The following is a 72,089-nucleotide window of genomic DNA, read 5'->3' on the forward strand; positions in this document are numbered from 1 at the left end:
ACCATGGAAGCATTATATAACAATAACGTCGATTTATTCACATTGATTTGTTCACCACTCACCTGCACGAAAGTCTGTAGACACTGTTCAATATGTTCAAACTGTTCATTCGTAGAGAAAAGGAGTGTCACATCATCAGCGAAAGCTTGAACATTGATATTTTGAAAATCATGATTCACTGATGAGGGGATCGACATGAGATGGTAGAACAGAGGTTCAAGCGCCAAACTAAATAAATATACAGATAAAGCACATCCTTGTCTTACTCCACGACATATGGAAAAGGGAGCTGTAAGGTGGCCATTTATTTGCACACGGGAAGTGGCTAAAGAGTACAGTGCACGAATCAAGTCAATAAATAAATCAGGAAACTTGTAGGCTCGTAGAACAGTGTAGAGATAGTAGTGGGATAAAAAGTCAAAAGCATTTTGGAAGTCCACTGATAATAAACATGCAGGTATGCGCTTAAATTTAAAATATTCAGAGATGTCACGGATCTTGCTAAGAGCAGAAAACACATTCTTGGTGGGATGAATTGCTGCTTGGAAATCACTAATAATTCCGTGACAACAAGTTTCAAGCGTCGTGCTAAAACTTTAGAGAAAAGTTTCATGTCAGTATTGAGTAACGTTATAGGACGGTAGTTTTGTATGGTCACCGGACAGTTCGTTTTAGGGATAACAGTGACACCTTGATTATCAATGAAATTGCTATGCCTTAAGAGCTCATTAAAAAGGTGGCATAACTCCGCTCCTACAATGTCCCAATAAAAGACATAGATTTCATAAATTAGTCCATCTGGGCCGGGACTCTTGCGGTCTTTACATGTACTCAATGCTTCTTGGACTTCCGTCGGAGTAATGTCCGCCATTAATTGTTGGTGTACGTCGGGAGACAGTTGGGGCATTGTCTCCGGAAAATATGTCTCCAGTGCAGTAGCGAAAAATGTTTTCTCCCCCGTCAAATCGTCGTACACTGTAATCGTATAATCAGTTAAATATGTTTGAATTAGTTTTAATTCAGGTATGCCACCACCATGCATCAAATTAATGCCAGAACTCTTACACAATAATTTAGCTTCTAAAGACATAAAGTTCTTTTTTGATTATAATAAGGCTTACATGCATTTTTATTCCCTTTGTTATCAATGAGCCCTTTAGCAACTACAAGGGCGTGAGCAAGGCAACTACTATCTTTATTTTATAACGACTATATCATTGCATTTTTTCATATATTCTTAATCAGAGGTAAAATTTCGACTTTTCCTCCCTTCCCCTATAGGTAAAACGAAAATCAATAACAAAACGATCTTGTTCCATAAATTTTGCATTAGACTGTATGACTCGATTCAGAGCCTCCCAGACGAAGTCTTCACCTACATTCGGTGTTTCTCGAAATGAAAACCAAAACGATCTATCTGGATTATTCTGATTCCATAATGTCAGCCCTACCTGATTGTGGGAATCTACATCTACCATCAACATATTCAATAGTTGAGCAATACCTCTTCGCACCAAGGTAATTGGGTTTTCCCCTTCAGGGGCTCTCGCAAGTTATGCAGTTATCATTGTACCATTCATTCGGAATTTGTTGTACTTTCTAGTTATTTTTTAATAATTGTAATTTTACTAGAACTTTTCATTTTTCTAAACACTATTATTGCTTCGAGTACTATAGTATATAAATCAGGTGTTTGTAACAAAGAAGTAACTTTATTATTCTATCAACTAACAATTATTATTAGTAGTACTATTAGCGTTTTTTTTACAAAAACTCTATCTCACGTATTTCAGCTGTTTGATACTTTTACTGTAATTGGGGCTGTTTTCACTATAGAACACCAAGAAGGTTCCAATAACGTATTCTTCCTAAAGTTTTTAGTGATATTTTCTAAACCTGAAAATAGAGAAAAAGCAAATTATTACATTTCTTATATTGCAAAATCATCCAAAAATCGCATATTAGGCGTATCTGGGTGAAAAGGGGCAGAATATTCGTAATCTACATAATCGAAAACATAGAATATTTAATCAAACAAACAATACTTAAAAATCACCACCCAAAATTTTGACGAAGTCCAAATATACTTAAATTTTTAAAAATCGATATTTCAGTTATTTTTGACCGCAACGAGTTCTGGTTTTCATCAACGTATTCAACACAACGTATATTTCAAAAAATAATCAATCATGGGTGAGGTTACAAGGAACACTTAAAAATCACCCCCTCGAATTTTGACAGTTTAAAAATACTAACCCTTAATTCACACTTAAAATTCACTTCAATTTTCTCTCACACTGCACACGATGTCTTTTTGCAATCCAACGAATATCTGACTGAGAATTGTTTCGAACCTCAGCCCCTATATAGTTGGTCTGGTTTCCTCTGATTGGCCAAAATAAAACTCTTTTCATTCAGCAAAATCTGCAAGTCAAGTATCTCATTGGCTAAAATAAAACTATTTACTATTGGCTCCATACAAAAACGGCTAAGATATGTGCTAAATATTTTCTAAGTTCATTTTGAGTGTCCAAAATTTATAAAATGGCCCATATCTCGAAAACGGTGAAAAATTTCAAAAAAGTAATCGAAAAAATCTCCTCTTTATTATACCCCTTGCCGGTTTTACACGTGAAGAACACATGGAACCATGTTTCAATCTTGTACGATAAGGGTGGGCCAAGTTGCCAAAAAATTTCGGATCGTCATATCTCAGAAACGGTGATACATAGAAATAAAATTTTAACGGCATTCGATTTAGGATCATCAAATGTATAATGGACCCACGTTTGGTAAACATCCCCCAAGTTTCAACTTTTTCGAAAATCGAAATTTTTGACTTTAGACCGTCATATCTCGAAAGCGGTAAGAGATAGAGAAAATATAACCACATTTTTTACGGTCTTTCCAAGGGAGTACACATATACAGAGATTCAAAACTCAGAAACCAGATGGGTAGAAGTTAGTAAAATTTTGAAGAAAAATCGAATCGTTATATCTGGAAAACGGTAAGAGATAGTAAAAAATTTTAAAAGCATTCGATTTAAGATAATCTACCCGAGTTTGATAAACATCGTGCAACTTTGAACTTTTTCGAAATCAAAATTTTTGTCTCTGCTTTGTTCATACAAAAGAACTATTTTCCAATGTAAAAGATTGTACACCACTTTCTGTTCTTCTTTGAGCCCTGCTATGTTATATTAAAATAGTGTTTGAATGAATACACTCCCTTATTATCTATTATGTTAAAATAGGGGTTGCAAAATGTGCCATACTCTTTTGTTTTGTTCTGTCTTCTTAGTCTCTGTGTAATTTCTGCTGTGTTAAAATAGGGGTTGGAACATAAGCCAGTGCTATGTTTAAATAGGGGATGGAACATATGTCATACTCTTTTATTACCTCTGCTATGTATAAATAGGGGTTGAACGAGTACACCCCTCTATTATGTTGGTACTCTTTGTTATGTTACATACGTATTTGCAAGGGGTTAAGAAATAAGCCACAGTATTTTATTAGCTCTGCTATGTAATATGTGCTATGTTACAATAGGGGTTATTAGCTCTGTTATGTTCGTAGTCTCTATGTATTCTCTGCTGTACTATGTGTTCGTAATCTTATGTATTCTCTGCTATGTTAAAATAAGGGTTGGAAAATAAGCCACTGCTATGTTCAAATAGGGGTTGAAAAAGTGATCATAAAAGGGAACGAATCTAAATCTGTGCTTTGTTGCGTAGTCTCTGCTATGTGTTATCTGCTCTTCTTTATGTTCGTATTCTCTGTTATGTTCGAATGGGGGTGGAAAAAGTGGCCATAAAAGAGAACGAGTTCACCCCCTAAAATTTGCTCATAAAAGAGAATGAGTACACCCCTAAAATGGAGGTCGTAAATGACAATGGGTGGACGGTGCGTGGGTCATAGCGTATAGTGAGACACTGGAAATTTGAGTCCTTGATCTCAGGAGACCCTGGAAAAAAAGTCAATTTTTCCGCTACCGGGGGTCAGGTGTCCCCCTTCTACCTTCCTGACATCCTCATTCTTAAAAGTGTCCCTTTACTATAGGGTCAGTAGTGTCAACATCTATGGAATATTCATATTGATTACAGCTACCTGGATAATCTGTGAATATATCATGATGTTTTACCAACAAATCAAATAATTGCTATTTTTCTTCATTACTTAAATGATCACAGTCATGTACCTTTTCCCTGATTTCGTTTATTGTTGCTACAGCATACACATTTTCAAAAATAGGATTATCACTTGATACCTTATGCCCACAACTTTTCTGTTTACTTTGAATATTACCATGAGCATTTTGAATCTCATTATCAATTTCTGATATTTGTAAACCATAGTATTCGAGTAAAAAATTTTCTTCTACTGCTTGATTTATATTAAGATCTTTTATTCGAAAATCTTTCGACTCTTTTCTCAACTGTGAATACGCCTGATCTCGTTCATGTAAAACACGGATCCACTCTTGTTCTAATTTACCTATTTGTGAAACCAAACTATTAATTACAGGACATGCTGAAGATGTATAGTCATGATTGGGTTCGAACTCTGAACTTTCATCTGACAAGTTATTGTTTTCTACAGAAATACCAAACTCAGTATCAACAGGTTTATTTATTCGATCAGCATAAGTCAAAATATTCTTAGGTTGACAACAACTGTTTTCTTTATTATGTGTTTTTTCAATGAGCATAGGAACAACAACAATTTCTTTTCCGTCAGAAAAACTAATTACGTTTTTCGAAAAATCTATCATCGCATGGGCGATTGTGAGGAAATTACGACCTAACAAACATTCTGTGTTTAATTCATCTACTACCAGAACTCTTATGTCGAACATCAAGTGTTCTATTTCCACACAAATATTTACTTCACCCTTAACCTGCTTTTTTTCTTTTACCAGAATAATCTACCAAGAGAATATGTGGTGCAGGTTTTAATTGCGGATGTGAAATTACGGAAAAAATACGTTTCCATGCCTCAAAACTGATAAGGGATGCTGAAGCACCTGTATCCAACAATGCTTTCAACTGAGTATCTAATACTTTACAATAAATTTCTGCAGTGCGAGTGTTATTACCCTTACTTACATTTTCATCAATTTCTATTTCGTCTTCAGAAATATCTAAGTCCCAATTAACAACATTATTAATATTTTTACTCAACGTTACGTATTCCACAGGAAAAATTGGGGTGAGTGCATCTTCATTACTAAAATCATGACTATTACTAAAGTTTTCCTGAGCTCTACCAGAAGCACTCTCTCGGCAGAGCGTTTCTAGTTTAACGGTGTTTGTCTACTCTGATTACCAGATGATGTAGGAGGAGGGAAGGTACGAGGTTGATTAAAATTTGAAATAAAAGGTGGTTGGTTACCAGGATGAAAATTTGGAAATGGTTGAGGCGTGTGCCCACCATTATCAGCGCGCCTAGTATCAGTGTAACGTATAGCTTCTTGGCTATCGTACTGATTATCGTTTTCAGGGTTACGCTGAGGATGAATATTCCTTGGTTTATTTTTATTCTTAAAATGTTGATTTTTACCTTTGCTGTGGGGTTCCTTTTTACCTTTGGTTTTGCTTTGATGTTGTGTTTCTCTAAGATTATGTTCATTACTTTCATTTTCCTGGACATTAACCTGACTTACACGAATCTGTTTCTTATGAAATCCACTATTTGTTCTAAAGTTGTCATTGTTTTTTGACAATGTTTCAAGATTTTGAATAACATTTAACATAGTTTGCAAATCCAAGGATGGTAACAAAAACAATTGTTTCTGAAAATAGTTAGGCAATAACAATTTAATTGTATTCAAAATAAAAGCTTCACTAACGTTTTCATTCAATTCTCGAATTCTATGGTAGCGATCTGCTACGAATTGGTAAACTGTACCGTCGACTTTAGGATCGTACCTTTTCGATTGCAATACTGACATTTTACCAGCTACAACTTGCAGAGATTCGAACTGTTGCTTGAAAGCAAGAACAAAATCACTATATGATTTAAAGTCAGGTTTACGAGTAAGGAACCAAGATTTAGAAGATCCTTGCATCAAAAAATCTAAAATATCTAAATACTGCTCTTCAGGAATTTGCATTAATTTAACATTTTTCTCAAACAATTCCAAGAAGTCTGAAGCTGTGATTTCGCTTTCGTGTCCTAAAAACTTTTCAAATGATTCAATATCACTACGCTTAATTGGCCTAGTATTTGTAATCTGAACTGGTTTTCTATTATGAGTACGATTAGGGTTTTTACTTTTACATTTTGGTTTGCTATTAGATTCATAACTTGTGCTAGTGCCGCTACTGCTACTACGACTAGTAGAACTTCGAGTTGAAGAAGTGTTAGCTACACTACTGTATAGTGAATTAGTTACACTACGAGTATTAGCAATGCTACTAGGTCTAGATTCCACGTGCAAGTTCAAAATTTGTTTTTGCGTCAAGGTTAGTTGAGCTAGTAACATTTGCAGTTCTTGTTTGAGGTTACCAATTTCATTTTTAACCTCCAAAACAGTACTCTGGATCTGCACATACTGTTTTGATTCTTTTTCCCTATCATTTGTTAATTCTACTACGATGTTGCTAAAGCGATCTACTGTATGTTTGAGAAAAAGTAACGATTGATTAATCCGATCAACTTCCATGCCGTAATTATTTATACTACTTTCATTTAGAGTTACCTTTTGCATGCACTGTGCTTACCTGTGCTTGGTGAGCTTGAATTTTATTTTCAATGTCTACCAATGAATTTCGGTTGCTACGTATTTTCTCCTCAAGATCTACGATTTTACACTCATACGTGTTAGAAATTTGTTGAAAATCATGCTTCATTTGAGTTAGTGAACTACAACTTTGAGCTTCAACCTGCTGGATAGCTAATGACAACTCGTTCCGTGTTTCGATCAGCTGATTGTTCGTTTGAATTTTCATTTCATTAAAACGATCATTAACTTCCGCCTTGAAATCCCTAACTTCACGTTTCAAATTTTCAATTTCAACTTTAATTTCTACTTTAAAGACATTGCACTCAGCTTCTACTCTCTGTATGCCATCCGTAAGTTCCTGAGTTGAAAATTCATGTTTTTCACGTAACTCTGTAATTTCTGCTTTTACACTATTACCTTCTTTGACTAACTCATTATGATTATTTTTTATCACTTGGTTAGTATTAGCTAAATCCGCGGACAATGTTTTTACCGCTTCAAGCAGTGTTTGCATTTCACTAGAAGTTGACATTGTAAAATATTATACCACAAGGCACAACACACAAATCATTACATTGGCATTGAATACGAAACAGTGGAGTTCAAAAATTCGCTTTCTCCCCACTAACACATCTGTCTTTGTTCGGTGCGCTAGATATAAGGGAAATGGAGTTCGATACCCGTTTGTTCCAGTTCAAGAAAACCAACTAATAATAATATTGGGCAAATATATACAGTAGGACAAATATATACAGTACAAATGAATTTGGCAACTAATGACTAGTACTAATGAAATGATTTTTAATATGGACTGGAAAATGTGATGAACATGTTGCACGAAATTATGATCGATGGACAAAAACAATTCTAGACAGGATACCACGAGATAAAAATAGCCTGAGAAACGTCCTTATACAAGAAGGTTTCAAGAAATCAAGAACAACTGGGGAGAACCTGAAAAAGAATTGCTCAAGATACACAGTTGTGGAGAAGACTTGGAAAGACCTTCATGCAGCAGTGGATTGATAATGGTTGATTATGATTATGGTTATGATTTTATTATATCTGGACCTCAGTGATAAACTAAACCAAGTTATAATTTCGAGTTACGTGAGAAGCGAAAAACCGGTTCCTTAAGAAAGACCTATAGTACTGTTTTTCAAACTATACTAAGTAGTTATAAAGTAATACGATGCTTTTAGACTTATATTATCACACCACTAGAAACAACATAGTCTATTTAAAAAGTACTGGTATTGTTAAATCAATTTCGACAAAAAAGTGACTTAGCTTAGTCTATCTCTAAAGCTCATTGATATATAACTTTTACTAGGTAAGGTAGGGTAAAAACGGATCCAAAATTTAACGAAATTCGTACAGGGAAAAAATATTTTTGACTCTTCATATTGCAGCAAAACTACGAAAATTAATAGAAAAGAAAACTAGAAAGTTAAGAATTACTCGTATACCGGGACAGAGAAAATAGATACATATACAGTGGGTCAAATAAGTTTCCGTACACCAGAGATTAGTAATTTCAAAATGTTATAATATCTTAAAATAAATAAATAATAAAACGAAATTACATGGGCTGAATTTGTTCGTGTCTGATTGTAATGTGTACACATTATAATGATGGTATTGAATATACTGATAGTATAACTAACGATTTAAGTTAAGTTGCTGAAAATTGAGATCAAAAAAGTTTCCGTACACGGCACAAATATACAAAAGAAAGAAGCAAAACACACACCAACAGCATCGGCAGTGATTACAGATGACAGTAGCGTACTCTACTAGTGATAAGGTACTACTGCAGTTAAATTTGGGCAAGGAAGACCAACAGAGGCAGTATAACGACTCGTCAAAATGGAAGTGCCCATTCCAATACGTGAACTAATAGTAAAATTTAGACAAGAAGGTAAATTTCTAAGAAACATAGCAGAGACAGTAAAAAAATCACATTCTATAGTACAATACATTCTAAATAGGTATATTGCAACAGTTTGACTATGCAGTGGCCGTCCAACGAAGCTAAAGGTTAATCATAACAGTGTTATTTTAAGAACTATCCTAAAGGAACCCAAAACAAGTGCTCCAAAACTAGCTAGTATGCTTGAAACTGACTATAGTGAACAAATGGTTCCTGAAAGAGTTCGCACTATCATCAGAAAAGCGGGCTACAACTGTCGCGTAGCCAGAAAGAAACCATGTTAGCAAAGCAAACGCCAAAAATAGTGTAGGTTCCCAAAAGCTTATGTATACAAACAAATTAGGTTCTGGAACTCTGTTTTATTTAGTGATGAGAGCAAATTCAACATTCATGGATCCGATGTAAGAGATATTGTGTGGAGGAACCCAAATACGTACATGGAACCGAAGCATCTGTGTCCTACTCTCAAGCATGCAGTTGGGGGTATGCTCTTCTGGGGGTGTATGAGTGCAGTTGGAGTAAGAAATTTGGATTTTATGGAAGGTACAATGGACCTACATGTTTACCTGAACATTCTGAAAGAGAATCTCCATGACAGTGCAAAGAAACTGAATATGGGAGACTCTTTTATATTCCAGCAAGATAACGACCTTAACATACTGTACGAAAAGTAAAAGAGTGGTTGTCGTATAATGAGCCGAAACAACTTCATACTCCTCCACAATCTCCTGACTTGTAATCCTATTGAGCATCTGTAAGATGAATTAGGAATGTGCATTAGGAAACACAATATTAGAAACAAGGACTAGTTGAAGAATGCATTACTTGAAGAACGGAGGAACATCTTTCCTGTAACTACATCAAAATTGGTCACTGCAATGCAGAAACGAATGCGAGAAATACTTAAGGCCAAAGGAGGCCAAACTGATCACTAACTGAGGCCGAAATGCAAACTGGTGCCTTTATTTGTGTGCATTTTTTTATGTGTACGGTAACTTTTTTGACTTGTAATATGGTCAGTATTTCGTGTATATTTCATTTTCTTCTAAATTATAGATACCAAATGTTTTATTTTCTTGTGTATATTCTTATTATGGAGTTCCTTACAGAAAACTCATAGAAATTGTCCTTTTCTTTCTGTACTTTGTAAGATATATTACAATACATAACCGGGAAACATCTGTACGGAAACTTTTTTGACCCACTGTAGCTCGAATTAACTGTATACTTATATAATATGTATGTCCATGTTTCGCAAGTAATTTTCAATCAATATAAAATTTCAACATAATGAACGCACGATTAGTTTTTTCGAATAAAGATCACATGCACCGCTGAGAGCTCAGGAATAAGCTTAATCTGTGTTACGGCACTGGATATATGTTTATGTAATACATTACGACCTTATGAACTTGTATAAGAAACAAAATGTACTTAAAGTGAGACGCGAACTATACGAAACATCGGACTTTGAATCTAACTTGTTTGGTGATCAACCCGAGACCACAGATAGCAAAGATGAGTCCCTTAGCTCCGACCACAAGGTTAAGGAAGTTCCTGTTTTAAAGTGTCAATTAAACACTAAGATGTGAAACGGAAATAAAGCATTTGATCAATTTGAAACAAAATATATTGTAGTAATAATTTACTCTATTTGTTAAGATAATGAATATTATATTCTGTTTTTAAAATGACAGTGAAAGCAGAATGTATTGGATAATAACTGAGAAAAGTTTCAATTTTGGTACGATTAAATACATTCGTGTTGCTATGTCTTGCATTACCCGTTAGGAGGTATTGAACAATTCTGATTCAAAGGCAGGAAATAAACTACTGTATAGTACTGGGATTAATTTAATAGAGTTTAATGGTATAGACAGTACTGAAGCTATTTGACACAAAGTCTATTGCTGAAAGTGAAATATGAGTTACTATTAGGGTTTTATCCCGGGTATGTTATACCCACTGATGATTGAACCTGGAAAACACACATGGAAAGCATTAGCACCAGCAAATTAGCTACGAAGAGGTACATCATACCATAATTCTAAGTCAAGAATGAAGGAAAAAATAAGAAGCGGAAACAACAGACTCTACGATTATAATACTTTCAATTTTAATTTCTCACTATATATTTCGAGACTTTCGAGACGAAACCCGAGACGAGACCGAGACTTGGTCTTCGAGACCGAGACCGAGATCGAGATAGGCATCTGTTGACCGAGACGAGACCGAGACCGTGACGGAGATTTTTGACTCGAGACGAGATCGAGACCGAGACCGCTACTTATCAACCAAGACGAAACCGAGACTGTATAAAGTCTCGTCTCGTCTCGTCTCGATACCATCCCTATTCCGCACATTATAGAAACGTCATACCTTGTCAGACAGTGAAGATAGGAACATAGTTTATGCTATAAAAAAGAGCATTAAAATTCGTTTTGATTTGGGGGCACAAATCGAAAAAATGTGAAATTTGTAATGACTGTGTCTAGGACGTTGAAATTCCGAGGTGATGTTTATTCTATTGTGTAGTTTACGAATCCGCCCTTAAACTTGAAAAAATAGTCATTTTCGGTGTACGAAAGTGCTAGGAATGTAATAAGTGGGCGCCGAATTCTAGACAACTTGTACATATGGTGGAATCACAAAATTGCGTTCAAGTGTGTAGATTACAGCCTAAATAAGCGGAAAAATCGGACATGTTAGAAAAGTCATCATCTTCGATTCAAAATGGCGGTTCGAATGTTTGTAACCATGAAGATTGTAAGTTGTTCTGATGATAGGACAGTCATATTTTGCTATAGGCTTAAGGATGAAGTGCAGTTTCAATGGAGAAACAAATCATTGGAGAAGTCGCCATCTTGAATGCAAAGTTGTCATGTTGTCGAATTGGTTTGATCTGCTTTGTTAACAGCTATGTTAAGCATAATAAAACAAACATAAATCAACGTATGAGCATGGCTCAGAGGTAACGTGTGTGCTTTCTAATTAGCTGGTCTGGGTTCTTTTCCTGAGTAAACGGTTTTGGTATTTTTCCTTATCTCGCTTTCCTCATATTAGCAAAGAACTTTCTGTTCGTTTTTCGGGAACAAAATATTTTCATTATTACATACGTAGAGGAAAAAAGATATATTTACACGGCAACTTTTGAGATGGTTGTGAAACGAGGCAGTATGTTCGTGTAAAGTTTCGAGACGATACTGAAGTATTTAAAATCAAACATATGTAGCTTTGGAAATGGAGCATCACCAGTGTCTCTTTCGGAAGCAATGTTCGGGAGAGGAGTATTACCCCGGGTGCACTGCTGATAACATTCTATTTCTTATTGTATTATAAACGTATTATTTTGATCTCGCCAGGGACGTTTTGAGGAGGCAGTGTCCCCGAGAAAGAGTCTAAAAGAAACATTGGGCACCATTTTGACTATATAGTGTCCATACAGGACAACAATACATTTTGTCTCGCGGCAACAGTGTCTGCCTCAAACCGGAAATGATTGTAAAATATCTCTCTCCCCTTTTATGTCCCTCGTTAAGATAAATGCATATTCCAAATTTAAAGTGAATATAAGAAGTGGAAAGAATAAAATATTAATTTTAAGGAAATACACAATCACACAGGGACGTACGCAGGGGGGGTTCTGGGGGTCCGGACCTCCCCCAACATTCCATATTTTATGTAAATTTAGCCTAATTTTAGGGACAAGTTTAGGAATTTCAATATAAAATACCCTGATATTGAGTTTGGACCCCTCCCGAAATAAATTCCTCCGTACGCTACTGCACACACACGCTCATACACACACACACACAAACACACACAAATGAGCACCTCTTGAAAAATGTCTCGTCGGCAGCGTACATAGTTATAATGTATAAGATACGTGGAAAAGTGCCCCTTTCCATTTAATAGTTTTAGTTGCGGGTCCGGTTGCAATGAAATGCCGTGTATAATGGAGTCAAGGTTATTTTCAATCACCTATTCTATAAGAATAAACTTTCAAAGAAAGAAAAAGTGACAGAAAAACTTGTTGGGAATCGTACCTAGGTCTCCTGCCCAGTAGGTTCACGTCGTTCCCCTACACTACTAAATTACTTATATTTTGGACTTCCTACTTACTGCTAACATAGTATTGGTAGGTAGTGGGCCCGCGTCTTTGGTATTATATACCTCTAAAGTCGGAATCACAGCTAATTGTTTGTATACTTCCGCAAAACATACAAACACCAAATTTTGCATACTTGTTCGTCATGCGATGTGAGTAATGGGAAAATTCCGATATCATGAAAAAGGCGACATTTTCCATGCAAATGAAGTGTCAGAATTTTTCGTCGTTTCGAAATGCTGGTTTCTAGGATAGTTCCCCACATCATGGAAATGTGATACTTTGTCAGACAGTGAAGATAGGAACGTAGTTTATTCTAGAAAAAAGAGCATTCAAATTCGTTTTGGTTTGGGGGCACAAATCGAAAAAATGTGAAATTTGTAATGGCTGTGTCTCGGACGTTGAAATTCCGAGGTGATGTTTATTCTAATGCGTAGTTTACGAATCCGCCCTAGAACTTGAAACAAATAGTCATTTTCGGTGTAATAAAGTGCCAGGAATGTAATAAGGGTGCTTCTAATTGGTGAACAGTTTCAAATCAGTAGGCAGTAGAGTGATGAGTCTGTTCTCCTGTAGTCTAGGAATTGGCGGATTTCGGGATGAATATTGTGATTCCGACGTTACCGCGGATAGGGCCTCCCGTTAAATATGTATTAAACAACTTGACTAGGGTATCTGAAAGAAAGGTCCAATATTGTTAATAGAACGCGTACGGCAGACCTTCATATCCTGGCGCGCCTTTTCCTTTTGTTGCCTGGAGGGCCATCCATATTTCCTGGGAATTATGGACATCCATATTCATGGGGCGCATGAGATCACGACGCTCTTCCTGCGTAATCAGTTTGGGAAGAAGCGACAAAAACTTAGTTGTAACATTGGTGTCAGAAGGTCGGGGTTGAACAAATTTATAGTAATACTCTCGGAAAACGTTTAGGATCTGAATCGAATCACTAGTCATATCACCATTCGGGAGACAGAAAGATACTATTGTAGACTGTTTCCGTCGGTGCAACAGACGTGCAACTTCGTAAATAGTGACGGTTTCCTGTGCAAGCCTATAATATCTGGTCTCAATAATAAAAGAAGGCATGAATGTGGGAGCCTGTTGATTTTGTAGTCGTAGTTTGAGCTGTTGCACGGTACGTTTATTCTGTAGTGACGGGCCACAAACCATGCTTGATGGAATGCCTGATGGAGGAATTCAAACATCAACTGCGATCGCGTTGTATTTCGCGTCCTTTGCCTTGGAAGGACCGAGCAATCTAAGGTTTTAAAAATGTCGTCCACCAAGAGGCGATATCTGGAGAATATTGTTGCATCCGTTCCCAATAGGAATATTGTTGTGCCAGTTCCTCCCGATAACCGTCATGTTGAAGTAAGGATGTATTTAACTTCCAGTATCCTCGCCTGCGAAGGGCAGACAGGGACTGATCTGTTTTATGTGGAGCGTGATCGCTGAATGATCAGTGAAAGATGGTATAATAGTCTGTACGTCAATAACAGTGTGAAACAAGTCAGGAGTGACATATATTTAGTCAATCCTACTTTTCGAACGTGAAGTACAATGGTTATAAATCCTCAGTGAATTGGAAACAATGACTACATCCCTTAAGTGATAAGTCCGCAAAAATTCGAAAAAATGCGGGACAAGGGGGGCTGAATTGAATCTGCGCTGGTTTCAGTGTTATTCCAATCAGCCATGATTACCATACGATAAATATGAGGAGGCAGGAACTATGGCAAACCTTGACCATAAAATTCAGCCCGTTCCTTCTTCGCTGTATAGTCAGAAGGAGAATATAGTCCAAAGACCAGATGCCCCTATATGACACAATGAATAATACCTCCATCAGTGGAGAGAGTAAGATTGGTATGACTCAATCCTTTTCTGATAAACATCACTACTCCAGTGGTAGGTCCTAAATTAGCAAACACATCATAGTCCAGCATATTGTTAAATGAATCATGTATAAGTTCTTGCACACAAACTATGTCAGGTTTATGGCATGTGAGAAATGTTTTAAATATGCTATTTTATCGTCATTACTTGCGCTAGTTAAATTTATCGTGAGAAAGGATAAAGAGTTTTTCACAGTCATATAGAAGAAAATTTTGTAGTATAACACTTCTGTGCAATGTCGAGATCCACGTAAGGTTGTTCTATTAAAATTTAATATGAGTCTTGAAACTAAGAATGGAAGCAAAAAATAACTTACAAAATCCAAGATAGAAGTAAATGAATAGGCTAAGGGCTGCAGTTAAAATAAAACGCATACGTCGATAGTAGATTTAAACACAACTAACACTCAGGATGTCCTGTCTATAGGGGAAGTGATAGCTAGCGCCACTCTGCATACTTGCACTATTAGAATTGGAAGGCACTTGTATTGTACACACGCGTCGTAGAGAAAGAACAGAAACAAAAAAAGAGGCAATCACCACACTACTTGTGGAGGATTCGTATCCATTGACCTTGAAGACCAATACCTTATGTATCTTTGTTGTACACCTGTTTTGGGCTCAGTGGTAGAGCGTTCACCCCTGGTGCTTGGGGTCCCAGGTTCGATCCCAGCCCCCACCAAGTGAACTTTGTGGTGGACAAACACCGTGTCCGTGTGTTTTCTCGGGGTTCTCCCGTTTCCTCCCACTTTCTTCATTCCACCATTTTACTCATTTCTCATTTTCACCGTCTCCTTTAGCCTAACGGGCATAATCGTGGGACGTTAAACTTAAAGATTTCATTTCATTTTTTTCACCTGTTTTGGGCGAATACGTGGATCTCGTTCGCAAGACAGAGAGACTTGCCTGCCTTCCAAGTGAGAATTCAGTTCTTCCTTCCGGGATAATTTTCGTCTTTTTTTGTTTAGAAATAACATTGCTAAATTATTCCCTTGTGTCTCATGCTGGAGAAAATCGCTTTCAAGGGGTTCAAGATTCTCTTCCTGTGTCTCTTGAGGGACCTTACTATCTTCAACTGGTGATGGGTTGGCTTCAACCTCCATGGTGTGTGAGGTGATATGCTTCTCAACTCGTATGTTGGAGGCCTCCATTGTAGTCGATAAAGGCACTCGTTTACTGGGAAGTTGGGCATCTTCCTTCGCTTTCTCAATCGACTTCATTATAGGTGCAGGGAGCTCCTTTGGATCTTGTACCGAGGGTCGATGCTCAAGATCATCTTGGTCACCAGATGTCGTAGAAATGACCGGTGGGGCTAATTTGTAGGATGTCATAGGAGTCACTTTTCCGAGTTCCGTCATGTGAGGGATTGACGGGGAAGTGGTCGGGATTACACTCGCTCCCCCCGGGGTTAGCCTCCCCTGTTTCAGTACACAGTTCGCTACTGTGTGCGTAGAGCTCTGGAAGCGAAAACATGTAATCGATTGTCCACTGTACGATACTCCGAATTTATAACTATGGACTAGAAGTCGGGATGGCACATGAGATGTCAGTTTAATATGTACATGGCGAGTTCCAGTTTTAATACCAGATGGATAAGGAGAGGCCCATTCCTGATCTTCTAGTTTAATTACTGAACCATATGTACTAAGAGCCAAACTCAATAAGATATTCGGTGCCTCGATAGGGAACTCAAACACACGAAGGAGGGTAGTCGGATCTGCGGCGGAAATGATTCGAACAGAACACACTTCCTTATTTGAATGAGTGAATGGGAACTCACTAGGGGCCTCAGCTGCAAAGTCATCGTATTCTCGTTGCATTTTGAATTTAGAAAAATACAAAAAAATTTCACTATTCAACTGCATGGTACTGATGTGATCAAAAATACCTGGGAAAGTGGAATTCATCCAATGGTAGATTTCCAGGGGGATTGGTCGAACTGCACGAAACTTCTTGTCAAATTCCAGTTTAAATTGAAGATCTTTTATATATTCCATATTCACTTTTGCACTGATACACTGACACTACGCCGAAAGGGCAATAATTTAAAGTACGGAGTATTACTCCTAATTCAATAGAATTGCTTCGATATTGAAATGAAAGCAATGAAATATACCTAACGTAAATATGGTCCACTATATTATAGGCTATAGTACACTGTGTGATCCCCAGAGCACCCGTGTTGTCTCGACGGCGGTTTGATGCGAACTCCAGCCACTCATCTAAGAAACCTAACGTAAAACATTCCTTTGTTTCAATTTATAACTGAGATACACTATTATGTGCAGATCTAATTCTCTCTCTCTCTCTCTCTCTCTTATGTTTCAAAAAGAGAGAGAGACGGACATTTTTGAATATTAGTTATGCTTTATAGCTTCTTATTTGGCAGTTGCTTTTAGAAGATGGTTCTTCCAAATAAAACTTAACTAACACATTAGCAACCCACGATTTGTTTACTGTTTTCTTAGAAGGGAAAGAACTTAAGACTCTTGGATAGCTATTGGTAACTTAAGAATTGCATCCCTCTCCTGGGCCAGGGGTGACCATTCATCCAACCGCTTGGGCGAAATTTCTCCCACATTTATCATTCTTCTCCTCTCCGCCAGAAAAAGAGTGCCTAAATTGTTATCGAGATTTCTCCCCTCCTCTTATGAATTTTACACTGATTTGCATGTTACATACATAGGAGAGGTTGCTTTACTTGGTAGCAAGTTCGTAACCAGGATTTGATTTTGGGAAGTAATTGGCTAAACATTCATATTGGGGAGTACGTTGTGCACGCCCGGAAAAATTTTCGAGTAAAACCGCAATCTTAGGGTAAAGACATACCTAAGAGGCCTCGCGATCGAGCTCGAGGTTTATGTAGTGTTCGCTACCTCGATGTCTAGGTCTAAATGGATGAAGGGCGCACATAGCCAGGAGGTCGCACTCTCGCTTTAAGTCCTAAATTTGAGGAGAAACATGACTGTAACGCGCCTGAAATTATTGCACAAAAATCACTCCAAAACAACATTTTGAAATTGAAAGGATAAAGCTGTTTATGGAGAGGTATGGAAGCGAGAGGAAACATGAGAAATTCTAGTCTAGTCTCTTGTTTCGCAAAAATATTAGTCTCATCTCTATCAATAAATCAAAAACTTTTAAATTTAAAGAAATCGTTCAGCACTCAGGCAAGAAATCATTTCTCAGTATTTTTTAAATGTATGTCTTCAGGTTTCATTTGGAGGCCTTATTAACTTGAGCATATGAAGTTCCGTCACTGCAATTCCATTATCCGACATTTCCTCCCTACGGATATGTGCCTGTCTTTACCTTATGTCAGTAACGAATTTAGAAGAAATCCCTTCTTTAATCTCGGAAATAGGGGGAGGAGTGAAGTTTTTAAGCATAGATATAATTAACAGTACATTTTTCTTTTGGAATTCCACACTTTACGGACTTCAGCCCGAAAGTCCTCTCCCTGTAACAACAGCTTTTTTGTATAAAAATAAGCTACAGTAAAATTCTCAAATGAATATGAATAACTTATCTGACATTCACATTTCAGTGCTATTTTCTTCCCTTTTCTATCTAAACGTGTCTATTACGATGTTGTTTGTGTTTCTTTCCCATATTGCTGGAACATACCTCACTAGCTCAATTAATATGTCTTTCATAATCAAATTTAATAGTGTAGCCTCTCGAGCATAGACATACAGAATCCTGTGCAGACGAAATTGTAAACAAATGAAAACTTCATTCCGTGCAGTGCTTTAGGGAGAAGCAAAGAAAACACGAGCCACAGTGATGCTTCCGCTGAAAAACGATGTAGAAACAAACACGGTTGTTTATCATCGCGACTACTAATTCACCCTCACGGTCGACCTCTAGGTCGCCATGTAGCGTACATCTTCTTCATGCGCACACTAATTTTAATCCATGTGTTTGTGCCAGTATCGAGGGTGCTACCGCGACTTAAACCTAGACCTCGATTGCGATGTCTTTTCGGTATGTTTCTACCCATAGACAATATTTTAATAACTATAAATATCGGAGGTTCCTGACCTCTCGGCATCACTACTGCTTGGTATTATCAATTGTTCCGAAACACCATCCGTTTCAGTTCACTTCCACATTCACCCATAATTTTATTCCTTCAAGCTAAAGAAAAAACATTCGTTCTCCTTCGCATTTGGCGTTCTTAAAGGTAAAATTATGATATAACTAAACGTGGGATTTGGCCATTTTAAATTTGAATTTCTGTCCTCTCAACCGCAAAACAAATCCCATGGGTGCAACCTGGTCCCTAATCCCCGACTGTATGCTCCCCCTGTTCCAAATAGATAAAATGAATTTGGATATTTTCAGAAAGACTATTCATGAGATATAGAATTTCAAATCCAGTATTCCAGTTTACTTGGTACTTGAATCGATAGAATTGGAAGTAATTATTTTGTGTAGGTATAGGTATACAGAACAGCCATGGATAAATGTTTTGTGTTGCTAAAATTGTATAAAAATTGTTACGAAAGTCTATAAAAGGGTGGAAATACTCTTCCTAGGCTGGCACAGCAGTAGTTAAGTTAGTGTCAGAAAAAGAAAAACTAGAGACGGGAATTTCATTAGCTTTTGGATTACAAATAAAAGTTTTTTAAGTAACAAACGTTCTATGTCTGACAAATGACTTCTGTGTGGCTCCGTGGAAGAGAGAGTAGAGTCATTGCTTGATAATCGTGAGTTCCATAGTTCGAACCCTGAACAGGCCAGTTAATTTTTTTTCATTATTTGTTTCACATACTTTAAGATGTTTCTCCCCCTCCGTACTCATTTGATACTCTCAACTGAGTTCTCCACTTGAATTTAACAAATGGTAGTGGGATACTCTCAGGTTCGAGTGAGCTTTTACATGTCTACTTACAAAATCAAAATGTTCGACAAAATATGGATGCTATCCGATCATTTTATCCCAAATTCGAAATTTGCACTGTATTTCTCTTTCATTACATTTGCATCTCTCGTTCTCTAATATCGTAAGCTATGACATAAGATGGCTTGGGAGTAAAAGTTCAAATCATAAAAGCGCTATACCAATGGGCTCACTCTCACTAAGCATTTGATTAGAAGTAAATGTTTTCATAATGAAGAAGGGGGCATTTGCACTTCCCACCCCCCTGAAGTGACAGAATATTTATTCAGGTTCTCCAAGGTCATTTCAGATCAAAATACTGAAAATGTGTTGATTCCAACAGCAACAGGATTGGACTTTCATTTGTTGTTGCACTTTATCTTCACGAATATGACGAATATCAAGTAGTATGTTTGGCATAAGAAATACACGTCTACGATTCATCTTATTTTGCAGAAATGATGCTGTAGATGGCAGTGGGAATTTCACCTAAGTGTACGGAAATCTTTACTGCCTGGCGATTATGCTACCCACTTTCCTTTAAAGCTAATTCGGTTGCAATAGTCCCCGGAATATACTTCGGAGTCAACTGATGGAGCACTCTTGCCGTAAATCTCCATATGGGAGTACCACTGGCGCAAATCCCGGGGGGACGAGGGGGCATGTCCCCTCCAATCTTGGATCTAGGGGGGACTGTCCCCCCCCCCAATAATTTGACGTGAAAAGTGCTTTTGGGATAAGTGTGATGATTTGTGTCCGACTTCCACAAAGGAATGTAAGATGAAATTGATTTCTCTTCGCTTTTCAATTTTTTAAAAAGAATCGTATTCTGTAATATTTCAAACTGAACTTCGTGCTGTAGTGCGTTTAGTAGTCTCATCAATATGTATTAATTAAACTTCCGCTACTTGGGCACAAATTGCAATAAATGCCAGAGGAGGATATGGCCCTCTTCTCATGCTGGAAAGTTGTCTCAGCTGTAGGTACGGGCACAAATTCTGGAGAAATGGGCAGACATGTCCCCCCCCCCAACATTGAAACTGGAGGCTCTTCAAATAATTCGATTTGAAAACTGCTTTTTGCATATAAGTGTGATGATTTGTGTGCGACTGCCACAAAGGAAAGTGAGATGAAGTTGGTTTCCCTTGGCTTTTCCACTTTTAATAAAATGAAGGCCTGCGACTGTGCGTAACGTAACCTGATGTGAAATCTTATCTCGCCTAGGCCCTAGCATACGAAGAGTATATACAGTATCCAATGCCAGTAGAACCCATCTTTTCAGTAAATGCGCATTTCATCTATTTGTAGTATCAGCCTAGGCATCTACTCATGCTTCGTAAGCTAACTAACTGTATGTCCTATGGAACCCGGATGTTCAATGACGTTTTCACAAAAGCTGTCCACTGACTTTTATCCTTAGCCAACTGGATCCAGTTTCTACTTTGTATTCCTATCTCTGCGAGATCCATCTTAATATTGTTCTCCCATTTACGCCTTGGTCTTCCTAATGATCGTTTTCCGATTGGTCTTCCAGCCAAGGCTTTGAAAGCGTTTCTACTTTCTTCCATCCTAGCTACATGACCTACCCACCTAAGCCTTCTAGACTTGATGATCCTAACAATGTTTGGTAATTCGTATAAATTATGTAATTCCCCGTCGTGAAGTTTCCACCATTCCTCATTCCCCTTCCTCTTGCGTCCGAATATTTGTCTCATTAGCTTGTTCTCAAATACTTTCAGTCTATGTTTCTCCGTCAGAGTAAACGACCATGTTTCGAACCATACAGAACAACAAGTACGATTATCGTTTTGTATATTTTAAGCTTCAAATTCATCGACAGAATTCTCGACGACAAGATATTTTGAACTGAATAATAACACGAATCCCCTGTTTTTAGTCAACATTTAATTTCTTCGTGAATATGATTTTCGTTTGTTAATATTGATCCTAGATATTTGAAATTATCCACTTTATCAAAAGTATAATTTGAAATTTTAACGCATTCATAATTTGCCGTATTACGGTCCCGACGCACTTCCATGTGTTTTGTTTTCTCTCCATTTACTTCTAAACCCATGTCCCTGCAAGCGTTTAATAAGACTTCTGTATTTCTTTCTATTGTTCTCCTATCATCTCCTATTAAATTTACCTTATTAGCGTACGCCATAACCTGGTGAACACCGTTCAACTCTAGGCCCTGGTTACTATCTTTGATTTTCCTTATAGCGTATTCCAGTATACAAAGTTGAATAATATTGGCGACAACACATCTCCTTGTTTCAGGCCATTCGGCTCGTGGACAGAATATTTCCTACCCGGACTTTACTTTGGGTTTCATTTAAACATGCCTTCATTAATCTAATTAGCTTTTTCGGTATTCCAAATTCTGTAAGAACTTTGAACAATGTTTCTCTCCTAACCGAGTCGTAAGCCTTTCTAAAATCAATAAATGATTGATGTACCGGGGTATTGTATACCCACTTCTATTCGAATATTTGGCAATGGTAAATAGTTGATCGATTTGGTCTAAATCAGTACTGATAATCTCCAATAATTTCATCTGCCTATGGAGTCAATCTTGCTAATAGAATGTTTGAAAGGATTTTATAGCATGTTGACAGAAGAGAGATGCCTCGATAATTATTACAGTCAGTTTTGTCGCCTTTCTTGTGCATTGGAACAATGATTGATTCTTTCCACTCTTGTGGCAATTCTTCCTTGTTCCAGGTAAGGAGGGTGAGTTTGCGTATCTTGTTCCACAATTTTTCGCCTTCAGCTAACTCAGCCGGAATTTCGTCTACACCCGTAGATTCGTATTTCTTTAATTTCTTTATAGCGATTTCTACTTCTATTCTGTTGGGTTCTTGAATATACGGTTCTGCGGTGTGTATCTCCTTTTCTCCTTTTCTCCACGCACATTAGTTTTTGGCTGCGTGTTAAGCAAATCGTCAAAGAAATCTTTCCATCTACTTAAAATGCTATATGTATCAGTGAGGACTGTTGCGTCAGCTTTCTTGAATATATAAGAACGAGGTCGATAGCCTTTCTTAAATTCGTTGATCCCTTTATACATGTTCCGAATGTTTTCATTTTACTATTATGTTCAAGTTCCTTAATTCTAGCTTTCAAAAACTCGCGTTTCTTTGTTCTAAAAGTTTTGGAAGTTTCCCGCCTGATGTCTACGAAATTTTTTGTAGTTATTTCATTCGGATTTTGTAGCCAACGTAATTCTGCCTGTTTTCTCTTCTCAGCTAGTTTAACGCATTCCTGGTCGAACCATGGTTTGTTCATACGTATTTGCGCGTGTCCTAATTTTTCTTTTGAGAGAGGATGTTTCGTAAGCAAAGAAAAGAATTCAATTGCTGGAATATTTTTCTCCATAATTTTTTAAGGTTTCATCTGTTAACTAAAGAGTATATGACCTGCGTCAGATTTCTATAACGATTTCTGTAATGCTATTGAGATTATCATCATTTTGCTCAAATAAGAGTATTGTTGCGTCATACATCATTGATATTCTATCTTGATAGTTTTGGGGAAGTCATTATTTATATTATTATAAAACAATTTAAACGTATATCTATGTGGATGCCTAATTAGAAACATACCAATTATAAATATGCATGTTTTCAGATTTCAGAATGTGTTCACGGGAGTGATTTCTAATACTGATATGTACTACTACTTCATCTACATCGCCTTATATATAATATACTCTACAACAGGTTCACCTCAGAAATCAGATTCATCTACCGTAATATGAGATTCATCTCCCTTCCCTAGAATAAGCCACAAATCTGCCCACCTCCCAATGTTGAAGACAACCAATGGCGTATTTAGGATTTTGTTTCGAGGGGCTATGCAGAATACAAGGAAGGAAGTGAGCAATTGCCCACCTGAGTTTGAGAATAAAATATAATTTAATTTATGCATAAATTCAAAACACAAGAATTGCAGACCGATAAATCCTATATATAATATGATACAAAAATTTAGGAGTGAATGTTACACTTTATTCTATTCATACAAGAAAAAGGAAGCATCCTCTTTGCCTACCTAATTTCCCGGCCTAATTATTCCCCCGTTTTGATTTTCTTTAATTCAAACATTTCTTATTTTAAAAATAACTAAACGATATAATTTTTCCTTTGTTATAACTAAAGTCCCGTCGTGTTGATATCCGCGCAAGTTGGTGTGGAACACCAGTTTCGCTTATCAACTCTTCCTAGTTTTGATGTTACTGATGACAGCCGACTTGAATCACAACTGACAACGGTCGATAAAATATGACAGGCGAAGCGAAATAAAGTAACATCAAGAAAAAAAACGGAAAAGTAGAAAGGACGAAAGAAAGAACAAACGAACGTAGTTCTTATATGGAATGAAATTTGACAAATACAGTATTATTTCCGAACAAAGAACATAAGAAAATGGAAAGTCAATGACATTCTTAGAAATGGTAAGAAGGACTATTGTTGTACGTGGAATGCGAAAGACAAACAAATTTTTTTCGGGGGGATCTTGAACCCGACAGCCCCTAAATACGCCACTGAAGACAATTCTGTTACCATGATCCTCCACAGCATTGTTTTTCAACTTCATAAATATTTTGAGTATCGCTTATATATATATATATATATATATATATATATATATATATATATATATATAGAATATGGGAAAGGTCTTACCCGTCCCCCCCAATGTTGAAGACAGATTTGCGCCTATGGGGTGTACCATCCACAAGTTTCTCTTACTGTACATTACAACGATAAAATATGGTAAAATAATGTTCACCTATTGTGTAAAAAGTCTGTCCCTTCCGAAATATTGTAATACCAGTGCAAGAAACGCTGGAACACGACACACACGTCATTTGCACTTGTATATACGTACCTACTAACGATAAAATATAAACGCTTTTTCCTTTCCTGCTGAAACCCGGGAAAGGACAACACATCTTTAATCATTTTGCAGCTAACTCCGTAAGTTGCAAAATCCCCTTGGAGTTATTTAGCAAAGATTGTAGAATTTCTCATATCAATATGTACTATTAATTTGTAACTTCATACAACAGCTGGAGAGGAACGAATCCAAAGGTTAGTCTAGTGGAAAATACCCCAGAAGTTCAGAATTGCCACCGGAATATCATGTAAGAATTTTTTATTATCTAGGTTTTAGTTTTATGTATTTCACACCGTATGAAACAAAAATATAAAAAGGAATATTTCTGTGTTACTCTATTTAAATACAGAAGAATCTTAACAGATAGAGAGGCAATTTGTAGCCACTATTATTATACTAGGGTATCTTCTCTATGCCCGTTGTTTTTAGAAAAATGAAATTCTATATTATTTTCTAAAGTTCCTAAACATATTGATTTATACAGGACACTCACTCCCTGCGATAGTATTCTTGGCCTAGACGAGTGAACATGTTAAATGTGGGGTAAAAAGATTTGGGACACTCGGTCCAATATTCAATTCGAGACGAAACAGAGACTGGGTTGGTAACGTCTCGAATTATAAATTAGTCGCCTTCTCGTCTCGACACATCTAGTCTGTCTCATCTCTGTAAAAGACGATACCAACCCAGTCTCTGTTTCGGTATCGTCTGCTTCATACGGCATCGAGTCTGGCTCACCTCTGTTGGTAGCCATACTTGTGTATTTTTCTTCCGCAGGCTGTATATAATTGCTGAGTGTATGGCTACCAACAGTATATAGCTATGAAGATGACAACACTGTAACTCGGAAGATTTCCTGGAAGGGCAAGAACTAATATTTGGGTTCGCAGAATTTAAAATCTCAATAAAGCTTTGTATTACTTCTAGAAGCACCAGTTGATGTTTAGTGGAAGTAGAGTACGAATTACATTTATTTTATACTTCATTTTAGTATTTTAGATAATGTTTTGCTAGCAGCAGTATTTAAATTATTTTCAATTCTTTTAGAAATGACATAGTGGGTCCAGATAATATCATTGAAAATATTCTCTATAAAGTGCTGGAGGGCCTTTAAGCAGAACGAGAATGAATTGAAAAGGTCTTGAGAGGGGTAGGGAAATCCCTGCCCGTGAGCAGCACATCTGTTCGCAAAGATCAAATTGGAACCGACACACTTCAATGTAACAAACAATGTTCGTTACTCTTGATCTAAAATTAAGCGTGAAATTGAAAGCAATCATCCAACTTCTATTGCTTTTCTGTGTACATATGGACTTTTTAGTTTTTGAGTACCATATTTCATTAGATGTTCATGAAGAAAAATTTATATGTTATCTTATGACTATGAGAATTGAAAAACCAGTTGTAAAATGCATAAGATCCCCGATATTTATTAGAATATGCCAACTCACGTAGCCATAAATCCAACTTTTTCTGCTTGTTGATTGCTGAAGCCATAAACGATAGTGTGATGATCTGTATAAAATTCCTCTAAATTTTAGGAACATTTTCCCGAAGGTCTGCTTTCACAGTTATCCTAAGGAACTTATTAGAACATGCTGTTGTTCGGTGGACGAAGGGTTTATTTTCCAAAGTTTTCACACGCAGGAAAGTTTACAAACCAGTGACGTATGGCACGTTCATTCAGCTGTCTTGGACCAAATGCACTATCTGAATTTCGCTGGTAGATATAAGGTATGTTCTTGAAGAAAATACCAATCGCATTTAGGTTTACCATGACGCGCCTTCACGATTCTGTTCAATGACAAGGGGCTGCATTGGCTCAGTGATGAAGCATCACCCCTGGTTCGTGCGGTCTTTACTTGAATCCAAGCTCGCGCCAATTGGGCTTTTGTGGTGAACAAGCCTCGTGAATTCTGCCGTTTCTTTCCACTTTCTTGCCGTTGAACGATCCGCAGTGATAATTTCTCCTCGACACCCAAAGATATGATGTACCACCTCCACCATAAAACATTATCATATCAGCACCTTTTGCGGGTGGATGGTGGTATTGGAAACCATGTTCCTGGAGTGATCACGATCCAACTACTGTCCTGACCGTTTTCGATTGTTGTCTAAGGTCCTGATTGTTTACAATTGCAGATCTACTTTTCACAATCTAATGCAGGAAAACTTCTCGGTTATTCCATACACTCAAAGAATGGCTTACCTTTTAAGGGCTATATTAGCCGATGTCAACTCATGTAGCTATGAATCCAACTTTTTCTACTTGCTGATTGTGTGGAACCTCGAACAATAGTGTCATGATCTGTAACAAATTCGTTTACAATTTTAGGAATAATCTTCCGAAGATCTGCTTTCACAGTCATCCTAAGGAGCTCATCAGAACATGCTGTTGGTCGGTGGACGCTGGGTTTAGTTTTCAATGTTTTCAGTGGCACGAAAGTTTACAAACCACTACCATATAGTGTGTTCATTCACCACTTTTTGAGCAAATGCAGTTTTGTATTTCGCGGCTAGATGTGAAGAATATTTTAACTTGAACTCTTGAACAAAATACCATTCACATTTATGCGTTCTCCATGATGTATTTTCGCACGATCCTGTTCAACGGCAAAGGACCGCGTGGCTCAGTGATAGAGCATGCACTTTTGGGCGTGAGCAAAGGTAGCATGTAGTTATACGAGAATGAGAACGCATTTTGAGAGTATCTGGGAAGTGTGTCGGACATCTTGAGCTTCGTTCCGTAGCTCTTTGCGTGAGCCTAATGCAAATTTTGTATTTTAAGTATTTTGTGATAGTCGACGTAGTTATAATTACTTGTTTCATTATTTACGTTACGTTGATAAGGCTCTTGTAGACTGGGCTGAATTGTTGCTAATCGCCTATTTCAGCGTTCTTTATAACTCGCACACAGTGACACACCAACGGGGTCCAACTTGTCTGGACCCCCCTCAAAACATCCTAAGTCTATATATATTTGCACACTTTGTCAATAAAACTATATTTTTTCAACATGGAAATGGTTGATGTAGCATGAAAATTTGATTTTACACTTCATCTGTACTCTTTCTCTTATAAGAGACCGCTGTGGTTCAGTGGCAGAGCGTTCACTTCTGGTGCATGGGGTCCCTGGTTCGATCTCCGCCCACGCCAAGTGAACATTTGGTGGACAAACACTGTGTACGTGGACTTTCTCGGGGTTATCCTGTTTCCTCCCACTTTCTTCATTCCATAATTTCTTTCATTCCTCACCATCATTGTGTTTCCTTTAGCCTACCCGGCATACACGTGGGATGTAAAGCTGAAAGATTTCATGTTTTCTTTTTATTATTATTACTACTATTATTATTATTATTATTATTATTATTATTATTATTATTATTATTATTATTATTATTATTATTATTATTTGTTTGTTCGATAGAAGTGTTGACGGAACTACACTGAAACCCTTCCGGTGTAGCTACAGGAGATATAAACCGACAGACTAAGAATCTAAACTATCTTAATGCGTTCAGCCTCTTCCACCGAAAATTGTCCCGGGACCATATCCATCAGAAGTGCGGGCTCTAGGTTTTTACGCCAGCAGGAAGACCATGGGCGTTACTAAAGAGGAACTACTTCCAACTAGCAACTGCTCATTAAAGGAGGAGAGGTAGTATTATTACTATCATTACAAATTGATTAATATTATTACTTTATTATTATTAATATAATAATAACAATAATAATAATAATAATAATAATAATAATAATAATAATAATAATAATAATGTACAGGTGTTATAAAGGTTAGTTGTAGCCCAAGCCAACAAACCAGTATACGGCACTGTTATATACTAGTTTTCCTAATTCATAATCCTTTGTTCCGACGCGCTACTCCGTTTGCCTTAGTCAAGCTTAAGGCTGTGTCCAACACTCGGAATGCGATGGGATTTCCCTATATAATAACATGGCATATTTCTTTCCAAAATATTATGAAAACTATTTATTTTATACATTTAAAAAAATCGTCCAAATGTTTGTTAGTATTAATATTGCATGTTCACTTTTACTTTTTCTTGCAAGGGTAATATTGAAGGGTGCTAATAAAAAAATAATTTTCTTCCATTTTATGGTCTTTATGTTGCAACAACGCTGATAGGAGGCTAAGCCGGTAGTTTCTTTCATTCTCTGTCCCACGCTAGGTCACGTGCGTGAACTTTGGGTTGTTCCCGCAGAAGAAGATACCAATGGAATGCAGATTGACAGCAGATAAGAGAAAAGTCAGTTTTCTCTCTCTTCATAGATCATAAAGATTTCATTGATTCTGCGTACACATGTCGGCGAATCGTTACCTGTAGAGGCATATTGGAACTAACGACGTAGTGGACGGCATATTAGAACGTTTTAGAAAAATTATCTGTGTTCCTTTCAAATGAGGGTAGTGTTGATCTTATACAAATAGTTCTGAACTGTATATTGAACTGAATAGCAAACACGCCGGGAATTCAACTCGGGTCTCCCGCAACAAAGCGCATACACTATCCACATAGCCCCGAGAAGCTCCATGGAGCTTGAAACCGGAAGAGTGAAATTGTTTTACCTTTTCCTGTTTCCGTAGAGAGATGTAGGTGAAGATGGCATTTTTCTTGAGATGCTCAATCGATTTTGGAAAACTGTCATTATCTACTACTAATTTAGTTTTATTACCAAATTGAACAAAAAATCCCAGGATCCATCTGGTGAAGACAACAACAGCAAACATCAGCTCTTACCTCTCAGATGGATCCTGGATTTCTGCGATGGCAGTTTTTCTGAAATAAACTCTGAATTTCTTAACATATTTATTTAACCTTCTTCTTATGATCTCGTGTTGAGACGTTCCAATGCTGGTACTGGAATCTTTCAAATGAATCAGTGACAGATCATCTGTTCCAGACACGTTTCTTCTCAATGAATTTTTAAAGTTAATTTTTATCCGAATTTAATAATTAAAGTGCCAAATGAAAGCTTATCAACTGGGGATTAAAATGCAGTAAATATATTTTGTGTAGGATCCCATTGTAAGTAATTAGATGTAAGTTTTTATGATTTTAAAAATCATAAAAGCCTATGCGCAAAACACCCTGCCCAATCTCACTTTAGAACTGTATTTGCGCTAACCTTCTGTGTTAAATAATATTTGTCAAAGTACTGGGAGGGGGAAAAGTGCGCTAAGAAATTTTGTTTGTATACTATTGGTGATGATCCATTTATCAGTCAGTTTCTATTTCCTTCAATGCATTGTTCCCTTTTCATCTTCGACTACTATATAGCAAAACTCATTTTTGGCCATTTATTGTTATGATCGTAATTTTTTAATTTTGTTTCATTTTTTTCCCAATGGTGCATTTATCAGTCAGTTTCAATTTTCTTCGATGGGTCGTTCTTTGTATCTTCGGCTACTATTAGTAAAACCCTTTTTTGTGCCGTATATCTTTCGGATCTTCATTTTAATTTTTTTCATTATATTTGACCCGACGATACATTTGTCAGTCCGTTTCAATTTTCTTCGATGGATCGTTCCTATTTTCACGTTCGACTACTATATATTAAAGCTATTTTCTTGCAGTTTATCGTTCCGATTGTAATTTTTTAAGTTTTCGTTCCATTTTAACGTGCAATTAACTAACAAACTCTATGGCCTATGGAACCCGGAGGTTCATGCCACGTTCACAAAAGCTCTCCACTGACTTCTATCCTTGCATCTTGTAAATTTTATAAATTTGACTGAAGCCTACGAAGGTCGCATAAGTATATACGGTGTAAAATATAATTTTTGAAAATCAACAAATGTTTATTAACAAGTAAAAGAATGACTTTTTTCCTACACGTTGAATGACAAATAACGTGTTAGTTCCTTTCAACAACAGGTGATAGATAATAACGACGCTTCGAAACAGTAATGTATATATCGCAATCTTTATATGGTTTTAAAATAAATGTTCTTTTTGTACTCAATATTATAAATAACACTTGAAATAGAATATGAAAAGTGAGCACAAGATTAATAACATGGCCCTCGTCACAAGTTCGAGTTTGCAACATAGGTTTGAAGATTAACAAAACTAAATATTTATTTAAATTTTGCCTCTTATGCCGGAATGGTACCGTATAACCTCCTTTCCGATTTACATATATTTTTAAAATAATTTAGTTACAACATTATATAAATTGATACCTAAATAGAAGATGTGAATTACATAAGCTTACTTCTTACCTGCGAAAATAAAAACTGAGTGGAAATCGGTACAGCACGGTTGATTTCCGGCTCTAGTAGAACAACAATTGCCCACCCGATGGCAGCACACTTTAGACACAGGCTAGTATATAATAGATTATCTCTCTCTGTGTGCAGAGTTTTAATCATTGTGCTCTTACAATTATTTGTACATAATAATAAATATAAATACATTTATTGGGACTATTACGTTATATAATATATCTTTCTCCTCTCTCTTTAAAAATTCTAACCTTTACCTACAAAAGGAATAGTCCACAATAAATGAAAAGAATAATAGTTGATCAAGAAATAAATGTCTCTAATTACAGTTTCCCAGTTTCTTACAAATATACTTTGAACCTCTTACTGAATATTGCCAATCCCTACATCCCTTTACAATATGTTGGAATAATATAGTATACTTTATGCAAAAAATATATAAGCGACAGACAATTTCTAAAATTATAACAAGGAAAGAAATACATATTAAGTTTCATTATTATTTCCAATAGAAGGTTTTACATGGTTAATATGATGTTTAATCGCAACACTAGGTTGGTCACATTTCTTTAACAAAGGGTGTTTAAGATTGGTATTAATAACCTCAGATGGCCCATAAAATAAGAGGGTTACTTTGGTGTGTAATGTTTCGTTAATGAAACCTTTTGAAACTTTCTGACTAATACCTTTTGAAATTCAGAACAATTACAAGGTTCTCTGTTTTTACTTTATCATTTCTCCTTTCTACGCCATGCCTTATTAATATTGATGATGACTCATCTCAACTTCTCATCTTTATCCTGTGTTTTGGCTATCACATCAAAATCTATTCCCCACAACACATCAAGAGGTGTATAAAGTTTTCTTCCAAGAAACAGCTCGGAGGGCTAGTATCACGTACTCTCGCTTTTACTGATGTTTAAGGTAAACTGGATTCTGTCCAACAGTTCCGCCCAGTTATTTTGATGTTCATTAACATAAACACGCAACATATTCTTGAGGACTCTCTTCACTCTCTCACAAAGGTTACTGCTAGGATTGTACGGCGCTATACTCACATCCTGGATACCTAAACTGAAGAAAATTGCTCATTGAAACCTTGTAACGTTATTCAAGTGATGCATCGCAATCACATTTGACATCATTTGTATTGTACAAAAATACGGCTGAACAATTTAGTAAATTATAATATACAGTCTCTGGTTTCGATAAACGTGCTGCTTTTGTTAAAATATAATCCACCGTTTTAAATTTATAGACTATCCCTATTGATATCTATCATACAACTGCAAATTTTGAATAATTATTTGGATATTATACTGTACATATGGTTATCTTTTGATAAAGAAGGTATTTCGTGACCAGTAAGTAAAACTTTGGGAAAGTGACACAATATATTCCAAAACCTATTATGTTTATTGAAATCTACGGTTGTATAATAACTCACTGAACTGAGGGACAGGTACTCCAGGTCGTGCTCTGTGATACAATTTTTGAATTAGCTACCGATGTCTTTCGATATGTTATCTGCCATACCACAGGAGTAGATTTTTCCAACTGCACCATATAGTTAATCCGAAAACCTTAAATAGAAGTATCATCATGGACATAAGAGAAGATCAATTTAGACTGGAACACACTTTTATCACAATATTGATGTATGATAACATAATTGAATGCCGAAACATTGAACAGCGTCATCAGCAAAATTTTCTCGAAGACAGAATAAATATTATAGGGCAGAGTGAAAAACATCCAATGTCTTTTATCGTTTATGTATCGTTTATGTAATATATTAAATAAATATCAAATACATAAGTTGAAACATTTGAATTCTCTGGACATGTAATTGCTTTTAGAATTGAGTAGTATTGAGCAGTCGTACGTCGTGTTTTCTGGATACCGGCTCCTTATAATTAAGAATATTAATCATGTAGTAATTGGTGTTTTGGCGTTATGATCATTACTAATACCTCTTTTTCAATATGTGAACATTTCTTCAATTATTTTTTTACGGGTCGTAGTGCATGTATTTTCTGCATTTTTCTAAATTTTGAATGAGGTTGTTTCGATGCTTAAACCAGAAGTCGCATATCCTAATTAATAATCCTAAACTTCCTTCATATTTCCGACGCTGTGGAGGTGTATACAAATAATTATTTTTTTCCATGGGAGTTTAATGAACATTTGGTCGAATACAATGCTTGTTAATGTTTTATATTACCATTGTTTCCTACAACTTTGTCAAGTGTGATTCTTTGAGCTTATTCGATTCTGAAAGCTGCTTAGAATAATCTAGTTGCGTGAGGAAGATACACTATTATCCTCCCAACTCATAGTAACAGGTGGGACAGGTACTGATTTCTCAATGTTCAATCTCGGTCCTCTGTAGGTATTAAAGCAAACTTCGACGACTAACGGCTAATATGCTGTGGACATTCTCCACATTCATATACAATCGCTGTTACAGTACCTAGCGATCCATTACCGAGACCACCTTTGATGCATAAATTTGTTCGTAACCGACAAAATCACAAGTTGCGGATATCACAAGTTTCTGGTACAAGTTGCGGATTTTTCTTCCATTGCATCCTTACCGCTGCAAGGCACTTTGGTAGGTTCGATGAGAGTAATGCGTTTACCGAGTTCACTTATCCTGCGCTGATTATATGATTTCAGGCTTTTGCAATGGTGAGAAAAGGCAAACACTATACGTATTTTTTTTTATTTCCTTCGAACTGAGGGATGATATCCCATGTGTCGCCAAAATATTAAAGTCTTCAACACTGGATATGATGTGTAACGGACGATCTAAGACGTCTCTGAAATTCTTTTAGACTTAATTACTTGCACTTTGTCGAAAGCACATTTTGAGTTCGAATGTTTTTCAAAATTTCGGCATAACACCTTGCTCATTTGTAAATTCAGTTCTTTGAATCAGCAGAAGGGGGCGTATTTATCACTAGTTGAAACCGGCGGATATTACCAAAGTGACAAACACATCGTCCTTGGAAGCTGATGTTTTATCAGTTACATTTGCCTTGCTGACATCTTGAATGAGTAGCTTCTAGTAGCTTATATCCTGCCACTGAAAATTCGAACAGTTCAAGAACTTTCTTCAACATACATTCCTGGAAACTCTTCAAACTCGGTCCATGAAAACTAGAGATGCATAAAAGCCGGCTTTTTTGAATCGATGTTTTTTCACATAAAAATCCGTCTTTTTGGAAAAAACGAGAGTTTTGGAAATTTTGGCTTTTTTCGTTTTCATGATTTTTCTATGTAAATAGCTTTCTTATGGTATATTCTATAGTTAGATAAGAATTCCATGATCTAAATGCCATATTTCGCTCTAAAATCCAGCATCGAGATGGATGGAGCACATGTTTTACGAATTATATCTAACATGAAGAATGTAGTATTAGAGGGCAATTTTAGAGGCTATTTAACTTTTTTTTGACTTTTGAGTTATCGACATTTTTTCTTCTCGGGATCATTTCAGTTTATCGTCTGTGTTTCATTTCTGAGAGCTTAGTATTCTGGCTTCTAGCGCAAAAGTTAAACTTACGTTTTTCTATATATTCGTCAAAGCGTACATTTTTCAATATATCCGTCTAACAGTACTTCCACATGTCTGTTATACTGTAGCTGTGCAACGATTTAGCAATAATTTTCCGGATACAACCTAAAATACTAATTTATACAAATAATCAGTAGCGGATTTAGAAACGTACTTTGGGACGGGTTTCTCTGATTGTTTCGTTTTCTAAAATGTCCTAATTTTATTTGGGAGGTGCTTGAAGTTTATTAGTACAGGCATAACTAATATACTATTTCGTTTCGTTTATATATTTAGCGATAATCTTCCGGATACAACCTTGAAGATCATTTTATACTGAGAACCAGTGGTGGATTTAGAAAAGTATTTTGGGAGGTTTTTTTCTTACTAATGTTTAGTTTTTCTAAACATTCGTAATTTTTATTTGACGTGAGCTTAAAGTTTATGAGTAAAGGCATAACTAATAGATATTTCGTTTGTTTTAGACATTCCGTAATTTTGGGGAACAAGCTTCAGTCCGAAAGACCGCCCCCTAACCTTCGCAAAACCGTCACTGCTGGTAATTAGTAATAATAACGATTTAAATGCAATAAGAAAGGAGTCGGCCAACTCACAGTACACGCACTATTTCTACTTCACAGATGGAATGAAGAAAAGCCTTGTCATAATGGTCGAATGCTGAGTTGAATCCCGGACTTCCCGATAGAAGCGCAAAAGCTTCACTCAGTCATGTTTGTTGTGCAGTTGTATTTATCTTAACTTAAATATATTCCGTAGTCTTTTTTTTGTGGTGGTGGGGTGGGGAGAGTTCCATAATGATATGAAGGGTGTAAGCCGAGAACTTGGTAACTAACACATTTTTAATTGCTGAATTATGCAGCACCAGATAGACCGCAACGCATACCGCTTCGTTTAATCCTTCATGTATAGTCTTATGTGAAAAATCAGTTTTCCGACTTTCAAAATGGATTGTGCAGCAGAAAATCTAATTTCTTAAAATAGTAAAATTATGGATTGAAATGCTCTTTCCTCACACCCTTCTTATGTTGAATCCCTCTTGTTAAAAATACAGAAAACTTGAGGACTGAGTAAACCGTGATGGTGCTTGTATATAACTGTAGAATTTCAAGAATATACAAAAGCAAAATCTCTAGATGTGCAGCCTTTAAGTGTATCATATAAATCTAACGAGGGAACCTATCCAAGTGCAACTCTGAATTCGAGTCGAGCCTATGGTCGTTGGATACCTTGTCTCAAAAGAACATAAAACGAAAAGTGATACATCCTTGATCGCAACCGTTGCAGAGATATAAACGTGAAAAGTTAGAAATTAAGCTCCATACTATACATTACAAAGTCAGCTTCCGGGTCAGATTTTTCGGAAACGGTCAGGTAAGGAACCTCGGCGAATACATATCAAATTAGTCTTGGGAGCCCACCACCTTTTGAATGAAAAAAATGTTGCCCCCGGGGCACTCGCAGGGTCCCAGGCGGGGTCCAACTCAAAATTGGCAAATGGAACCGGGGATTCAAGTAGCATATTGTATGAAAGCTATTGTTAAATAAAAGAAGATAGAACAAATCTCAACTCTCTATGATGACCCTGTGCAAACGGGCAACTGGTCAAAATGTCAATACAACCTACATCAGACAATACATGGCCACTCTTCTAAATCCGTTAAGTTGAGATTTGTTCTATCTTCTTTTATTTAACATGCTCCGAACACATGAGAGAAGATGTTTCAGGGATATAATGGACACAAGAATGGCTGTTTGAAACACTTGCATGCTCTTTTTGCCTCGACACAACATACTACTAATTGTATTGTACATTATATCTAATGCAGCATTTTGTTCTTCTAGCCGGATTCCGTATCCCTTTTTAGTTGGCAGATCTGAAGCTGATGGAACATATGTGTTTATAATATCAAACCAATCATTAACGGTTCCAATAAAATTTGCCAACTGAGGCCCATAACGGTTCTCAGCCAACTGAGGACCATCTCCAGGTTTAAAGTGATGAAGGGCTGCTGCAAGAGTGTGCGACATCAATTCTGCGGCTCTTCTTACATTCATCCTTTCCGTACCTTCACAATTTATGTCATTTTCGGTTAATTTATAACAAGTTTTAATGTCATGACTATCACACTGGATAAGCGCATTTACTGGGTCTTTGGTCACATAACTGGCATCAGGAAAGATGAAACCTGTATCCAGAAACCAATTCCGAATTAATTTTAATAGGTGCGGTGCATCTGCGAAAAAGTATATATTTTCCTGTGTTCTTGTATTATAAGCCCAAGTTCACTCAATGCTTATCCCGTATTCCTTCCATAAACCTTAATTACCTCCACCCATATCGCACACACATGCTATGACTCTGTAGCCTATATCTGATAGCCGAAGAATTAAATTGTCGAGAATACTTTTAGACATGTTTTGATCAAATTTCACATTGGCTAATTGTTTCCAATTTTTGAACAAACCTCTGGCCATTACAGTTTGCATTCTTGAATAAGGGTCTATAATTTCATCTTTCAACTGGTCGTACTCATAAGCGCTTTTAACTTTCATCTCGTCAAACTGTAGAACTGTAAGTTTTTCAGTTTCTTGATAATTAAATCCAGCTACTTTCATCATACATAAAATATGTTCCAATATACCTTTCTCGCTTCTGATATTGATTTTTGAAGCCCATTTCTGTAAAGTTACAGTCCAGGTAGTGGATAGTGTAGTTTTTGTCTAAGGTATACGTACGTTTTTTTGCCTAGGTACCTTAGCGTAAAGGCTACAGAAATGTCTTCATCAGTCCACCTAATACGCTTTTGTTTCTTTGTTAGCATCTTAATTCGGTTATCAGTAAAAATCCCTCTCAGTCCCGATACAAGTTTTTCGTGAACCACGCGAAGAGAATTATTTTTACTTCTACACTGAAGGAGTTCTTTTCGCAAATCTGAAAGTGCTGTTCTTTTACGAGTTAATTTCCTTTCTGTTGTTTCAAGTTTACTTTTTAATATTTTGTTATTCATTTTCTCCTGTAAAAGTTGATGTTTTAATTCATCTATTTGTTTTTGAAGGAAAATAGAAGTATCATCTACTGTAGTTTCTTCTGTATTGACCATAGAAGCATCTAGAGAGTCTATTTCTTCCTTGGACTGCAGTAAAGTTGCTACAACTTTTCTATGGTCTCTTATTGCTTTTCTTTTCGCGCGGTCTTCAGATTGTTTTTCTTTATATACATCTTAAACTACCCCCAAATTAACTGAAGGTACGGCATCTTTTTTTTTTAGTTTCATGACGAGAGACAGCCCTGATAATTCGTTTTTTAGATCTTTTTCGAAGTCATTGGAAACAAAATGCTCCGAACACACTTTACACGAATCTGGATTCCACTTGCCATCACGCCTACAACGTTGAGCCTACTGTCTTCGTAGTTCTGCATCTATGGGGAATTTAAAATGTTTGACATGTTTTTTCAGATCATCTTTTTTCGTTTTCACTATTGTTGCTTACTGCGACAGTACACCTTCTACCAGGCATATTAAAAACTTTTGCAAGTACTATAGAATGCAGCTAATTAAAAACTAAATTTTCACATCACCACAGAAGTATATATTAAAAAATCACTTTACATTCGATGCACGAAATTCCAAATATGAATATAACAAATTGATTCCAGGAAAAACTATAATAATAATAAATAAATATATCACAACTAAAAAACACTACACTGTAAAAATGAAATAACCAAGAAAATGGCCCAAGTGTTCACTGACAGGAACAGCTGAAAAAAATATGTTGGCTTACGATATAGAATCAAATTAAATTTCCTTTCGAACACACACACACACACACACACAAACAAAAAACACTTGTCACACAAGCTTGTCAAACAATTAACATTCTTTTGCACCCCTCATGTGTCTTCAAAGCGTTGGGTCTACATGTGACGTATTTACGATTTTCACCGACCCCTCCGAACGAAAACCGAAGTGTTTCGAGGCAACCTGTTTTCTAGTAATCTTGATATGTACGTACTAAATTTGTAATTTAATACCTCAGTTTTAGCGTACTGATCATGATACGTTGGCCTTTAAATTTTACATGGAAAGGAAGAACAGGATTTTTCCGTTTATTGTTTTGCATTTACAGTAATGACGGGATTTTCCCGATGGCTAGGGCGGTAGTTTCTCAATTTAAGGAATTTACTGACCAGACTTCATTAAGCTTATGGGACCTCTTCCAGCATAACCCCGTTGTTGCATAATAACACGAAGGCGAAACACACTTATTTCTGTCAATATGTAATATAAATACATAAAGCAAAATATCTAAATCCAGAAAACCTGGTTTAAACCAAAAACCTATAGTTTAACGAGTTTTTGGCATTTTCAAAAACAACTATCTTTCTTGCCAACCTTGCTTACTTTTGTATGTAGGAGGTTTAAAAAATCTTATTATATACATTGGTTAATCCTTTGGAATTCATAATGTAAAAATGTTGAGAAGTAAAACTGTTTGAAATATGTTTTCGAAATTCATGGTTTATTTTCAAGGTTTTATATTATTATCGTCATCAACCACGAATTAAATGACTTTTTGTGTTATAGAGAAGCGAAACAAAATCTGGTTTATGAATTTAAAGCAGAATTTTAAAAAAATCGCAAAATTTCCCAAGCAAAAAAGCGAAGCAGAAAAAAACCGAGTTTTTTCTTAAAAAAAAGCCGGTTTTTTCCTTGCCCTTGCATCTCTAATGAAGACATTTGAACTTGTTTAGAGGTGAAAGTGGAATATTGCCGACAATATTTACAGCAAAACATTGAGTAGGACCAACGGTGATATGTGAATTATCCCCAAAGACTGCACTATTTTTTTAAAACAGAATCACAATTTATAGTATTTTTGCTTGATCCTACTATACAAAAACAGTTCGAATTTGTGGTCTTCTAGTACTGCTGTGCATGTCTATCGCCTGGTTCAAAATATCCATGACGACATTTTGTTCTTTGCTTTATTGACAATTGTAATATAAATGATCTGCACACTTTGTAGAAATGCTTCGAATTGCTCCACAAAATACCAGCTTACATCTGCTGGGTTATCTCACGAAAGTTTTATTAGTGGTCTATTAGTGGTTTCCAATTTTCTTTTAACATCCAAATTAAAATCTAACAAGTCCTTCCATTTGTGATCTAATAAGAATGTTATGAACATGGTAGGACATACAAACTGATTCATCATATCTTAACATCTGACAACCTGAGCAAAAAGCTTTAGTTCATCCATGTAGTGCATTAGGTTATTGATAAGGTGTAGGTCAGTGTTCAGGCAATCACTAAAAATTTCGATAGATATTTCCTTGATGTCGCCGTTCATTAAAAAAAATTATCCTTGCGTGGTTGAAATGTGTTTTAAATGTTGTTGAGAACGTCTTCCAGGAATCATCGATGTCGATCTTCGTCGAATTTGTTTCTTCAATTTTTTGTCCCCCAGACGACCCCATCTCCTAGTTCTTTACTCAAATAATATTCATGACCGTCCTTATCACTCACTTGTACTCACTTGAGTCACCATAGCCTTCTATCTTGGAGGCGGATGTTTCGAAATGCTTCCCGACGACTTGGAAATCCTGTTTGTTATTAAATTTAGAATTAGGCGTTATGAGTATGATGTACAATATACACTGAAAAAGGATTATGGCTGTTTGTTACTTAAATTTAGAATTATTGGTTCTGAGTATGATGTACAGTATGCATTGAAGAAGGATTGTGGCTATTTGTTACTTAAATAAGGAAATATGGGTTCTGAGTATGATGTACAGTATGCACTGAAGAAGGATTGCGGCAGAAGTCAGTTATGCCATTCATTTTTGAATCATGGTAAGATACTTCGAAATGACGTTATATATTTCTTCGTTTTCTGAAATTTTCAAGTTCATATCTACCTAACATTTTATTTGTAAAATTCAGGCCTCTAGTTATCACCTTTTGACCGTATGAATCATTTTGAAACATTTTGCTTCATTTTACTAAATTATAAACGCGTAGTGTGTATCATATCACCAGGGACGAGCGAGGAAGAGGATCCATTCGTTATATCTCCCATTAATTTTAAGATGAAAATGAAACAAAACTACCTATAGAAAATGATATAGCTATTTTCGCATAATATTTTTAACGCATGAATATGTCTCCAAAACTTAAATGTTAATTTACGTAACTAGAAATCATATTATTTTCACTTCAGTGAGAATAGTTCGACAAAAACTATGACTTGTTTCTTCTGGTGCGACTTAGACAGTATTAACTATACCTTAAGGAAAATTCTTAATAACTGACAGTTCGAAAATACATGCAAGTTTCAAATTAGGATTTAAATTACGTCATTAGATTATTAATGTCAGCAACAGAAGGACCAATTGTGGAGGTAGTTACAAGAATAAAAATAAGATATAATGTGTTGCAATTGTAACTGCCAGAGATGACATGGTTGCATAGTCCGAGAATATTCTTATATATAAAAGAGTGCTTAAAGAAAACAATTGAATTGGCAGTAGAGAATATATCTTTTGTTTTTCAGATTGTTTTTCTTGTGAGCTTTGAGCTCATTAACGAAATCACTGGTTTAATTATTAAAACAATGCACCTATTACACAATATAATAGTGTCATCCTGGGTTTTATTCCTTACAACGTCGTCTGGAATATAGCATTAATAGAGCACTTGGAGTAAATCCTGTTTTCTTGCATTAGTTCATGGTACATCTTATATTGCCTTTCTTGCTAGTGTTTAATAAACGCACCAAAAATGCTTATAAGTTACTTTTGGGGATTTCCCACTGCTCTTCTGATTCGGCAAAACTGTAAGCGTGAATACAGAAGGAACAGGCACTTTTACGGTAATAGTAAACATGTATTTCGCATCGTATTTGGTGTGTAAAAGTGTATGTTTTTGTTGGAAAATGTTAAGATACGTAACTCAAAGTGTATGAGAATTTCTAAATGCACAAGAGCAAAAGTGAACTGGATCATAATTGCAACAGAGATGAAGATGCCCACCAAAATCCAGAAGTTCTACTGAGCCAAATCCAGCAATCTTTAAGTATCAATACTACTACCAGTATATTGAAATTCCATCATGTATACTTAAATATCAAGAACTGAATGTAATGTATTAAAGATCGTGACATTAAATGTCGGTGCTGAATTGTTACTCTGTTGACGACTGTAACTCAGACTTGTTTTCAGGTTTCCACTAGCTGTCCTTCTAGTACCATTCAAAATAAACTGAAGAAATTATACAATAAAGATGTTTTCCTTACAGCATATGGCCCCCAAAATTCGGTTCAAAATCATACACATGCCTACATTCTCTGAAAGAATCTTAGTTAACCAATTCCTCTTAAAATGGAGCGTCATGTTAGAGCTCTCCATCTTACATATCCTACATAATGCTCTCAGATGCAATGGGTGACTGGGTATAAAATAACAAAACTTCTGGCATTCACATAACATCATTACAGACAATTTAAAATATTCAAACATTCTCAGACTATGTTATCTGACATTACACATAGCAAAACAAATAACGTTTGATATTTCTTGAACCGAAACTAAAATACTTTTAATTAATAAGAATAAAATAGTAAGAACCCTTGACAATAGATATGTTTTAAATTGGTGCTACCATGGATTCCACACGAGAACCAAAATGAATATTTAGAGTGGTATGTATTACAAGAAATATTTCCACTTTCGATTAAAAGTTTCTGACATGAGTGACGAACAAAATGGAACAATCTACAGAAAAAAGTAGTTATCTTTAATCTTTGGAAGAAGGGAATATCGTTTTACTAAAATATCAGTAACTACTGTTCACAGCTGCTGCAAGGAAAATCTGGTTTTTCCACTGAAATATAATATAAAAGTCTGCAGAAGATATTTACATGCCGTCGAGAAGGAGAGAAGATAGCACACGAGCTTATCTAGTTTTATTTATTGCAAGAATAAGCTAAGTATATTTCATGAAGTGTACCACGTTATTAATTTTCACAGGAATTTATGTACTAAATTCACGAATACTCAAACAGCAGTGGCGGCTGGTACTATATGTTGCATGGTTGTGCAACCGGATATTTTTTTAAATACTAAAAATATTTTTAAGTGTTAAAGTAGTGTATCAGTAAAAAATAAACCTTTGCTCTTGAGCGCAAAACAGTATTGATGCATTTCTGAAAAAAGTCAATTAAAAAACGGAAAGAAAGAGAGAGAGATTTACCTTTCCAGTGGCAGCGAACGTTGCCACTGGAAGCAGTAACATTGAGCATATGGCAGCGAGCTCCTATCTCTTAACATGGGGAAGTGGATTTATTCTTGCAACGCTCCTATCTTCCCGTATTGGTTCCTTACGGTTGCATTTTTTCCGCAACTGGTCAGCTTCTGTAATAGTTACGAATTCCTCCGCTTAGCAGCGCTTGAATCAGTTGATAGGGTGAGGAAGATACAGACGCGTGGAAGAAAGGAGTTATTCACAAAACATAAACTCGCAAAGAACAAATATAAGTCTGGTGGTAGCAGGGACGGATCCAGGCTGAAAGTTTGGGGGGCGGTCGTTCGAAGTCAATAGATTTTATTTAACATTTATAATACAAAGGTGAAAATTCTTGGGATAAGATTTATTAAAAAAAAAAATCCTATTCTTGGGGGGAAGGGGGGTCAATCGAGTCTCCAAGAAGAAAATGTCTTACTACGGGTCTAATTCCTAGCTCTGTGTCCTTCGTGCACATGATTCCGTGTTCGATTTCCGGCGGAGAGCATAAATTAATATCAAATCATTCACTTCCAATACTCATCTGTCTTCTTTAGCCTAATTTGCTGGAATGTTAAACTTTTTTTTTTATTTTCAAAGGAAAACATCTTAGATTTCATGCTTCTTTACAGACAAAAAAATACGTGGTTCCTGAAAATGGACTTTTTATTCCGTATATTTATACAAAGAAATGCTAACAAAATGCGTATTGTCGGAGGAGAGAGGTGTTTCTGGACCCCAAAGAAAATAAAGCGGAAAATATTTGCGGTAGCGATGCTTTCTGTTCAGAGAAACTTGGCGAGCAGCATTTCAGATTTCAATAAAGTCATAGAAAAATTTGAAGCCCGAAAGATCGAAGAAAGACCTTCCATTCTAAAATAATGCATAGTTTATATAATTAAATAATTTTGTTTAACTGCGTGCATGCAATTTTCTTGCTTTTTTTTCTTCTTTTCGGATTAACGCCATCATTCATGGCTTACAGCACATACTATATATTCGATTTATCTCGTGTCCAATAACATGAGTGTAGAGGTTTTGTATATAAATAGTGTATAAACGTACATTGATAGTGGTTGTTTGAAAAAAAGGAAATAGCTTATATATTAAATTAATATTCGAGAAATAATTTAATCAATAATATACAAATAGAGCTTAAAAGACTTTCCTCTTCATATTTCCTGAATATTTCTTGGATAGGACTCAAGAATGCTGGGGGAGGGGAACACTTGCGCGTACCTACATACCTTTGATATTGCAACATTGCAACCGGTGCTTGTACAGACCACGAGCCGCTACTGTCAAACAGTATAATTTTCACCAACGAAGAAACTTCTACGTCTTATTAATATTGAGATGTAACTGCATTGCTGCCAAATAATAAACAATACTGAAGAGAATGTAAATGGTCAATATTGCATCATGATCAACTTATACTTGCAGTATGAGGCTACCATACAACTACCGGTGTTAGAGAATTGGTGGAAATCTCTAGTAGAATAAACTAAGAATAATATGTGCAAATTCTATATAAAGTATTACTCGGTTCAGTACGTGCATTGTATGCTGTGGATGAACTTCCTGTTATGAGAATTATGTAAAACAATAAATAGGTAAACACGCCATGCCACATTATGACCTGGTTAGATAAACACCATGATGTTAGGAAGTTACATTCACTTGTAAGCGCACCGGATATTAACGTTATTATCATATTTGTAGTTTAATGACGAGGGGATGGGATCCATGCTATGAACTCTTCAATTAATCTGTGATACACAATGTTTAAGCGATGTGGAAAAGAATAAGAAATCGGGTTTGTGCTTACAAGGGGATAATCAGAACTTTGCCGTTTCAACTCGTTAACGTTCAAGATAATAAGGGACGTTCAGAGTCTAGTAATATAAGAATACTATCTGTGGACTGAAGTTGATTAAACATGGAACCAGTGACACTGGAACGGGGAATGCAGAAAGTGTTCTTTAGATATGTCTGAATTGTACGGTACAATACTAAATGAGAACATTTTAAAATCACACGGAACCAAATGAAAAATGCATAAATACTTCAATGTAGTATTAGTTAATGCCAAATTTCGCACAAATTTAGGTGAAAAGCAAAGAATAAGCATTCATTTTAATAAATAAAAATAATATCCCGGACAAAGCAACATTGCTTCTTTATTTTTATATCTCTGATTTTGGTTGAAAAAGCTTCGGACGCAAAAGTATCGTAGGCCTATACTATGTTGACACTCTGGAGAAAATTAAATAAATTGACACATATTCACCTACGTTTCTGTTGATTGAGATTATGTTCTTCATAAATCATTACCAAAGCAGTCCATAGTTCGAGCAGGATGACCTTTTATAGTTGCGAAAAAGATGTTGGAATAATTGCACAATTATACATTTTGTCTCGTAAGTAATTCATACACAACATGCAGGTCATCCGTGTGAAAAAGAAAAAAACATAATGTGTAACAGAGAAGACCAGGTGTACATTGATCTCACGGACAGCAGCTTCAATAACTCTGTAGACCAAAATATTCATTTGGTTTAGCATTTATCACATGAAAAAGTAGTTCGTGGGAGAAAGAGTGATAGAAATATTGTGTTGTTCATTTTTTTAAACCATCAAAACTTAAAGTATTTTTCCAGAGTAATGAGAGAAGACTCGCACGGGAGCACATAAAATATAAACATTTAGTCTCACACATTTGCTGGAGGCATATTCTAATTGAATAGCACACATTTTCGATGGTACATGTCATTCAGCTTTGTATTGTATGGTATGTACTGCATGTTATCTTTGTGTTTGAACAACAATTCACTTTCTTTATTGTACGTTGTCTTTACATGTACTATGTACAGGACAGAGATAAAAAATGAGTATTATTATAGCACCTACGTTTCACTTTAGAGAAGACCATTGATGCATTCACATTTTAGTTCGCAATAGAATACACAGCCTTGCTTTGATAAATACATCTGTTTCCAGACCAACAAACAGCGCTGGAGTTTCAGTCACAAGCTTGATAATCCTTTCTACAGACAGTGTGTTGCAAGGAAAGTTGATAATATCCACTTGATGAACCTCGAGAGGAATTTTCCCTTTGAACATCTTATTGATCTAACTGCTTCGAATGTTTCGTGTTATAGGTGGCTCGGTATCCTAGGAATTGTTCCAATTGATTAAATCGATGCTCTAGGGTTTATTGAAGGGGTCTTGAACTTGCTAATATGCTTGCTTCCTTCTTTCCGTCTGCCCTGGCGTTCAGAATTCTCCTCAATGCAAGTTCCTGAACATGTCTTAGTTCGTGTTTTGACGATGGAAGCGAGTATGTTTTCAGGATGGCCAAAAAATCTATTTCTTTCAATAACCATGTCTACTATCTTCTTTAGTTCTTTGTTAACGTACTAAAACCGAGCAAATAGACTCAAGATACGCTTCGACGTCACCTCAAAGTGCGGTTTGAGTTTAATATAGAATCAAGTGGGAGCATGTACCTTTACGACAAATGTAGCAAGCATGTTCAGAATTTTAGACGGATTAGCTGCACCTACGTATTTGTCCAGGAACTCTGTAGGCAGCAGTTAACTATTCTGTGTGGGACAGTTTTCCAGGGTTCTTACTTTCCAAATATGTCGTAGATTGTCCACTTGCAATTGCTTGCCATATTTCGTAAACGTATTGTTTTCTGGAACTAAAAACTTTAGGGTTCAATGAGGGCAGAATTGTGTCAATAGTTTCGTAGAGAGTCACTGGTAGTTACTCGCACTTCTGGAGTTAAGATTCTATATGCCCAGAAAACGCGTAGGGTCCGGTCGTATGACCATCCAAATAATAATGGAGATGACGAACGTGTAGCTCATTTGTATGAATTAGACACTCTGTCCACTGTATCAGTCTACCCAAGTTCGTTTAAAGTTGTCTGATAACTCATATGCTATGTAAAGTATTCACCAAGGTTCCGTCGCAAACTACAGCCATTACATGCTCTCCTGAAAACACCTGCTTATCTAGCGTTTGTAATAGTCCTTCAACAATGGAAGTACTGGCCTCTGTCGATGGCGGGAAATGTCGCTATACAGAAAGACAAGTTCCTGCACTACAGACTCTTCTTCTTCTTTAACTAGAAATCGATGTATCTTTCCTCCTCTTTTCTTGACCGATCGCGTTGTTGCGCCTTCCATCAAATAGACTGCTCGCAGGATTCTCCACATTTGCACATTGTTTTCGAAAGTACTTTATGTTTCTCCTTCCTCTCTCCTTTTACTTTGCTCCTATCTACGACTTTTGAATAATCTTTTTCTGTTACGGTTCCCACATCTCTGAAGATCGTTGTCGCTAGTTGGGAATTATTTCTGTCTGATGTTGCAGTACGATCACAAGCTAATTAAAAATTCTATATTAGCCTAGTGATCGGAGTGGTAGGTTTGAGTTCGTGCAGCTATTCTTGTTTTTTTTTCGCTAGGATTAAACTCGTCATCATCAGTCATCTGAAAAAGTCACAGAAACTTCAATGTCTCCTTTACGTTCACTATCATCTTCCCTCCTGAACTTTGTTTCACCTTTCTTTTCCTTGTTTTTGTCTGTTCTCCTTCCCCTCTGTTTCCTCAGTATTTGTTTCATTTTTTCGTATTCAAGCCTCCAATGAGCATCCTTCTCATAGTACGCTGATCAGAAAGAAATTCTCTTTCCATCGGAGGGACTTTTCTAAATTTCTCACAAGTACAACTTTGGAAATCAGGACATTTGCACGCTGCAATGTCGAAGAGAGTATTTCGGGTATTTTCCAGAAACGCTTTACGGACTTGAAAGCTGATTCAGTGGTTTTCTTCACGCTCTTCACAAATTTGGATTACTTGTTGTGATACGACCGAATCATATCAGCAACTCGTTTAAGGTAGATGACTGGAATAAATGCCTTTCTCCAGATTTCCTCTACTTCCTTGCTGACGATGTCTGCTATTTTCGAAACGTGCTTTAACTTTCCTAATTTTCCAGAGGCTTGGTCTCGAATCCACAGATAGAGCTTCAACACATCTTCGAAAGTTGGTAGATCAATTTCGGGAAACCCAGATGGATTCCCAAAAAAATTGACGAGCAGAGCTCTTAGTTTTCTTTTCCTTAATCTGGCTCAGACCGAAGTAATTTGATTAGACAAATTCACAGTATTCAATATTTATATCTGTGTTATTTTTAGTATTATCAGAACCAAGTTTAATTCAAAATCACATTAAACTCTTTCTTACGTTGCTTTTAACACTATTATCAAAACGAAAATAAACGCAGGTTTACACTATACACTATACACGTCTTAGTATTCCTAGGTGTTAGTTTTCTGTTATTTAGCCTTTTGAACATAAATGAGCTGCTGCAATCTTGAATACAAGTTTCAACATCAATAAGGGAAAATCATTTTGGCACTAAAAAGTAAAGTATATAAGCACACACTATGCTTTTAATGTTGCTGTGGTGGACACTCAGAACCGGAATGACGATCCCGACTACATTTCTGAACATAGAGGGTACAAAACTTATGGAAGAAAAAAATGTAATTATGGTCTCATTATTGTATGCTTCTGTTTAGTATTTCAGAAAAATATGAATATGGTATAAATGCAAAAGTGCACATGACTCTTAACTAAAAAATTCTTAAATACGAAAACTCGAAAATTTTTCCGTTAAAAATAATTATTTTGACCAAAAGTCTTTCAAAAACGCGAAACAATGACAAAAGACCCCTAACTTTTTCAAAGTGCATTGATATATCTTCAAAAATTAGCGCGATAAATGAGAAAACGCAAAAAAGACTAAATTTCAATAATTTGAAGAAAGCGCCAAATGGTCTTTCCTAATAAGATAGTGAAATCGGACCTTGATGAAATTTAGGCAACTATTGGCCCAAAAGGTTATCTTTGGCCTAAAACAACCTAAAAAATGATCCCCTAAACCCTCCCTTTACCGAATTATCGTATTATACATGCTCAAAATTGAATACTTTTTATAAAACCATCGATGCGCATTTTTATTGTTTCTTCGCGTGTTGAAAATTTCAAAAAAAAATCGAAAAAGGTCTTGAAGGGACACTTCGCTGACTGTTTGGTTAAAAAAGTCGTTATACCCTTAGGTACAACATATATGTTTTCCGGGATCTGAAAGTGATGGAGACATTGCCAAAAACTGGAAAACAAACGTTTTTTTCGCGCAGTTTTCTCACTGAGGGTCCCTTCAAAAAATCCTTTGAAACAGTTCCCAATTTTTTTTCTCTTGCGTCCCTTCCGATTCTGTTGTTCTTCGGCTGCTTCGATTGTGTCCGTTAGTAGAATGTTAACCTAACAACGAGCGCAATTTTGGCCCTTTTTTCGAACCAGATCTTTTACACATAAAAATGAAAGACACTGAGTTATGGGCATAGTTTAATAATAAGTATCTATTTTATATTTAATAAATGAAGAAGTGCATTAATTGTAACGAATTAAAACAATACCAAGAGTTCTCTAGAAATGGTAATACAAGACGCAATGAGTGCAAAGCATGCTATAATAAAAAGAAAAGAGAGAAATATAACAATAGTGAAGTTGAAGAAGTAGATGATGATTTTGAGTTTAGAGCATTTGAAACATATATTCTCACGAAGAAAGAACTGAATTTATTACAGAAATACCCAAATATTCCTAAGAAGAAAAAAGATGGTGTATCTCTGTTTTGGTGGAAGACCGTTAAGGATGGCATAAGATTAAAATGTATAAAGGAGTTTGAAATCGAAACAGCTCCAGAACCTCTTCCACAACATTTTAGAGAACGGTTTCATTTTTCTCATTATAGACATTTGATTAAGCGAGTCATAAGTCTTACCAAAGTTGTTCCTAATAAAGGTTTTACAGTTACTGACAATGAGATTTTTATTAATGATACAGTGTTCGGGATAAAATATATTTCTTGCTTTTACTTCTGGCGCACTTTCCCCCTTTTTTGTGACCAGATTATTTAGAGATAGAAATGAATGAAGTAGCGTTATGCCCAAAGTATTCCCATAACTACATCTAAAATATTACAATAGAATCCTGCACAAAATATATTTATTGCATCTTAATCTCCAGTTTATAAGCTTTCATTTGACACTTGAATCGTGAAAATCCGTTAATAATTAGTTTTAAAAATTCAATGATAAGTCATATAACAAATGTAGCATTTACTGGAATAGGTGATCTGTCACTGATTCATTTTGAACGATTTCAGTACTAACACTGGAACGCCACAACACGAGCAACAATTCAATTACATACTAACACACAACCTGCTCAGCGACATATATAAAAATTGCCTGGAGCATGCATGCATACTACCATCCCACAGCCAGTCTAGCTGCAGTAGACACCAGATGGAGCTGCTATGACGTAATCCCACGGGATGGGACTACGCAAGAACTATGACGTAATCCCACGGGATGGGACTACGTAATTAATATGATGTAAATTGATATACGTCATATATCCTTCCACCTCCAGCACAAAAGAGAGAGAATGACTTACATATAGCTCAACATGATTTCCTCAATATCATTTCCTCAAATAAAAGTAAGAAATTCACAACTCACAAATTGTACATGCTGTTCTCACTAGATGTCTTTTTTAGAATCAGTCTCCAACTCAATATTTTTTTCGAAACGTTCCAGGATTTTAATTTTTCAAGATATCGCTTTAAAACATATAGGGATGAATTCACCCCATTACTAATAAATATGATAATTGTTAAAAGTGAGTTGGCAACACTGGCAGCCTCACCCCCAAATAACGTTAAAATTCAATTGCTCGGTCCCTAATTAACCGATTTCAAAAATGCAAACGGGAAATGAATACTGATAACATAACCAATTTTATAAAATGCATAAGTGGTTGCATAACCCTCAGGATATGTTTCCCTTTTTTTAATATTTTTACAAAATTTCATTAAATCGAAAAAATAAAAAATACTACCATAATTTAAATAATATTTTAAGACCTTTTAATGATTAACATTTTCCAGAAAACTCAAAAATAAACCCGTAAAAAATTCCCGAAATTTCGAAATTTCGAATTTAAATGATGTTAGCGTAAGTCAACTCAGGTCAATACAAACCCAATTAGAGAACGATAGAAAACGATTTGAAAATGCATTAGAAACATTACAAGACACATACATCAAGAAAGAAGATTTTCAAAAGGTTAGGATGGATACTACTAAATTGACTATGCAAAAATAAACTATACCTCTATTATATAAATTAAAAGCTAAAAACGTTAAGGAGCCAATCTTTAGATTATTTAATCTCACTAATGGATACACATTTCCCTATAATGGGAAAATAATGCACATGGAATTAAGTTTGGATAAATACTTTTTAGACATATATTTAGGTGATACTTTGATTGAAAATATACCTTTTAACTTTAACAAGAATGATATAATAACGATTAAACCAAATAAATATTCAGCTATGGAAGAAGGTCAATTCTTGTTTGTTATAATGTGCATAGAAAGAAAGCTTTCCTAAAGACAATTGCTATATAATAAATATGGATATTTTTGGTAATGTTAAAAGTATAATGAAAGAATCTAGAGAAGTTTTTACATCCTGGGTTGATTTTAAGAATAAAAGATTGGTTAATGTATCTAATGCTATTGATAAACAAGATGTTGTAACATTAGAACAGCTTGAATCAGTGAAAGAAGAGTTTAATTTACTTACAAGAAAAGAAATTGTTGAAGTTCCATGTCGATTGGCAGAAGATGATCTTGGGAAACCAGCCTTTTTTGTATATAATTTAGCTGCTGCCTACAAATTTCTTTATAGAGGTAGGTTAATGCATATAGAATCAAGTCTTAATAAACATCTTATAGACTTATTTCTAAATGACGTTTTAGTTGAAAGTTCTCCATTACACTTTAATATAAATGATCAGTTAACAATTAGACCATCCAAAGATTCTGAAATGAAAGAAGGTAAATTATTATTGCTTAATATGTATGTAGAAATAGAAGATGAAGGTGAAAACGAATCAAGTGATGATGATGATAATGTTAAAAGTATAGTATTAGGTACTGATAAATTTTAATTTTTTTTGTTGATTTTCTATATAATAAATAATGATTATGTATTGTGTTAAGTGTAACAAATTGACAGATACGGAGAAAGATACCATTAGGATAGAACAAACAAAGAATGGAAGATATATTAAGAAAGATATTTGTTCTGTATGCGGTGTTACTAAAACTTAATTCTATAAAATCCGATTGACTAGAAGAAGGTAAAGGTATTAGAGAAGACATTATAGAAGAAATTCACAAATCATCTAGAAAAAACTTTGACAGATTAAGTGTAGTTATAAAAGGTATCGATTATCTTTGGCAAGCTGATCTTGTTGAAATGGATAGTGGAGTATTAAAAGGGGTTTCCAAATTAAATAAAGGTTATAAGTATCTGCTAACGATTATAGATGTGTTTTCAAAATATGCATTTGCTGTTCCTGTTAAAGATAAGAATGGGAAGAATGTTAAATAAGCATTCGAATCCATATTAAGAATGAGAAAACCTAGTAACTTACAAACTGATCAAGGTAAAGAGTTTTACAATAAAGAGTTTAAGAAGTTAATGGAGGAAAATAAGATTAATCATTACTCAACCTATAGTGGTAAGAAAGCTTCTGTTGTTGAGAGATTTAATAGAACACTTAAAAAACATGTGGAAAAGGTTCACAACACAAGGGAATTACAAATGGATAGATATATTACCAACATTGGTTAGTGAGTATAATAATAGAGTACATAGAACAATTGGTTTAAAGCCTATAGAAGTTAATAAGAAGAATGAGCGAACAATATTGGAGAAAGTTTATATGAAAGAATATAAGCGTGTTAAACCTAAGTACAAATTAGGTGATTATGTTCGTATAAGTAAATCGAAGGGGTTATTTGAGAAAGGATATACACCTGATTGGTCAACAGAAGTATTAGTTATTAGTGAAGTTATTCCATCTAATCCACCTACATATAGAATTAAAGATTTAGAAGAAGAAGATGTGCAAGGTAGTTTTTACGAACCAAAACTATTAAAGACGAAACATAAAGATAAATACTTGGTGGAAAAGGTGTTAAGAAAGAAAGGTAATAAAGAATACGTTAAATGGTTAGGATTTGATGATTCACATAATAGTTGGGTAGATAAGAGTAATGTTGTAGTGTAAATATAAATGCTGTGTTTTATGGTTATTATTCCATAAGAGATGAATACAGGTTAATTCAATGCTACTAAGCTATGTCAAGATCGTGATGCTCTGGCAAAAAAAATAAAGTGAAAAAGAAAGATTTTCTATATAATAAAGATGAGTACTATGGATAATTCTCTTAATTTTAAATGATATTTGCTATGAACAGATTAAAGACAATTATTGGTATGGTATTTTTGGTGAGTTGAAATTGATTATAGATAAAAACACAGGATATTTCAATGCTACTAAGTTGTGTCAGAGTGGTAAAATATTCAAAGAATGGTTAAAGTTACAAAAATGAAAAGAGCTATTAGACTATTACAATAAAAAAGGCGATGGGGACGATTCTACCAACCGCTCTATGTACACAATGAAAGGTTGAGAAAGAGAGACAAATATAAAGTTAACAGGAACATATGTAAGAAAACAACTAATATTAAGTATTTCGTTTTGGATCTCGAATGAGTTTTACGATAAGTGTTATAATATTATAGAAGATTATTTCACACAAAACTTTAAGCAGATTCAAGAAGATCAAGAAGTGTTGCAAAGAAGAGTAGAAGAAATAGAACAACAAATGAATGAATTACGTATAAACAATGAGAAACAAGAAAAGGGAAATAAATCATCTTAAAACAATCGCAGCACCATATACTGATGATGTTTCAAAAGATAATTGTCTAATCATATACAAGAAGAATAAACCTAATGATTCTTTCCCTTATTATGCTATCAAATGCCACAAGAGAAGTCTATATAAGCCTCTTAATGAAGCAAGAGAAAAATATCCGAATCATGTAATAATATACGAAAAGTTTCGAGACCCTAACAGTATTAAGCTATTCAATCTAATGCAGCAAGAACTAGATATTCGTAAAGGTAAGGGGAATGAGTTTTGGACACCCCTATCAGAAGAAGAATTGACTAAAGAAATTGATTGTTTATATGATAGGTTATTATCTGATAATTAAGGTTAATATCTAATAATGAAGTTACAACTTTTATGATATAATAATCATAAAATATAATCAAGGTTAATATTAGATAATTAAGGTTACGACTTTTATGATATAATAGTCATAAAAGGTAATTAGGTAAACATTAAAAAAAACATCTGTTGTAACATCGAATGCTAAATTCAATATACTACCTAAATCGGGATTATTACGGTATTTACTTATTATAACTCTCCAATTTACGTAATGTCTAAATAAATATATAAACTCTACAGAAAGGTGTTGATAAATTGAAATGTTATGTCAATGAACATTGTCTTTGAACTCTGCATAAATCCTTCTGTTAAATTTTCAAACAATGAAATTATTTCCAAATCTACTTTGTCAGCGTAATCTCTTATAAGGTTTTCTGATAATTGTTGAGTTCCAGATAAGCGCCCGCAAGAAACTTTATCTGCATGTTTTCGTATAAAGGCTTCAGAGAGTTTATTTCCATAAGATATAGCATCAAAACCAACTTTATCTATAAACTCATTAATAAATTCTTCAGATAGGTTTTGATTATACGATACTTCTTTCCAATCAACTCTATCTGCAAATTCTCTTATAAAGTCTTTTGATAAGTCTTGGCTTCCTGAAATAATCTCCCAATCAACTTTATCAGCTAATTCTCTTATAAACTCTTCCGATAACTTTTTCCATGAACAAATTTCACTCAAATTAACTTTCTGCAGATATTTACGTATCAAGTCTTCTGTAATGTTATCATAGTTATATTCCTCCTCATAATCATCATAACCTATAGATAACCATTGTTCATCAGTTAGTGAATCTAATATCTCATCTGACAAGTTCATAACGTTTGTATATAGAATGTTTTGTATAATAAATGAGTTCTTTTCTTTATTGGCTTTCTTGAACTAATGATCTAACATACCTATGGAGATGCTAAAATTTATTTTGTCTTTATCATTATAACCACCAATATCTAAATATTTACATACACAATCAAATATAGGTTTGTAAGATAATATTTCCTTAGCAGTAGTTATGTTCGTTTTTATTCTTAGATTTTTTAAATTTATCTCATTTTTGTTGGATTTCTACATAATAAATATGGAGAAAGAATTTGATTTATTACATGATAGACTTAAACTAATTCATCATGATCTTAAACTCTTAACAGCACTACTAGAGAAGCAAATACTGTTAAAAAAACAATTATTAATAATGTTTCAAAAAACATCTGATTTGAGTAGTGATGATGAATATAAATATGGTAGTGATGATTATGATGATGATGATGAGTAAGTTTAAAAAATGATTTAATTTTAATATGTGTATATGTGACTTTGATGGGTTATCCTCATCAAAGTCGTGTTCTAATACAACGCATAATATGTAGACAATGGCAGGAGTGTACAATGTTAAGCGTTGTATTAGGATATATGGAACTAAAATAGCACAAAAATGAACAGAAATAATCCGGCGAAGATAAAAATTGAGTAGTAAAATTTTCTATATAGTAAATAAGATGAGTAATTATAGTAAATTTACTGTAATAGAGTTAAGACGACAATGTAAAGAAAAGGGAATCAGAAGATATTCCCGATTAAGGAAAGCAGAACTAATAAACATTCTTAAACAATATGATGATGAACAAAGCAGAAAACAGATTAGAGATATATTCCCATTTAAACATGAAGTAATTGAAGAACCAAAAATCAAAGTTGAATCAGTACCAATTGATGTAAAACTCAAAGAAACGACAATGAAATCAAGATTAGAAACATGGGAATTTACAACAGATTACAAACCACAAGATCCACTTGAACAATATATTACTGCAACATATAAAGCCATATTAAACAGATTACAAATTAGCTTAAGTAAACATAGTTCATTGAAAGCTAATCTTTATATAAATTGTACATATAAGAAAGGTAAAGAAACTCAAAACTTCTATTTTAACACTGAAAACCAAGAAATATATCAATCAAGTAATTTAAAGAAGAAATAACTAAGATGAATCAAAGATTAAGAACAAGAATGGATGAGTTCCAAGCTAGAGGTTCTGGCTTATAAACATTAACTTTTTACAACTAGCAATCGTCAAATATACACCATATAGAGGATCAACATACATAGATCTACCTGATAAAATTAAAAATAAACAAGCAATCATAAATGTAAAGAACGAAGATGAAAAATGTTTCTAATATTCAATTTCTTCTGCACTATACCCAATTAATAAAGAACCACAACGACCTTCAAAGTACAAGCAAGCTGGTAAATACTTAAAAAAAAAATTAAAAAATATTCATTTTCCTGTAAAACTGTGATATTCCAAGAACTGGAAAATTACTTAATATTTCTATAAATGTTTATGCATATGATAAAGACTATTCAATCTATATACTACATCACACACAAAACAAGCAAGAAAATCATGTCAATTTATTATATATAATAGAACAAAATGAAGATCATGTTAAAACACACTATTGTTGGATTAAGGATTTAAGCAGTCTAGTATGTGTACAGTTAACTAAATGGAGAGCTCGAAAATATTTATGTGATAGATGTTTGTTATACTTTTACTCCCAAGACGCTTTAAATAAACATGAGCAAGATTGTTCGTTAAATGAACAAGTAAAAATAATAATGCCTGAAGAAGGTAAATGGGTTGAATTTTAAAACTACCAATACACAATGAAAATGCCATTTGTGATTTATGCTGATTTTGAATGTTTGTTACATAAAGTTATGGGTTGTGAAGAATGTTATCCGGATAACGAGCCATATACAAAAAATATCAACAACATAAACCACCTGGATTTTGTTATTATGTAGTAAAGAGCGATGGAAGTAAATCCAATCCTGTTTTGTATGGAGGTAAGAACGCTGCTAATAAATTTATAAGACTGTTAACAAAAGAAGCCAAACACATATCGAACATATACAAACAAAATAACGAATTACCATTAACAAAAAGTCAGAGAAAAGTGTTCAATGAATCTAAATATTGTTATTACTGTAAGCAGGAGTATACTAAAAAATCATAAAGTTAAGCATCACGATCATTTAACAGGAAAATTTATAGCACCACTATGTAATAACTGCAATTTAAAAGTTAAAGTACCAAAGTTTGTACCAGTGATCATACATAACTTGACAGGATATGACTCACACTTGTTTATAAAAGAACTTGGATGTAATAAAGAAGAAATAGATCTAATACCCAATAATGAAGAAAGATACATATCATTCAGTAAAAAGGTTGGAACTATTAAATTGAAAATTGTAGATTCATTTAGATTTATGGCTTCTAGTTTAGACAAATTATCATCGAACTTGAAACCTGAGCAAATGATACATACCCAACACTTTTATCCTAATCAAGAACAGTTTCAACTTATAATAAGAAAAGGTGTTTACCCATATGATTATGTTAACAATTGGGATAGGTTTGGAGAAAGAAAATTACCGCTAAGGAAGTATTCTTCAACAAACTTATGAACACACATATAAGTGATGCAGATTATGAACATGCAAAGAAAGTATGGGAAACGTTTAACATTAAGAATCTCCGACAATACCATGATTTAAATATGAAAACAGATGTATTATTGTTAGCAGATGTGTTTGAGAACTTTAGAGAAACATGTCTTAAAGCTTATGACCTTGATCCTGCTTGGTATATGAGAGCACCAGGTTTAGCTTGGGATGCAATGTTAAATATGACAAATATAAAGTTAGAATTGTTGTGGGATTATGATATAGTATTAATGGTAGAGAAGGTATAAGAGGTGGAATTAGTCAATGCTCAAAAAGGTATGTAAAAGCAAACAATAAGTATATGGAAGATTATGATAAGAATAAAGAAGATTCTTACTTAATGTATCTAGATGACAATAACTTGTATGGATGGGCAATATTTACCGTATAAGGGATTTAGATGGTTAAGTGAAGATGAGATAAGAGAAATAGATTTCACAAATATACCTGATGATTCTGATACTGCTTATATATTAGAAGTTGACCTTGAATATCCTAAAGAATTACATGACTATCACAAAGACTATCCATTAGCTCCTCAAAATATATGTCCGCCTGGTTCAAAACAATCGAAGCTATTAACAACCCTATATGAGAAAGAAAAATATGTAATTCACTATCGAAAACTAAAACAATGACTCACACTTGGATTAAAACTTAACTAGATACATCGATATACATCGAGATACATCGGTCTATACATCGAGTAATAGAGTTCAAACAATCAGATTGGTTAAATAAATATATTGATTTAAACACACAAATGAGAACGAAAGCAATAAATGATTTTGAAAAAGACTTTTATAAGCTCATGAATAATTCAGTATTTGGGAAGACTATGGAAAATATTAGAAAGAGAGTTAATATTAAACTTATAAGTGATGAGAAAAAATACGAGAAACTAGTAGCAAAACCAAATTATAAGAGTACTACAGTTTTTACGGAAAATTTAGTAGCAGTTCACATGAACAAGGTTAAAGTGCAATTTAACAAACCGATTTATGTTGGTATGTCAATTCTAGATTTGTCAAAATATTTAATGTACGATTTCCATTATAATGTGATGAAACCAAAATATCAAGACAAAATAGAAGTATGTTATACAGATACCGATATTTATATATACCCTATCCAAACAGAAGATGTGTACGAGGACATGAAAAATTATATTGATTACTTCGACACGAGTGATTACCATAAAGATAACAAATATAGGATACCACAAATCAACAAGAATATACTTGTTAAGATGAAGGATGAAATTAAAGGTACAATCATAGAAGAGTTTGTGGGTTTAAGAAGTAAGATGTACAGTATAAAAGCACCTCAAATAGATTTAGCAGATAAAGACTTTAAAGGTAACTTCGATAAAGAAAAGTGTTGTAAGAAAGCTAAAGGTGTTAAGAAGAGGGTCGTGTATAAAGAACTTACATTTAACGAATATAAGGACTGTTTGATTAGCCAAGGAGAATATTATAAGAAAGATGAATTTGATTAGAAGTTATAAGCACGATTTGTACAGTATAGAAGTAAATAAGTTAGCTTTAAGTTGTGTGGATGATAAGAGATGTGTTTTAAAGGATGGGATCAATACCCTACCATGGGGACAATATAAGATAGAAGAAAAATGAAATATATATACAATTCATTTATATAATAAATGCCTAAACAAAACATAATAAAATTAGATTATTTTCGATATTATTGCACAACATGTAAATCAATTGCAACGCAGACTAAAAAAGAATGTACAAGTGACTTCTGTAGCTTTGGAAGATGTAATAGATGTGAAAATTATGGATATGATTATATTTGTAAATGCGTAGGTTCTGGTATCTATCAGTGCTTGCTGCACTGACCACACACAGAGTGTCGCACTTTATCGGTAGCGGAAGCCGGCGCGAGGTCTGTGTAACTTCGTTTTTCCCGTTCTGATTTTGAGTCCCCGAAAAAATATATGTTGTATCAAAGGTATAGCAATATTTTAACAAAAAAGCAGCGGTCTCCCACAAAAAGTTTTCTACAACTTTTTGAAATTTTCAACCCGTCAAAAAATAAAGAAAATAGAATCGATTGTTTTGAAATAATTTGCACGTTTACATCTAGATAGTATCAACTACCTGTGGAATTTTCAAACATTTTCTAGCAATCCCATCAAAATTAAAAAAAATATATTTAATTTTGAGCTTGTATGATACGATAGGGGTAAGTTGTTAATTTTTTAAAGGTAATTTTAGGTTAAGGGTAACCTTTTGGGTCAATAGAGACCCACTTTGTTTCAAGAGCCAATTTCGCTATCTTACTAGAAAAGACCCTTTGCAATTGGCGGGAGATCAAAACATTAATAAATTGAACTGACAATTTGCACAATTGTTCCTGAGTTCATTTAGCAACTTTTCCGCACTAACCCCATATAGATTTCGAAAGAAAAGGGAAACACTTTTTCGCTCTACCCTAATTTACATGCTATTGGGATTAAATGTACTAATTTTGATATATTATTATTATTATTATTATTATTATTATTACTAGTACTGCTACTACTACTACTAGTACTACTACTACTAGTAGTAGTAGTAGTTTTTGAACCCTGTTCATTCATTAATAATATTAATTTGAAGATATAAAGCTTTCAGAAGAAATGAGAACGGTTTACGTTTAAAGCATTTACATCAACCAAGATGAGTAACATATTTCATTTTCATTGTGAAAGTATTGTACAATTAAAGTGCTTAGATTATGAAGGTGATATGAAATCTGTTTTGAAACGTTGCCTTCAAGTGGTTCATGCACGCGATATATTTTATTCATGAAACATAACACATCATTTAGTGAGTATTCATCTGATTGCAGAAATTTAGAAACGATGAATAGATTACGTTAACGGACTAATCTGTGGAGGTGAATTTTATGGAAATGTACAATCTGTTACCTATCACCTTTATCCTCTAAAAGCTACAATTCATTATTAACTTCTGTAAATTAAAAATAGATGACTTGAGGAAAGTTCGAGTTTTCAAACAGTAATGCCAATGCAAAAATAAATCATTATTTTGTTCTCTTTGCGCAATTTTTAACTACTTCTTTCTTTATTTATTGTTATGTTTAATTAATTATTGAAAAATTAAAAACAAAAATTTTGTATATGAGTGCACAATTAAGAACATTTCATTAGAGTTATACTGAAGAAAATAACGTTAGACGTCATAAGACAAATAACTTCCAAAGAAAAACTCACAACGGAAATAAGTTACAAGGACTGATTACGTACAAGTTGTTTGCCACATTTTCACTCTCTCAAACTAGTATGAAAGCTTGAAAAATTGGAACTTCATTCATTCATTCATTCGATCTTATCTTCAATCGTCATCGCCGTCATCTTGCGACTTGCAATTGGACTTTGAGGCTTCGATGATGATGGTCTACATCAAGCTGAGAGAGAGACCTCCTAACGTCATATGTAAGTTCTTAACCTTTTGAATAATGAAGTCTCCTTGAAGAAGTATTTCCTTCTGGCAGTCTCCTGCTAGGCCTCAATGATAACAGCTCTTAAAGCTAAATTTATTATTGATTGTTGAATTAATATTGTAGTACTTTGTAGACTTCTCGAGCTCACTTAATATTTGATATTTAATAATATCATGTCTGCATATATGTAATAACGTTATAGCAATCTTTGTAATAAACATATACATTGAATTTATTTTCTTTCACATATACTACCAAATTATCATTTAACTGTTATATTGAGTAAAAAGGATACTTATCCCTATACGCATTCATGTCTAAGACTAATTAGCATCATTTAATCAGTTGATATACAATACATATTCACAACGAAGGGTGAATTATCACTGTTAAATTAAACATTATGGTTTCGCAAAATACAAGATTCAAAAATATGTAGTGATCATCTAAAGGCACAAGCTGTACACAAGAAGCAAGATAATTAAATACATGCCAATGTACCTTCTATATAGCGTTATACGAACTCGTATGTTAGTTACTTAAATGCTTGTAAGGGTCCCCGGCCGTCTATGGCACAACAATGTTTCTCTCCAATTCAAGTTTTATGCCGATCCAATCAATTAGCTGTTATTTTGAGAGTATGCTTACAATTTGTCTCTTGAAAGCCCAAATACTGAAAACTTACATATTATAAATAGTATTTCACACGACTAATAAGAGGGAATGCCTATCGACATATCAAGTCGCAAAATCATCAGAAGGGTTTTCCGCATGACGTTATATTTCCGAAAGGTTAACATCCCATAACTTGCAAAGAGCACCATACCCTGACTCAAATAACATAAGATCTATTAATGTTTTATTTTGTGTTGCAAAAACACGACTAAAAATTTCACCTCCTGTACACACAATTTTCTAGGGTAGGTCCAGTAGTGTTAAGTTTGGTCCCGATGGAACCAGTTTGGTTGAGCCCTCGAGACATCCTGTTTTAGTGTCACTGTTCTAAACTTAAAGGGAAAATGCAATACTCTTATTTTAATTGTTCTCATATTATTATTATTATTATTATTATTATTATTATTATTATTATTATTATTATTATTATTATTATTATTATTATTATTATTATTAACGGTATTTTATGATGATTCATATCGTTTGTCAAATTTACCTTCAATTATTGTCTAAACATATTACATATGGGCAGATTAAGCAAAATTCAATGTTCCGAATTAAATTTTAAAATTACTAAAGTTATTATATTTTTATTCTTTCCTTTATATTTTTAAACTCTAAGCATAGTATGTCATACTCAAAAGTTTGTATTTATGAAGACCGAGACAATAAAAAAAAAATAACTTTCTTATGTTGATTCTTTCCACTATTACATTCATAAGCAGAATTTTATTTCTTCTTTATGTTTTGGTCTAAAAATAATCCTTGACCAACTTTGAACTCCGAGATACTGACGAAAATATTTAGGGAAAATCATCATGCTGTACTTTGATATGATGGATTCATTGCAATCTTAGAAATATTAATGTTTATTTGTTAAACTAAATTATATCAATGCTTTTTACGGTAATAATTCTCCCCCCCAAAAAGAGTTTCTGTGCCTCAGATGAGGACATCCTTTATAACATATCTTTAACTTATAATTTCATCGACCAATAGAAAGAAAAAATATTATTAATTTTGTTACAGAGAAAATATTACATAATAATCCAATGTACAAAATCACATTTGAAGCCAAATTCTACACCGTAAATGATTGCGTTTGTAATAACATACTTCATGTTCTTAATCACACTTATATATATATATATATATATATATATATATATATATATATATATATATATATATATATATATATATATATATATATATATATATAATTGACTCCATTCAAATTTATTTTGAAATTGTGTTTTGTTTTACTAGGGCAGTACTGTAAGTATGGAGAGGGTTTTATCCTATCATCAGTATCTTATCTTTATTGTTTCTATCATTAATATTTCTATATTACAGCTTGAAGTAACAACATTATGTACTGCTTATGTGAAAACAAATAACAAATAATTTAATATTTAACATTTCCGAGAAAAGGGTATTCATGTATTCCGATAGTATTCTTACAATAGTCTTGCCATGCTATTCAATACATTCGTTTTATTGGCATGGACGGTATTAAATAGACGTAAGTACGAAAGATGTTTGGAAATTAATAATCAAATCATTGCTACGATAAGGAAACGGTTAAATTGCATATATATATATATATATATATATATATATATATATATATATATATATATATATATATATATATATATATATATATATATATATATATATATGGTATTAGAAATAACACCGACAACGCATTCGGTAGGTGAATTGTGACACCAAGATAAGACGAAAAGTATAGACCAACCTGCCTGCCAAAGTGCTTCCTTTCGGATATATAGGCTGCCGTAAAAATGAAACAAATGAAGTTTAAAAAGATGGGACTCCAAAAGGTATGGTATCTACCGTACTCGGGTGAAGACTGCTTAGTAACTAATATACGCACTTTCCAGAAATACATATTTCAGAATACTAAGGTACTCACGCAATAGGTTTTATAGAGATAGTTTGGCTACGGGCATATACTTTGAAGTACTCTCTAACTATTTCTATAAAAATGTTGTGGAAGTACCACAGGATTTAAAAATATAGATATTTTGATATGGCACTTAACAGTTAGTAAATAAAATCTCTACCAAACTACTTTAAGTCCTATAGTATTGAAACTATACACCTTTAAAGTACGTTTTCTCATATTGTCGGCAGCCTATACCTCCGTAAGGAATCATTGGTGCCCCCAGGTTGGTCTATTCAATTCGTTTTCTCTTGGTGTTAGGAATTATATTCCAAACGTGTTCAGTGTTCTTTCTAACACCTTATATATATAAAGCACTGGTACAGTAATTTGATATGTGTAATAATGAGATATGCTTAGTACTATATTATAATAAAGAGTATTGAAAACTTCAGACTATTTATTATATTCTGAAAAGGTTCTGGGCATCAAATTGGTGTAAAAGGCTTTATGATATTCACCTCTGTTGAAAACCATAAACGTAATTGAATTAATTACTCACCTAAATTGTTTATCAAAATAAATTATTAAAAGAAAGAGAGAAGCCGAATTTTCAAGTCATTTTGCAAGTGCACTGCTAAAGTGCCAAGTATCAAGCTATGTTTTGTTCTTTCCTTTTATTATTTGATGTTGTTTTAGAATTATTAGTTGATGTTTCAAGATATATACCTCATCAACAAAACGTGACTACTATCTTGAGAACCGTTAAAGGAGTATCAAGTTATAGCGAAAAAAGTAAGTGCATCTAGAATCACCTCGTCATAAAAACACGATATAGCAAAGACTCGATATTAAATTTTGTTTCAAGGTAGGTGAAGCATTTACTCAAACATTGGAAATGATAAAGCACGTTTTTGGTTATGAATGTTTATCTCGTACACGTGTGCTCAGGTACTATACACGGTTTCCGGACAGTCATGAGTAACTAGAAAACGACCAGTCGGAGGCAGACTGAAAAACAAAAATCGCCACCAGTTGTGAAACGAGTGAAATGACCACCCGCGATTCGAATTCGACCTGAGTTGACTGTTAGAGGAATGAAATAGGTTGAAAGATATGATTCAGGAAATATTGACAAATGATTTCTAGTAACGGAAAATCTCTCCTCTATTTGTTCCGCAAACCTGAACTGACGACCAAAAACTTGCTGTTCTTAAACGTTGCCTGGAAATGATTAAAACGCTCAGACGGAACTGGACATTCCTGGAATCGATTGTACTTTTGATGAGACTTGGTGCTGCAAGTACGACCCGCAACCAAAACTGCAAAGTTGTAATTCTCATTCCCCAGGTTCTCCGTGAGCAAAAAAAAAAAAAAAAAAAAAAAGTTCAACAGTCAGTTAAGGACACAAGGTTTATTCACTTTTTTGATTGCAAAGGTATTATACTACGGAAATTCTTTCCACAGGGTCAAACTGTTAATGGTGATTATTATCCAGATGGTGTAGAGCATTTGTGGAAGCGAATCGTTCGCTTAAGGTCAAAGTATCGTTAGCCAGGCAGCTGGTCTTTATTGCACGACAAAGCACCATGTCACAGAACCGTAGTACTGCACAGAACCGTAGTGCTGCATACCTAAAAACAAATATCAGTTCTTTCGCATTCTAAGTATTCGCTAGATTTTTCGCTTTGTCACTATGTACTATTCCAAAAATTAAACTTAGACGCGAACGGAACATTTTATGAGAAAGATATCCATGTCCAGTGTACTGTAAATTGGTACATTGAGTCGATTACAAAGAAATGATATTTGAAATTATAGGCTAGTGTTGACTGAAAGTACCAAATGTTGTAATGATGCGAAAGGAATATATTTTGAATAACAAGAACTATAGTTCGTAAAATCCCTAATTCGATTGGTTTAATTTGAAAAGTTCCGATCTTTCCCGCTATATATATATATATATATATAGCGGGAAAGATCGGAACTTTTCAAATTAAACCAATCGAATTAGGGATTTTACGAACTATAGTTCTTGTTATTCAAAATATATTCCTTTCGCATCATTACAACATATATATAAGTAATTGTGTGTGTGAAGTAGTAATCAAAAGATGTAATATGTATTTCCCACAAATGTCTTATTTTATATGTTAAAGACGCCTCTGGACATCTACATTATCCCTTGTTATCTCAGTATACAGCATATATGTCTATGAATAGTAACCCGTATAATAAGATTACTTGTACCCATTTTGTTGATCTAAATGGCTTAAACCTTTCCCACATTACCCAATATTAACATATGATCTGTAGTGGGGAGCATGTTTGATGTGGGAAACCATAGGTGATGTGGCTATCTCCAAAGGTCAATCACTCTATAATATCATCAAAACTTCAGAGAATACTTTTAACGCCTTTGAAATAGACATGCAGTGGTTGGAAACTATTCTCACTGGTAACGATATAGAATGGTCGGGGTACATGAGCCAAATTGGCAGTCCAGCAAATTATACGTAAACTCCAGCACGCTATATGTTTTTGCAACTTCTTGATTCTGCACCGTGCCATCCAGATAGTGTTCTTAAAACGTTGTTTCATGTGGAAGAAGTTGTCAGAGAAAAGTTCATATGACAGCAGACATGCAAATGTAGAAAGTTATAACAAAAATCAAGTGGTCTGATCCTTTGCGCCGGCATCCCTTGTTATTAGACCATTTATAATGCACACACTAATACCATTCTTTGGATACATTGGATTTCTTATGAGAAGAAGCGGTTTGGAGGATTTGGATGTCAGAGCAAGAAGCTTTGTGGAAACACATGGACGACAACAGTGCCAGGATTGCGTATGGTAACATCCGCTCTTCTGAGGACTTTATTCACGATGGTGATAACATACTAGAAAAGCTACAGTGTAGACTTGACAAAACAAGGGAAAACTCTACTATTTAGTTTGTACATTGACATGTTAATCATCCCTATTGTCATTACTCTGTTTTTGTTATTCATAAAGAGATGATGACTGTTTAATTAAGATGTACTGTCTCAAGCGCAATTTTTCTTTTTTGCAGCTGCACATTTCAACCAGGCGAGATACATAACGTGGAATATTTTGAGAGGAAAATGCTCTTCTTTCTAAGTTTAAAGACACTGTCTTAAAAGGACATAGTGTTTGCCACCATAGAGCTGGAATGGTGTTCATGTAGTTTAGTTTGGAGATCAAATTTATATTAGAAAGAGGAAGGCAAAAGGAGGTGTCATTGGTATGATTCTTTCTCCAGATCAAGTTTCTGGATGGATTCTATCTCAACATATCTGCAATACCTTGTCCATATCAATGGATCTGATGGAAGCGGATTCCAAGTTGAATACTCATAAAGAGGAAGAAGGCTGCACTATAAATCTTAATCAAAATGACCGAGAGAAGATAAGAAAAGCTTATCAACAATGCATTTATCCAATAAATAATGAAATGAATGATATTGTTAACGTCTGTACTGGACATACAGGCGACGTTAATGTAAATGTAGAAGATGCTCCGGAAATTGGTGATAAAATGGTTCCAGATTTCAAAAATAATTTGACACCATGATTCCACCACAGTGTAAGAAAATACGTGAATACCTTTTCGTCATTGAAAAAGAATGTCAAACTCGGAAGGAAGGAAGGGTGTGATGTTTAAAAAAGTATGCAAATTCTTATTTGTTATATCACAGAATAGGCAAATGGATCTCTCACATGTTATCAATTTTGAGTTAACTATTTTGCCATTTAGTCTTTTTGACAAGTATGGGAAAAAGGAAAAGGCGATAAAAGTGTTCTTATGAAAAAACTAGCTGTACTGTCTTCCGAGACCATATCTCCAGATGTGAGTTAATTAACAAAAATGCTATAATGTATCACAACAGTAGCCTAACAGAGGAACCTATATGATCTGTTCAGAAATCTAACTCATTATTGCTGCAGAGAACATGACGGAAATTTAAAGATACCTCGTATATCAAAAACAAAACACAATTTTGCAGAAGAAAGAAGTAAAAATTTTGAAGATTATTTGAAAGGCAGCTACGTTTCTGATGGAGAAGTCAGTTACGATAACAAATTGACTTTTTTCAGAAAAAAAACGCGGACTTTTAAGTAATCTGCAACCATTTCAAACTTTTTTCTTCGCCAGTAAAAGTATTATTTTTAAATTCGTGGTACCTGCAAAGTACCTTTGTGATGTCATTGTTGTGTTTGATAAATACACAGGTCAGTCAGAACATTATGACTATATCCAACATTGGCACGAATAACAGCAGCGAGGCGTCTTGGCGTGGAAGCAATTAGGTGCTGGAGGGAGTTGGAACCACATCTGCAGAAACATGTCACATAATTCCCGTAAATTCCATGGAGGGGCACGATGCGCTCTGGCGGTACATTCAATCACATTCCCGAGGTGTTTGATTTGGTTCAGATCCGGCAAGTTGGGGACCAGCATAGAAATTGGAATTTGCCAATGTGTTCCCTGAAACACTCCGTCACACTTTTGGCCTTGTCATATGGTGCAATATCTTGCTGAAAAATGTCACTGTCGTTGGTAATCATGGCCGTCATGAAGGGATGCACGAGGTCTACAACCAGTGTACGATAGGCTTCGGCAGTCGTGGTATTTTCCGCAAGTTCCACTGGATTATGGATGCCCACGTGAATGTTCTCCAGAGCATTATTGAGCCGCTGCAAGCTTGGATCCGTGCCGCAGTACAAGTGTCAAGTATCTATTCCATTGGAAGACGACGAATTCGCACCCTGTCTTCAACATGAAGAAGGTATCGACTTTCATCAGACCATGCAACACTCAGCCACTGTTGCAAGGATCAGTGGCGATGGTGAAGTGCCCATTTCAGTCGTAGCTGCCTATGACGTCGGATGCCGAGGCACATCGTTAGGAGTGTTGAAAACACTGTGTCCAGAAATACTCGTACTCTGCCCAACATTAAAGTCTCATGTTACTGCCAGAATACTGCCCTGTTTTACCAATCTTCCCAACCTACGACGTCCGGCGTCTGTAATGAGTGTTGGCGCCCAACCCTTTGTGTTTTTACGTCGATTCACCTTGGTTTCGCCACTTGTTCAAGACATTCATCCCAGCAAACCTCGACCACGCTCAAAGTCGTGAAGTTTCCGCAATGCTCGTCCCGAGCATCCGGGCTATTACAATCTTCCCTCAAGCAAACTCAGATGGATCACTCGCCTTTCGCATTCTACACACGTCCAGCACGCTGACTATACTACATGCACCGTATGTGTGTCTGACTAGCAGGCATTCCTCGTCTGGTGACTCTCTTATCACCTCAAAGGGTTTATGTTGATAGTAAGTAGGTGGACATAATGCCCTTGCTGGTCAGTGTATAAGCTAGAGTCTATTAGTTTCCATGAATGCAAGGGACAAACATATTTCTCTTTTCTATCTCGTTCAGTTTTGGCCAAATTGTTTAAATATTTTGTTCACAGCAAATTACTAAAGTACATTTTCAAAGAAAAACTTTTCCAAAATTGTGACGTCACTATAATGTTCCCATACAGGGAATGGTCATCAAAATGTTCCAACTTGAGGAAAGGTCTGACGACTTGTATCCTGCAAAAGATCTTTTTATGGTATAGGGTTTGTGTGTTACAGACATTTTAGCTAATCCATTAGCGTTTACTACCTAAATTAGAGCTATGAAACAGTTACGTCAAATCGAAAATTGCCCAAGGATGCCAATGTGGCATCAATCGGAATCTGCAAATGCACATTCTATTTTATAATTAAAAGCAAAGAAAAAACAATGTTGCGGCCCCCACCGAATCTGCCCGACTACTTTTACCTACATTTATTTAATTTGTTCCTATTACTTAACAAAAATTTTTCATGTAGAAAACTCCGGAACAATAGGTCAAATTTGTTATGAGGAAAAAGGAGAAAAAAGATTGCAATTTCAGATTTAAAATATCTTATAAGTGAGACTGTCTTTCTGTACATTAATTAATTATTATGGTTATATATTTATTAACGGAGCATTTAACCTACATTCAATTCTCAGGTCTAATTAATATGGTTTAAGTCTTAAGTTCAAATATAGGTCGACACTTTAGATGGCTTCAATACAAAATGTAACTAGAAAGTCGACACTAATAATTGGGTGTGCCTAACTTACTGAGCAGAACATTTTCTTTGTCACCGCCAAAACTATGAGAGCCACCAACTTGAAATTTTCAACAAATATATCCCTCAACACCCCCAATATATCCACCAAATTTCATTGAGATATTCCAATGCTTACTATATATCTATATAAAAAAAATTCTTAAAATTTTGGTATAACTTCGCCGCCGCCAAAACTATGAGGGTCACAAAATATATATATCTCTACACGACAATATATCCACCAAATTTTATTGAGATACGTCAATATTTCCTATATATTTATATCAAAAAATGTTCAGATTTTGGTATAATTTGGCCACCGCCAAAACTATGAGATCCAACAACTTGAAATTTTCACCAAACATATACTGCTACACCTTCAAAATATCCACAAAATTTCATTGAGATACCTCAATACTTACTATATATATAATTGTTAAAATTTTGGTATAAATGGCCACCGTCAAAATAATGAGGGCCACCTACTTGAAATTTTCACCAAATATATACCTTTTCACCTCCAATACATACACCAAATTTCATTCAGATATATCAATATTTACTATATATATATCAAAAATTTTTTGAATTTTTTTTTATAACTTGGCCAGTGCCAAAACTATGAGGGCCGCCAATTTGAAATTTCCACCACATAAATACCTCTATACCAACAATATATCCACTAAATTCCATTGAGATACCTCAATATATTCTATACGTCTATAACAAAAAAATAAAATTTTGGTATAAATTGGCCACCACCAAAAACTACGAGGGCCACCAACAAGAAATTTTCTCCAAATATATATCTGTAAACGCCCAATATATCCACCCAACTTCATTGAGATATCTCAATGTTTAATATGCATCTATATCAAAAGATTGTTAAAATATTGGTCTAACTTGGCCACAACCAAAACTATGAAGGCCACCAACTTGAAATTTCAACCAGATATAATCTCACAACCTCCAATATATCCACCGAATTTCATTGAGATACCTCAATATTGACAATATATATAAAAAAATGTTAAAATTTTGGTACAACTTGGCCATCGCCAAAACTATGAGGGCCACCTGCTTGAAATTTTCACCAAATATATACCTTTTCACCACCAATATATCCACTAAACTTCATTTATATATCTCAATGTTTACTATATATCTATATCAAAAAATTGTTAAAATTTTGGTACAACTTCGCCAACGCCAAAACTGTGAGGGCGACCTACTTGTAATTTACTCCAAATATATACCTCAAACCGCCAATACATCCACCAAACTTCATTGAGATATCACAATGTTTTCAATATATTTATATCATAAAATTGTTAAAATTTTGGTATAACTTAGCCACCGCTAAAACTATAAGGACCACCAACTTAAATTTTCGCTGAATATATATCTCTACACCACCAATATATCTGCAAAATCCCATTTTGATACCTCAATATTTACTACATATCTATATCAAAAAATTGTTAAAATTTTGGTTTAACTTGGCCATTGCCAAAACTCCAAAGGCCACAAACTTGAAATTTTCACCAGTTATATATCTCTACACTGCCAATGCATCCACCAAATTTCATTGAGATATCTCAATGTTTACTATATATCAATACAAAAAAGTGTTTAAAATTTTGGTATAACTTCACCACCGCCAAAACAATGAGGGCCACAAAATATATATCTCTACACGACAATATATCCACCAAATTTCATTGAGATACCTCAATAATTCCTATATATCTATATCAAAAAATATTAAACTTTTGGTTTAACTTGGTCACCGCCAAAACTATGAGGCCCACCAACTTGAAATTTATGACAAACATATATCTCTACACCACCAATATATCCTCGAAATTTTGTTGAGATACCTCAATACTTACTATACATCTATTAAAAAAATTAAAAATTTTGGTATAACTTGGCCACGGCCAAAACTATGATGGCCCCTACTTGAAATTTTCACCAAATATATATCTCTATACCGCCAATATATCTACCAAACTTCATTGAGATATCTCAATGTTTACAATATATCTATATCAAAAACTGTTAAAATTTAGGTATAACATGGCCAACGCCAATACTATGAGGGCCACCAACTTGACATTTTCACCAGATATATACCTCTACATCACTAATACATACAAAAATTTCATCCAGGCATATGAATATTTACTATATATATAAATATCGTTTTGTTTTGAAATTTTTATGTACCTTGGCCACCGCCAAAACTATGGGGGCCACCAACTTGATATTTCCACCAAATATATACCTCTACACCACCAATATATCCACTAAATTCCATTGAGGTACCTCAATATTTACTACACATCTATATGAAAAAAATGTTATAATTTTGATATAAATTGGCTGCCCCAAAACTATGAGGGCCACCAGCTAGAAATTTTCTCCAAATATATATCTCTAAACGCCCAATATATCCTCCAAACTTCATAGAGATATCTCAATGTTTACTATATATCTATATCAAAAGATTGTTAAAATATTGGTCTAA

The sequence above is a fragment of the Thermobia domestica genome, chromosome 4 (genome assembly GCF_964235325.1).
Source record: "Thermobia domestica chromosome 4, izTheDome1.hap1.1, whole genome shotgun sequence".
In the NCBI taxonomy this organism is placed as follows: domain Eukaryota; kingdom Metazoa; phylum Arthropoda; class Insecta; order Zygentoma; family Lepismatidae; genus Thermobia; species Thermobia domestica.